We start from the raw sequence: 70,168 nt of genomic DNA, 5'->3' as shown, positions 1-70,168 counted from the left end.
TTCACAACACACAACATACATGTACACTCACATTCATTCATTCACGCATGCATCCATGCGACTCACACCCACATGCACGCATACAAAAACAGACACACTCCCCCCACACACAACACCCCCCACCCCCCTCTCCTGTAGGAGAACCCAACTTACCTACTTGCAGAGGGTCCTCCGGCAGGAGACGGGACATGGCGCTGCTGGCAGCAGCAGCGTCCACCAGCAGAACACCGCCAGGCCGTATCATGGCTCATAGAGTAGGCGGTGTTTTGCTGGCGTGGCCGTGCAGCTGGCAGGAGCGCCACCTTACCGACGTCCGCCGCCATGACCGTCGACGGTATACCGCCAGCCTTCTGGTGGTATTCCGTCTACGGTCATAATGCGGTTGGCGGCTGGTAGCCACGGCGATGGTATGTTAGCGGCCATCGCCGTGGCGGTAGGCGGCATTTAGCGCCAATGTCATAATGAGGCCCTAAATGTAAAAATAGGAAAATATTTTCTTGTTAAGTATTAATATGAATGTAAATAAATTATATATATTTGTTTTAAAAGTAGAAAAAATAAATATTGCAGCCCTATTACCTTAATTTTGAAATAAATATTTCATCAATTTCATTAAATTTAAATGATATTTTTGAAGATTTGTTAAACAAAAAATTCACCTAAATAAAATGTGTGTATTTATTATGTATTACAAATTACAAAAAAAATATGTATAAAATCCATTTAAAATAGCTCACTTTGGCGGTGGCTAGAGGGAAGGGGGTGGGAGGTGCGCGAGGGACCGCTCGTGCCGGCGGGTGGCAGGAGACCCCGGTTACTCTCTGGACCTCAGGGGCGCAGCGTCACAACTTACCTGTTAAGCCACCGAGACCAAGGGGACAAGGCCGGGGTTGGATGAATGCTGGACCGAATCTAATGACGGAGTAATGGGGCACCGAGGGACCGAAGGATGAGAAGAAAAACAGGCGAGGGGAGGAGGCCAGGGGTGAACCGAAAGTGACGTGAAACAAGTTGTGCCACCACTGTAGTCAGACACCGGCCCCCAAGGAGGTCTGTGCCATCTGTGGTTTGTACCGGCTGCGTCCCTGGGGTCTTCTAAGGTACGTGGTGCCACTTTACATGTGTGATTAGAGAAAACATGCCTCGACACGGTGCCATCGGAGGGACCGGGTGCAAAGCTGCAGGAATCACTGTAGAGTTAACTGGTTGCCAAGTTACTTGTGCCATCGGAGGAAATATCTGGTGCCAAGTCACAGCAGGGCGGTGGATGGTAGGCCATCCCTCCTGCGGCACCCACACAATCCATGGGGTACCCCGAGCTGTTTCTTGCCCCTGTTACTTCACAGGCCAACTTCATGTTGCACCTACGCAGGGACCCTCCACTGCGCGGACAGACCCTCACACCGGACTGGACACCTCCCCCTGCATCCGGATCTCCACACTCCACAGGCCCCTATCTGAGACCATGTACTACACTGCCCCTGAGTGCCCACACCCTGAGACTACACTGGCAACCGTACTCCTGTGCCCACACCCTGACACTCCACTGGCCACCGTACTCCTGTGCCCACATTCTCACACTCTGATGGCCATCGTACTCCTGTGCCCACACCCTGACACTCCACTGGATACCATACTCCTGTGCCTACACCCTCACACTCCACTGTCCATCGTACTGCTGTACCCACACCCTCACACTCCACAGGCCACCATCTGAGACCACTACAGTGCCCCTGAGTGCCCACACCCTGAGACTACACTGGCCACCGTACTCCTGTGCCCACACACACACACACTCCACTGTCCATCGTACTGCTGTGCCCACACCCTCACAATCCACTGTCCATCGTACTGCTGTGCCCACACCCTCACACTCCACTGGATACCATACTCCTGTGCCCACACCCTGAGACTCCACTGGCCATCGTACTCCTGTGCCCTCACACTCCACTGTCCATCGTACTGCTGTGCCCACACTCCACTGTCCATCGTACTCCTGTGCCCAAACCCTCACACGCCACAGGCCACCATCTGAGATCATATACTACACTGCCCCCTGAGCCCAAACCCTGAGACTCCACTGGCCACCGTACTCCTGTGCCCACACCCTCACACTCTGCTGGTCATTGTACTCCTATGCCCACCCCCTCACACGCCTGTGCCCACCCCCTCACACTCCACTGGATACCATACTCCTGTGCCCAAACCCTCACACTCCACAGGCCACCATCTGAGACTATATCCTACACTGCCCCCTGAGCCCACACCCTGAAACTCCACTGGCCACCGTAGTCCTGTGCCCACACACACACTCCACTGTCCATCGTACTCTGTGCCCACACTCTGACACTCCACTGGCCATCGTACTGCGGTGCCCACACCCTCACACTCCACTGGCCATGGTACTGCTGTGCCCACACCCTCACACTCCACTGTCCATCGTACTCTGTGCCCACACCCTGACACTCCACTGGCCATCGTACTGCGGTGCCCACACCCTCACACTCCACTGGCCATGGTACTGCTGTGCCCACACCCTCACACTCCACTGCCCATCGTACTGCTGTGCCCACACCCTCACACTCCACTGGCCATCGTTCTGCTGTGCCCACACCCTCACACTCCACTGGCCATCGTACTCCTGTGCCCACACCCTCTCACTCCACTGGATACCATACTCCTCTGCCCACCCCCTGATACTCCACTGTCCATTGTACTCCTGTGCCCACCCTCACTCCACTGACCACCGTACTCATGTGCCCATCCTCACACTCCACTGTCCATCGTACTACTGTGCCCACCCTCACACTCCAGTGGATACCATCCTCCAGTGCCCACCCCCTCACACTCCAGTGGACACCATCCTTCTGTGCCCACACCCTCAGACTCCACTGCATACCATACTCCTCTGCCCACACCCTCAGACTCCATATCATACTCCTGTGCCCACACTCTCACACTCCACTGCATACCATACGCCTGTGCCCACACCCACAGGCTCCATATCATACTCCTGTGCCCACACCCTCACACTTCACTGCATACCGTACTCCTGTGCCCACACCCTCAGACTCCAGATCATACTCCTGTGCTCACACCCTCACACTCCACTGCATAACATACTCCTGTGCCCACACCCTCAGACTCCATATCATACTCCTGTGCCCACACCCTCAGACTCCATATCATACTCCTGTGCCCACACCCTCACACTCCACTGCATACCATACTCCTGTGCCCACACCCACAGACTCCATATCATACTCCTGTGCCCACACCCTCACACTCCACTGCATAACATACTCCTGTGCCCACACCCTCAGACTCCATACCATACTCCTGTGCCCACACCCTCACATTCCACTGCATACCATACTCCTGTGCCCACACCCACAGACTCCATATCATACTCCTGTGCCCACACACTCCATATCATACTCCACTGCCCACACCCTCACACTCCACTGTCCATCGTACACCTGTCTCACACCCTCACACTCTACTGGCCATCATACTCCTGTGCCCACACCCTCACACACTACTGGCCAACGTACTCCTTTGACCACACCCTCACACTCCACTGTCCATCGTATTGCTGTGCCACACCCTCACACTCCAGTGGCCATAGTACACCTGTCCCACACCCTCACACTGTACTGACCATCGTACTCCTGTGCCCACACCCACAGACTCCATATCATACTCCTGTGCCCACACACTCCATATCATACTCCACTGCCCACACCCTCACACTCCACTGTCCATCGTACACCTGTCTCACACCCTCACACTCTACTGGCCATCATACTCCTGTGCCCACACCCTCACACACTACTGGCCAACGTACTCCTTTGACCACACCCTCACACTCCACTGTCCATCGTATTGCTGTGCCACACCCTCACACTCCAGTGGCCATAGTACACCTGTCCCACACCCTCACACTCTACTGGCCATCATACTCCTGTGCCCACACCATCACACTCTACTGGCCATTGTACTCCTGTGCCCACACCCTCTACTGGCCATCGTACTCCTGTGCCCACATTCTCACACTCTGCTAGCTATCGTACTCCTGTGCCCACACCCTGACACTCCACTGGATACCATACTCCTGTGCCTACACCCCCACACTCCACTGTCCATCGTACTGCTGTACCCACACCCTCACACTCCACAGGCCACCATCTGAGACCACTACAGTGCCCCTGAGTGCCCACACCCTGAGACTACACTGGCCACCGTACTCCTGTGCCCACACACTCCACTGTCCATCGTACTGCTGTGCCCACACCCTCACAATCCACTGTCCATCGTACTGCTGTGCCCACACCCTCACACTCCACTGGATACCATACTCCTGTGCCCACTGTAGGAGGCTGGACTGGCTTGTAGTGAGTACCAAGGGGTACTTGCACCTTGCACCAGGCCCAGTTATCCCTTATTAGTGTATAGGGTGTCTAGCAGCTTAGGCTGATAGATAATGGTAGCTTAGCAGAGCAGCTTAGGCTGAACTAGGAGACGTGTGAAGCTACTACAGTACCACAAGTGTCACTTGCACAATATCATAAGAAAACACAATACACAGTTATACTAAAAATAAAGGTACTTTATTTTTATGACAATATGCCAAAGTATCTTAGAGTGTACCCTCAGTGAGAGGATAGGAAATATACACAAGATATATATACACAATAGCAAAAATATGCAGTATAGTCTTAGAAAACAGTGCAAACAATGTATAGTTACAATAGGATGCAATGGGGAAACATAGGGATAGGGGCAACACAAACCATATACTCCAAAAGTGGAATGCGAACCACGAATGGACCCCAAACCTATGTGACCTTGTAGAGGGTCGCTGGGACTATTAGAAAATAGTGAGAGTTAGAAAAATAACCCTCCCCAAGACCCTGAAAAGTGAGTGCAAAGTGCACTAAAGTTCCCCTAAGGACAAAGAAGTCGTGTTAGAGGAATAATGCAGGAAAGACACAAACCAACAATGCAACAACTGTGGATTTCCAATCTAGGGTACCTGTGGAACAAGAGGACCAAGTCCAAAAGTCACAAGCAAGTCGGAGATGGGCAGATGCCCAGGAAATGCCAGCTGCGGGTGCAAAGAAGCTTCTACTGGACAGAAGAAGCTGCGGTTTCTGCAGGAACGCAAAGGGCTAGAGACTTCCCCTTTGGAGGACGGATCCCTCTCGCCTCGTAGAGTCGTGCAGAAGTGTTTTCCCGCCGAAAGAATGCCAACAAGCCTTGCTAGCTGCAAATCGTGCGGTTAGCGTTTTTGGATGCTGCTGTGGCCCAGGAGGGACCAGGAGGTCGCAAATTGGACCAGGAGGTAGAGGGGACGTCGAGCAAGACAAGGAGCCCTCTTAGCAGCAGGTAGCACCCAGAGAAGTGCCAGAAACAGGCACTACAAGGATGCGTGAAACGGTGCTCACCCGAAGTCGCACAAAGAAGTCCCACGTCGCCGGAGAACAACTTAGGAGGTCGTGCAATGCGGGTTAGAGTGCCGTGGACCCAGGCTGGACTGTGCACAAAGGATTTCCGCCGGAAGTGCACGGAGGCCGGAGTAGCTGCAAAAGTCGTGGTTCCCAGCAATGCAGTCTAGCGAGGTGAGGCAAGGACTTACCTCCACCAAACTTGGACTGAAGAGTCACTGGACTGTGGGGGCCACTTGGACAGAGTTGCTGGATTCGAGGGACCTCGCTCGTCGTGCTGAGAGGAGACCCAAGGGACCGGTAATGCAGCTTTTTGGTGCCTGCGGTTGCAGGGGGAAGATTCCGTCGACCCACGGGAGATTTCTTCGGAGCTTCTAGTGCAGAGAGGAGGCAGACTACCCCCACAGCATGCACCACCAGGAAAACAGTCGAGAAGGCGGCAGGATCAGCGTTACAGAGTTGCAGTAGTCGTCTTTGCTTCTATGTTGCAGTTTTGCGGGCTTCCAGCGCGGTCAGCAGTCGATTCCTTGGCAGAAGATGAAGAGAGAGATGCAGAGGAACTCGGATGAGCTCTTGCATTCGTTATCTAAAGTTTCCCCAGAGACAGAGACCCTAAATAGCCAGAAAAGAGGGTTTGGCTACCTAGGAGAGAGGATAGGCTAGCAACACCTGAAGGAGCCTATCAGAAGGAGTCTCTGACGTCACCTGGTGGCACTGGCCACTCAGAGCAGTCCAGTGTGCCAGCAGCACCTCTGTTTCCAAGATGGCAGAGGTCTGGAGCACACTGGAGGAGCTCTGGACACCTCCCAGGGGAGGTGCAGGTCAGGGGAGTGGTCACTCCCCTTTCCTTTGTCCAGTTTCACGCCAGAGCAGGGCTAAGGGGTCCCCTGAACCGGTGTAGACTGGCTTATGCAGAATTGGGCACATCTGTGCCCAAGAAAGCATTTCCAGAGGCTGGGGGAGGCTACTCCTCCCCAGCCTTCACACCATTTTCCAAAGGGAGATGGTGTCACACCCTCTCTCAGAGGAAGTTCTTTGTTCTGCCATCCTGGGCCAGGCCTGGCTGGACCCCAGGAGGGCAGATGCCTGTCTGAGGGGTTGGCAGCAGCAGCAGCTGCAGTGAAACCCCAGGAAGGGCAGTTTGGCAGTACCAGGGTCTGTGCTACAGACCACTGGGATCATGGGATTGTGCCAACTATGCCAGGATGGCATAGAGGGGGTAATTCCATGATCATAGACATGTTACATGGCCATATTCGGAGTTACCATTCTGAAGCTACATATAGGTAGTGACCTATATGTAGTGCACGCGTGTAATGGTGTCCCCGCACTCACAAAGTCAGGGAAATTGGCCCTGAACAATGTGGGGGCACCTTGGCTAGTGCCAGGGTGCCCTCACACTAAGTAACTTTGCACCTAACCTTTACCAGGTAAAGGTTAGACATATAGGTGACTTATAAGTTACTTAAGTGCAGTGTAAAATGGCTGTGAAATAACGTGGATGTTATTTCACTCAGGCTGCAGTGGCAGGCCTGTGTAAGAATTGTCAGAGCTCCCTATGGGTGGCAAAAGAAATGCTGCAGCCCATAGGGATCTCCTGGAACCCCAATACCCTGGGTACCTCAGTACCATATACTAGGGAATTATAAGGGTGTTCCAGTAAGCCAATGTAAATTGGTAAAAATGGTCACTAGCCTGTTAGTGACAATTTGGAAAGAAATGAGAGAGCATAACCACTGAGGTTCTGATTAGCAGAGCCTCAGTGAGACAGTTAGTCACTACACAGGTAACACATTCAGGCACACTTATTAGCACTGGGGCCCTGGGTTACCAGGGTCCCAGTGACACATACAACTAAAACAACATATATACAGTGAAAAATGGGGGTAACATGCCAGGCAAGATGGTACTTTCCTACACCCACACCCTGAGACTCCACTGGCCATCGTACTCCTGTGCCCTCACACTCACCTGTCCATCGTACTGCTGTGCCCACACTCCACTGTCCATCGTACTCCTGTGCCCAAACCCTCACACGCCACAGGCCACCATCTGAGATCATATACTACACTGCCCCCTGAGCCCACACCCTGAGACTCCACTGGCCACTGTACTCCTGTGCCCACACCCTCACACTCTGCTGGTCATTGTACTCCTGTGCCCACCCCCTCACACGCCTGTGCCCACCCCCTCACACTCCACTGGATACCATACTCCTGTGCCCAAACCCTCACACTCCACAGGCCACCATCTGAGACTATATCCTACACTGCCCCCTGAGCCCACACCCTGAAACTCCACTGGCCACCGTAGTCCTGTGCCCACACACACACTCCACTGTCCATCGTACTCTGTGCCCACACTCTGACACTCCACTGGCCATTGTACTGCGGTGCCCACACCCTCACACTCCACTGGCCATGGTACTGCTGTGCCCACACCCTCACACTCCACTGTCCATCGTACTGCGGTGCCGACACCCTCACACTCCACTGGCCATGGTACTGCTGTGCCCACACCCTCACACTCCACTGGCCATCGTTCTGCTGTGCCCACACCCTCACACTCCACTGGCCATCGTACTCCTGTGCCCACACCCTCTCACTCCACTGGATACCATACTCCTCTGCCCACCCCCTGATACTCCACTGTCCATCGTACTCCTGTGCCCACCCTCACTCCACTGACCACCGTACTCCTGTGCCCACCCTCACACTCCACTGTCCATCGTACTGCTGTGCCCACCCTCACACTCCAGTGGATACCATCCTCCAGTGCCCACCCCCTCACACTCCAGTGGGCACCATCCTTCTGTGCCCACACCCTCAGACTCCACTGCATACCATACTCCTCTGCCCACACCCTCAGACTCCATATCATACTCCTGTGCCCACACTCTCACACTCCACTGCATACCATACGCCTGTGCCCACACCCACAGGCTCCATGTCATACTCCTGTGCCCACACCCTCACACTCCACTGCATACCATACTCCTGTGCCCACACCCTCAGACTCCAGATCATACTCCTTTGCTCACACCCTCAGACTCAATATCATACTCCTGTGCCCACACCCTCACACTCCACTGCATAAAATACTCCTGTGCCCACACCCTCAGACTCCATACCATACTCCTGTGCCCACACCCTCACACTCCATATCATACTCCTGTGCCCACACCCTCACACTCCACTGCATACCATACTCCTGTGCCCACACCCACAGACTCCATATCATACTCCTGTGCCCACACCCTCACACTCCACTGCATAACATACTCCTGTGCCCACACCCTCACACTCCATACCATACTCCTGTGCCCACACCCTCACATTCCACTGCATACCATACTCCTGTGCCCACACCCATAGACTCCATATCATACTCCTGTGCCCACACACTCCATATCATACTCCACTGCCCAAACCCTCACACTCCACTGTCCATCGTACACCTGTCTCACACCCTCACACTCTACTGGCCATCGTACTCCTGTGCCCACACCCTCACACACTACTGGCCAACGTACTCCTTTGCCCACACCCTCACACTCCACTGTCCATCGTATTGCTGTGTCACACCCTCACACTCCAGTGGCCATAGTACACCTGTCCCACACCCTCACACTGTACTGGCCATCGTACTCCTGTGCCCACACCCTCACACTCTACTGGCCATCATACTCCTGTGCCCACACCATCACACTCTACTGGCCATTGTACTCCTGTGCCCACACCCTCTACTGGCCATCGTACTCCTGTGCCCACACAATGACACTCCACTGGATACCATACTCCTATGCCCACACTCCACTGGACATCGTACTCCTGTGCCATTACCCTCACACTCCAGTGGGCACCATCCTTCTGTGCCCACACCCTCACACTCCACTGCATACCATACTCCTGTGCACATACCCTCACACTCCAGTGGGCACCCTCCTCCTGTGGCCGCACACTCCATTACCCACCTTCTCCTGATCCAACGTTCACACTCTCCAATGTCCACCTTCTCCTGAGCCCACACCCTCCACTGGCCACCATCCTGAGCCCACACCCTCACACTCCAGTGACCACCACCCTGTGCCCATACCCTCACACTTCAGTGGCCGCCACTCTCCTAAGCCAACATCCTCAATCCAGTGGCCACCCAACTCCTGAGCCCACACCCTCACATTCCACTGGCCTCCACCATCCTGTGTCCACACCCTCACCCTCCAGTGGCCAGCACCATCCTGTGCCCAAACCCTCACACTGCAGCGGCCACCACCATCCTGTGCCCACACCCTCACACTGCAATGGCCACCCTTTCGGTACACGCTCACTCCGCGTACTGGGAGAAGGGGCGAAGAACAAAAGGGGCTTGGCACCATGTGTCGGACACATCAACTTCTTAACAATGTCCCTTCCTCCGGGAACCCGGCCAGGGCCACCCTCCGGCTGCAGGGGCATCCGGCTGCGCAGGAAGGAGCCGGAGGTACAGGGATGCACTCCGTCCACCAATGTAAACACCCTGGGTGGGGCAGGAGGGGAGGGCTGTCAACACTGGCCACACCCCCAAGCATAGACCCAACAGCCCCCTTGTGAGGGAGGCCAGTGCGCGAGGGAGCAGGGGAAGAGGGAAAAGAGGGCGCAAGAGCAGGGGGAAAAGGGAACAGAGGGCGCAAGAGAAGGGGACAGAGGGCGCAAGAGCAGAAGAGGGAACAGAGCGCGCAAGAGAAGGGGACATAGGGCGCAAGAGCAGGAGGAAGAGGGAACACAGGGCGCAACAGCAGAGGACAGAGCGCGCAAGAGCAGGGGAAGAGGGGACAGAGCGCGCAGGAGAGCCAGAGCGCGCAGGTGCGCCAGGAGCCAGGCCCGGAGCGCCCAGAAACCCCCGGGCATGGACAAGAGCCCCTACACCATGTCCAAGTTCGGGCTGGAGTACAAGGACAGCCTGCACTCCAAGCAGAAGGGCTGCTGGTCCTACCTGAAGTACTTCTTCCTCTTCACCTCGCTCATCCAGTCCCTCATCATCCTCGGCCTGGTGCTCTTCATGGTGTACGGGAACCCGCAGATCAGCAACGAGTCGCACCTGCAGGAGAAGGAGCGCAGCGCGCACGACATGAACCGGCAGATCATGGGCTTCAAGGCGCAGATGGCCAACATGTCGCGGCTTCTGAACGCCACGCGCCGAGAGGCCGACCAGTCCCGCCTGCTCCAGCAGAGCGCGCAGCGCTTCATGGGCGTGCTGAACCATACCAACGCGGCTTTACGCACAGAGAACGTGAGTCTGGGCGGCGGCCCGAGGGCTCCTGTCAAGGGTCGATACCATCACAGCCTGCCAAGCTTCCCAGCTCCATGTGTAGTTCGCTGCTCCAATCCAGGGTGTTTCCTATGAATCCCAGGACGAGTAGCCTTGTTTACCCCATTATAAAACAGGACTACAAGTCCCAGAATTCAAAGGAAAACATCTGGACTGGAGCAGCACTTTACGCATCGACCTGGGAAACTTGGCAGCTCTTTGGCGCTCGCAGGGTACGGGAGAGGCCTGCAGGGGATTAGTGGGTGGACGGGTGGTCTCTGAAGCAGGGATCTGTGGAGGGTGTACGGAAGAGGTGGTCTCGGGGAGGAATGGTGGTCTGAGGAGAAGAGGCTGTCTAAAGGAGGATAGGTGGGAGGCAGAGGGTAACACAGGGCCCTGCAGTGCAGAGGGACCCCCAACCCTTTGGTGTGGGTGGGGGCACTCAGCTCAAGGCTAAAAGATGTCTGTGAGGTTTTACAGACTTAGAGGCCCCTCTTCACGTTCTGTAGGGGGGAGGGAAGGTGTAATTTAGTGTTGCGCCACTGGTGGTAAATTGGGGAATATAGTCTACTGGACAGGTGGTCCGTGGTCGAGAAATGGTCTGAGGTATGGGGGTGTTGGTCTAGTGGAGATGTGGTCTGGTGCATGAGAAGTGGAACCTTGAGAGAAGTGGTCTGCGGAGGAGAGGCATTCTGTGTGCGAGAGGTGGTGTGTGAAAAAGAGATGGCCTGTGGAGCAGAGGAAACATTCACTGCGGGATGGATGGTCCAGTGGAGAGGTAGTCTGAGGAAGAGAGATGTCAGTGGAGGAGAGGCGGCGTGTGGAGGGTTGGTGGTCTGTGGAGCAGAGGAAACATTCTCTGCGGGATGGATGGTCCAGTGGATAGGTGGTCTGAGGAAGAGAGTTGTCAGTGGAGGAGAGGTGGAGTGTGGAGGGTTGATGGCCCTGTGGATAGGTAGTCTGAGGAAGAGAGATGTCAGTGGAGGAGAGGCGGCGTGTGGAGGGTTGGTGGCCCTGTGGATAGGTGGTCTGAGGAAGAGAGATGTCAGTGGAGGAGAGGCGGCGTGTGGAGGGTTGGTGGCCCTGTGGATAGGTGGTCTGAGGAAGAGAGATGTCAGTGGAGGAGAGGCGGCGTGTGGAGGGTTGGTGGCCCTGTGGATAGGTGGTCTGAGGAAGAGAGATGTCAGTGGAGGAGAGGCGGCGTGTGGAGGGATAAAGAGAGATGTCAGTGGAGGAGAGGTGGAGTGTGGAGGGTTGATGGCCCTGTGGATAGGTGGTCTGAGGAAGAGAGATGTCAGTGGAGGAGAGGCGGCGTGTGGAGGGTTGGTGGTCTGTGGAGCAGAGGAAACATTCTCTGCGGGATGGATGGTCCAGTGGATAGGTGGTCTGAGGAAGAGAGTTGTCAGTGGAGGAGAGGTGGAGTGTGGAGGGTTGATGGCCCTGTGGATAGGTGGTCTGAGGAAGAGAGATGTCAGTGGAGGAGAGGCGGCGTGTGGAGTGTTGGTGGCCCTGTGGATAGGTGGTCTGAGGAAGAGAGATGTCAGTGGAGGAGAGGTGGAGGGTTGATGTCCCTGTGGATAGGTGGTCTGAGGAAGAGAGATGTCAGTGGAGGAGAGGCGGCGTGTGGAGGGATGAAGAGAGATGTCAGTGGAGGAGAGGTGGAGTGTGGAGGGTTGATGGCCCTGTGGATAGGTGGTCTGAGGAAGAGAGATGTCAGTGGAGGAGAGGTGGTGTGTGGAGGGATGAAGAGAGATGTCAGTGGAGGAGCGGCGGCGTGTGGAAGGTTGGTGGTCTGTGGAGGTTTGATGGCCCTGTGGATAGGTGGTCTGAGGAAGAGAGATGTCAGTTGAGGAGAGGCGGTGTGTGGAGGGTTGAAGAGAGATGTCAGTGGAGGAGAGGTGGCGTGTGGAGGGTTGGTGGCCCTGTGGATAGGTGGTCTGAGGAAGAAAGATGTCAGTGGAGGAGAGGCGGCGTGTGGAGGGTTGGTGGTCTGTGGAGGTTTGATGGCCCTGTGGATAGGTGGTCTGAGGAAGAGAGATGTCAGTGGAGGAGAGGTGGTGTGTGGAGGGATGAAGAGAGATGTCAGTGGAGGAGAGGCGGCGTGTGGAAGGTTGGTGGTCTGTGGAGGTTTGATGGCCCTGTGGATAGGTGGTCTGAGGAAGAGAGATGTCAGTTGAGGAGAGGCGACGTGTGGAGGGTTGAAGAGAGATGTCAGTGGAGGAGAGGCGGCGTGTGGAGGGTTGAAGAGAGATGTCAGTGGAGGAGAGGCGGCGTGTGGAGGGTTGAAGAGAGATGTCAGTGGAGGAGAGGTGGCGTGTGGAGGGTTGGTGGCCCTGTGGATAGGTGGTCTGAGGCGTGTGGAGGGTTAATGGTCCTGTGGAGAGGTAATCTGTAGTCAGGGCCGAATTAGGGCGTGCGGGGGGCGCTGACCTCAGGGGTGCGCTGTGTTTAGCAATTACTTAGGAAATTTGCGATTTAAAAGCACCTGCTGAAAAGTTCCTTGTGCGTCCAGCCTTCAAGAAACAATTAAAATGCCAGGTTACCTCTTGTGATGAATGTTCCTGCTAGGGAGGGATGAGAATGGAGCCTTTACACATGGAGTGTGTGAAAGGGGGGCTATGGGGAGATGAGGGGCACATTTGCTGGGTGGTAGTCAGTGAATCGGAAGAGGTGGTCATGGGGTGGGGGTGCCATAAAAGACTGTTGCACAGGGCGCCACCAGGGCCCTGTCTGCACTAGAGAGAGATGGCCAGTGGAGGGAAGGTGTCTAGGGAGAGTCAATCAATCAATCAATCATAGTATTTATAAAGCGCGCTATGTACCCGTCAGGGTTTCGAGGCGCTGAGGGGGGGGGGGGGGGAGCGCTGCTGGTTTATCGGTCGAAAAGCCAGGTCTTGAGGAGCCTTCTGAATGCGAGGAGGTCCTGGGTCTGGCGAAGGGATGTGGGGAGAGAGTTCCAGGTCTTGGCGGCGAGGAAGGAGAAGGATCTGCCGCCGGATGTCTTGCGCTGGATTCGGGGTACGATGGCGAGGGCGAGGTTGGCGGATCGGAGTTGACGTGTTGGGGTGTAGAAGTGAAGTCTGGTGTTGAGGTAGGAGGGTCCGGTGTTGTGAAGTGCCTTGAGAGCGTGGGTCAGGAGTTTGAAGGTGATCCTCTTGTCTACCGGGAGCCAGTGGAGTTCCTTTAGGTGAGGGGAGATGTGACTTCGGCGGGGTATGTTGAGGATCAGTCGGGCGGAGGCATTTTGGATACGTTGGAGGCGTTTGATGTCTTTGGTTGGGATGCCTTGTGGTGGTCTTTGGAGCAGCGGGGGTCTGGTAGTGCCCAGGCAGCCTAGGGAGTGGGCATGGCCTAGCTGTGAGAAGTGGTCTGTGGAAACTTTGGTCTCGGACATGCTATCGGCCGATGTAGTCTGGGGCTATGTACGGGGCTATGGACGTGGCCCGGTGTAGGACGATGTAATCCAATGCGGGGGATGTACTCTGGTTTTGGGGGTGTGGTATAGTAACCCACATAAACCAGGGCGCGCGGGGGGCGCTGACCTCAGGGGTGCGCTGTGTTTAGCAATTACTTAGGAAACTTGCGATTTAAAAGCACCTGCTGAAAAGTTCCTTGTGCGTCCAGCCTTCAAGAAACAATTAAAATGCCAGGTTACCTCTTGTGATGAATGTTCCTGCTAGGGAGGGATGAGAATGGAGCCTTTACACATGGAGTGTGTGAAAGGGGGGCTATGGGGAGATGAGGGGCACATTTGCTGGGTGGTAGTCAGTGAATCGGAAGAGGTGGTCATGGGGTGGGGGTGCCATAAAAGACTGTTGCACAGGGCGCCACCAGGGCCCTGTCTGCACTAGAGAGAGATGGCCAGTGGAGGGAAGGTGTCTAGGGAGAGTGGTGGTCTTTGGAGCAGCGGGGGTCTGGTAGTGCCCAGGCAGTCTAGGGAGTGGGCATGGCCTAGCTGTGAGAAGTGGTCTGTGGAAACTTTGGTCTCGGACATGCTATCGGCCGATGTAGTCTGGGGCTATGTACGGGGCTATGGACGTGGCCCGGTGTAGGACGATGTAATCCAATGCGGGGGATGTACTCTGGTTTTGGGGGGGTGGTATAGTAACCCACATAAACCAGAGACACCCGACTTAACCAGTGCTCAATTTGTGCTTGTTGTTTCCGGTGCTGAGCACCAGCACTTATTTCTGAGGGCCGGGGCTTATTCTTCTGTCTCAAGCATTTGCTGCCAGCAAAAGATACATATGGGAAAGAGAGAGGAAGAGAAAAACGAAAAAGCGTTACAAAGGGAGAAAACAGAAAGCTGCAAGAGTGAGCTGAAGGGGCAGGGAGTGGCTTTATATGGATTCAAGAGGCCCGAGATGGCTTCAGGTTTAAGCTGCCTCAGCATTCTGTGCTCGCACATTTAATTGCAGCAGTCGCGAGTTTAAGAGGAGGGCTTTGGGCACCGGCACCTTTTTATCTACAAATTAAGCACTGGACTTAACCAGTTAGCGAGGCGCCCCCAGTTTTTGGGCAGAGCCTCTGTGCATGCAGAGGACCCCTGTCGCGTGGCCCCAGTACCTTCTGCCCCTCAGCCGCCAGGTGCCACCAACGCCAGGGTGACCGGACCCCTAGACTTGACCATCTCCTCGTAGCGCCTCGGACAGAGGGCGCCTAAAGACGGCCAGCCCGCTGCTTAGTGCTACGCAATATTCCTCTGGGTAAGCGCTACACAAATGATACAGTACAATATGGTACACCTGCCTAGTAAAGGCTTCAACGCCCACCCACAGCCTGGGGTGCGCCGGCGCTTTACTTATTTGGATGAGGGGTTGGGGGGAGTTTGGAAATTTGCAGATGCCACAGTCTGATAGGGAACCCCTAACACATTCCGCTGCTTCATCTCGGGGTGCACTGAGCCCAAGGAATTATTTCTGAATAACAGTGAAACCCGCGGGACCGCTTGTGACTCCAGCGCCTTCCTGCGTTGGCGCTACAAGTACGTCTTCGGGGTTCTGTGCTTCACCTCAGCAGATGTCGGTGTTCATTTTATTTCTCTCAGCGCTTGTATCTAAAGCTGTGCACGACGTAAGAGAAAAACGCGCTGGAAATTATACGGCAATGAGTATAATAGAAATATGATTTTAAGCGGTAACTCTAATAAATGAGTAATAAAAATATATATGACCATCCGGGCCCCCCCTATGACCAGCTCACACTCTGTGCTGCTGAGCTCAGCCCCCGGTCCACCGGGACCCCTCTATGACAAGCTCACCCTCTGTGCTGCTGAGCTCAGCTCCCCTGACCCATCCATGCCCCCCCTATGACCAGCTCAAGCATGGCCAGTTTTAGGGTGGTGCAACCGCACCGTGCACTGACCTGTGGGGGGCTTGCACCGACCTGGGGGGCGGGGGAGGGCACTGTGTTTAGACATAACTTACCATTTAAAAGCACCTGCTGCACACTTCCTTTTGCATCCAGCTTTTGGCAGGAATACAAATGTCATGCTGACTCTTGTGATTAATGTTCCTCCTTGAGAGAGATTAGAGTTTTGTCTGGTGTAACTGATGAGTAGTGTGAGAGGCTGTCACTGGTGAGCAGTGTGAGAGTCTGGCATTGATGAGCAGAGCGAGAGGCTGTCACTGGTGAGCAGTGTAGGAGCCTGGCATTTATGAGTAGTGTGAGAGGCTGTCACTGGTGAGCAGTGTAGGAGCCTAGCACTGATGAGTAGTGTGAGAGGCTGTCACTGGTGAGCAGTGTGAGAGCCTGGCATTGATGAGTAGTGTGAGAGGCTGTCACTGGTGAGCAGTGTGAGAGCCTGGCTTTGATGAGTAGTGCGAGAGGCTGTCACTGGTGAGCAGTGTAAGAGCCTGGCATTGATGAGTAGTGCGAGAGGCTGTCACTGGTAAGCAGTGTAGGAGCCTAGCACTGAAGAGTAGTGTGAAAGGCTGTCACTGCTGAGCAGTGTAAGAGCCTGGCATTGATGAGTAGTGCGAGAGGCTGTCACTGGTGAGCAGTGCGAGAGGCTTGCAAGAGGCTGTCACTGGTGAGCAGTGTGAGAGTCTGTCACTGGTGAGCAGTGTGAGAGCCTGGCATTGATGAGTAGTGTGAGAGGCTGGCATTGATGAGTAGTGTGAGAGGCTGTCACTGGTGAGCAGTATGAGAGCCTGGCATTGGTGAGTAGTGTGAGAGGCTGTCACTGGTTAGCTGTGTAACAGCCTGGCATTGATGAGCAGTGTGAGAGGCTGTCACTGGTGAGCAGTGTGAGAGCCTGGCATTGATGAGTAGTGCGAGAGGCTGTCACTGGTGAGCAGTGTGAGAGTCCGGCATTGATGAGTAGTGGCATTGATGTGCAGTGTGAGAGGCTGTCACTGGTGAGCAGTGTGAGAGTCCGGCATTGATGAGTAGTGTGAGGCTGTCACTGGTTAGCAGTGTAAGAGCCTGGCATTGAGTAGTGTGAGAGGCTGTCACTGGTGAGCAGCGTGAGAGTCTGGCATTGATGAGTAGTGTGAGAGGCTGTCACTGGTGAGCAGTGTGAGAGCCTGGCACTGAGTACTGTGAGAGGCTGTCACTGGTGAGCAGTGTAAGAGGCTGGCACTGAGTACTGTGAGAGGCTGTCACTGGTGAGCAGTGTAAGAGGCTGGCATTGATGAGTAGTGTGAGAGGCTGTCACTGGTGAGCAGTGTGAGAGCCCGGCATTGAGTACTGTGAGAGGCTGTCACTGGTGAGCAGTGTAAGAGCCTGGCATTGATGAGTAGTGTGAGAGGCTGGCATTGATGAGTAGTGTGAGAGGCTGTCACCGTTGAGCAGTATGAGAGCCTGGCACTGAGTACTGTGAGAGGCTGTCACTGGTGAGCAGTGTAAGAGGCTGGCATTGATGAGTAGTGTGAGAGGCTGGCACTGGTGAGCAGTATAAGAGCCTGGCATTGATAAGTAGTGTGAGAGGCTGTCACTGGCGAGCAGTGTAGGAGCCTAGCACTGATGAGTAGTGTGAGAGGCTGTCACTGGTGAGCAGTGCAAGAGCCTGGCATTGATGAGCAGTGTGAGAGGCTGTCTCTGGAGAGCAGTGCAAGAGCCTGGAATTGATGAGTAGTGTGAGAGGCTGTCTCTGGTGAGCAGTGTGAGAGCCTGGCATTGATGAGTAGTGTGAGAGGCTGTCACTGGTGAGCAGTGTGAGAGCCTGGCTTTGATGAGTAGTGCGAGAGGCTGTCACTGGTGAGCAGTGTAAGAGCCTGGCATTGATGAGTAGTGCGAGAGGCTGTCACTGGTAAGCAGTGTAGGAGCCTAGCACTGAAGAGTAGTGTGAAAGGCTGTCACTGCTGAGCAGTGTAAGAGCCTGGCATTGATGAGTAGTGCGAGAGGCTGTCACTGGTGAGCAGTGCGAGAGGCTTGCAAGAGGCTGTCACTGGTGAGCAGTGTGAGAGTCTGTCACTGGTGAGCAGTGTGAGAGCCTGGCATTGATGAGTAGTGTGAGAGGCTGGCATTGATGAGTAGTGTGAGAGGCTGTCACTGGTGAGCAGTATGAGAGCCTGGCATTGGGGAGTAGTGTGAGAGGCTGTCACTGGTTAGCTGTGTAACAGCCTGGCATTGATGGGCAGTGTGAGAGGTTGTCACTGGTGAGCAGTGTGAGAGCCTGGCATTGATGAGTAGTGCGAGAGGCTGTCACTGGTGAGCAGTGTGAGAGTCCGGCATTGATGAGTAGTGGCATTGATGTGCAGTGTGAGAGGCTGTCACTGGTGAGCAGTGTGAGAGTCCGGCATTGATGAGTAGTGTGAGGCTGTCACTGGTTAGCAGTGTAAGAGCCTGGCATTGAGTAGTGTGAGAGGCTGTCACTGGTGAGCAGCGTGAGAGTCTGGCATTGATGAGTAGTGTGAGAGGCTGTCACTGGTGAGCAGTGTGAGAGCCTGGCACTGAGTACTGTGAGAGGCTGTCACTGGTGAGCAGTGTAAGAGGCTGGCATTGATGAGTAGTGTGAGAGGCTGTCACTGGTGAGCAGTGTGAGAGCCCGGCATTGAGTACTGTGAGAGGCTGTCACTGGTGAGCAGTGTAAGAGCCTGGCATTGATGAGTAGTGTGAGAGGCTGGCATTGATGAGTAGTGTGAGAGGCTGTCACCGTTGAGCAGTATGAGAGCCTGGCACTGAGTACTGTGAGAGGCTGTCACTGGTGAGCAGTGTAAGAGGCTGGCATTGATGAGTAGTGTGAGAGGCTGGCACTGGTGAGCAGTATAAGAGCCTGGCATTGATAAGTAGTGTGAGAGGCTGTCACTGGCGAGCAGTGTAGGAGCCTAGCACTGATGAGTAGTGTGAGAGGCTGTCACTGGTGAGCAGTGCAAGAGCCTGGCATTGATGAGCAGTGTGAGAGGCTGTCTCTGGTGAGCAGTGCAAGACCCTGGAATTGATGAGCAGTGTGAGAGGCTGTCTCTGGTGAGCAGTGTGAGAGCCTGGCATTGATGAGTAGTGTGAGAGGCTCTCACTGGTGAGCAGTGTGAGAGCCTGGCTTTGATGAGTAGTGCGAGAGGCTGTCACTGGTGAGCAGTGTAAGAGCCTGGCATTGATGAGTAGTGCGAGAGGCTGTCACTGGTAAGCAGTGTAGGAGCCTAGCACTGAAGAGTAGTGTGAAAGGCTGTCACTGGTGAGCAGTGCAAGAGCCTGGCATTAGAGAGTAGTGTGAGAGGCTGGCACTGGTGAGCAGTGTAAGAGCCTGGCATTGATAAGTAGTGTGAGAGGCTGTCACTGGTGAGCAGTGTAGGAGCCTAGCACTGATGAGTAGTGTGAGAGGCTGTCACTGGTGAGCAGTGTGAGAGCCTGGCATTGATGAGTAGTGGGAGAGGCTGTCACTGGTGAGCAGTGTAAGAGCCTGGCTTTGATGAGTAGTGCGAGAGGCTGTCACTGCTGAGCAGTGTAAGAGCCTGGCATTGATGAGTAGTGCGAGAGGCTGTCACTGGTGAGCAGTGCGAGAGGCTTGCAAGAGGCTGTCACTGGTGAGCAGTGTGAGAGTCTGTCACTGGTGAGCAGTGTGAGAGTCTGTCACTGGTGAGCAGTGTGAGAGCCTGGCATTGATGAGTAGTGTGAGAGGCTGGCATTGATGAGTAGTGTGAGAGGCTGTCACTGGTGAGCAGTATGAGAGCCTGGCATTGGTGAGTAGTGTGAGAGGCTGTCACTGGTTAGCTGTGTAACAGCCTGGCATTGATGAGCAGTGTGAGAGGCTGTCACTGGTGAGCAGTGTGAGAGCCTGGCATTGATGAGTAGTGCGAGAGGCTGTCACTGGCGAGCAGTGTGAGAGTCCGGCATTGATGAGTAGTGGCATTGATGTGCAGTGTGAGAGGCTGTCACTGGTGAGCAGTGTGAGAGTCCGGCATTGATGAGTAGTGTGAGGCTGTCACTGGTTAGCAGTGTAAGAGCCTGGCATTGAGTAGTGTGAGAGGCTGTCACTGGTGAGCAGCGTGAGAGTCTGGCATTGATGAGTAGTGTGAGAGGCTGTCACTGGTGAGCAGTGTGAGAGCCTGGCACTGAGTACTGTGAGAGGCTGTCACTGGTGAGCAGTGTAAGAGGCTGGCACTGAGTACTGTGAGAGGCTGTCACTGGTGAGCAGTGTAAGAGGCTGGCATTGATGAGTAGTGTGAGAGGCTGTCACTGGTGAGCAGTGTGAGAGCCCGGCATTGAGTACTGTGAGAGGCTGTCACTGGTGAGCAGTGTAAGAGCCTGGCATTGATGAGTAGTGTGAGAGGCTGGCATTGATGAGTAGTGTGAGAGGCTGTCACCGTTGAGCAGTATGAGAGCCTGGCACTGAGTACTGTGAGAGGCTGTCACTGGTGAGCAGTGTAAGAGGCTGGCATTGATGAGTAGTGTGAGAGGCTGGCACTGGTGAGCAGTATGAGAGCCTGGCACTGAGTACTGTGAGAGGCTGTCACTGGTGAGCAGTGTAAGAGGCTGGCATTGATGAGTAGTGTGAGAGGCTGTCACTGGCGAGCAGTGTAGGAGCCTAGCACTGATGAGTAGTGTGAGAGGCTGTCACTGGTGAGCAGTGCAAGAGCCTGGCATTGATGAGCAGTGTGAGAGGCTGTCTCTGGTGAGCAGTGCAAGAGCCTGGAATTGATGAGCAGTGTGAGAGGCTGTCTCTGGTGAGCAGTGTGAGAGCCTGGCATTGATAAGTAATGTGAGAGGCTGTCACCGGTGAGCAGTGTGAGAGCCTGGCATTGGTGAGTAGTGCGAGAGGCTGTCACTGGTGAGCAGTGTAAGAGCCTGGCATTGATGAGTAGTGCGAGAGGCTGTCACTGGTGAGCAGTGTGAGAGTCCGGCATTGATGAGCAGAGCGAGAGGCTGTCACTGGTGAGCAGTGTAGGAGCCTGGCATTTATGAGTAGTGTGAGAGGCTGTCACTGGTGAGCAGTGTAGGAGCCTAGCACTGATGAGTAGTGTGAGAGGCTGTCACTGGTGAGCAGTGCAAGAGCCTGGCATTGATGAGCAGTGTGAGAGGCTGTCTCTGGTGAGCAGTGTGAGAGCCTGGCATTGATAAGTAATGTGAGAGGCTGTCACCGGTGAGCAGTGTGAGAGCCTGGCATTGGTGAGTAGTGTGAGAGGCTGTCACTGGTTAGCTGTGTAACAGCCTGGCATTGATGAGCAGTGTGAGAGGCTGTCACTGGTGAGCAGTGTGAGAGCCTGGCATTGATAAGTAGTGGCATTGATGAGCATTGTGAGAGGCTGTCACTGGTGAGCAGTGTGAGAGCCTGGCATTGATGAGTAGTGCGAGAGCCTGTCACTGGTGAGCAGTGTGAGAGTCTGGCATTGATGAGTAGTGCGAGAGGCTGTCACTGGTGAGCAGTGTAAGAGCCTGGCATTGATGAGTAGTGCGAGAGGCTGTCACTGGTGAGCAGTGCAAGAGGCTTACAAGAGGCTGTCACTGGTGAGCAGTGTGAGAGTCTGTCACTGGTGAGCAGTGTGAGAGCCTGGCATTGATGAGTAGTGTGAGAGGCTGGCATTGATGAGTAGTGTGAGAGGCTGTCACTGGTGAGCAGTGTGAGATCCTGGCATTGATGAGTAGTGTGAGAGGCTGTCACTGGTGAGCAGTGTAAGAGCCTGGCATTGATGAGTAGTGTGAGAGGCTGTCACTGATGAGCAGTGTAAGAGCCTGGCATTCATGAGTAGTGTGAGAGGCTGGCATTGATGAGTAGTGTGAGAGGCTGTCACTGGTGAGCAGTTTGAGAACCTGGCACGGAGTACTATGAGAGGCTGTCACTGGTGAGCAGTGTAAGAGGCTGGCATTGATGAGAAGTGTGAGAGGCTGGCACTGGTGAGCAGTGTAAGAGCCTGACGTTGATGAGTAGTGTGAGAGGCTGGCACTGGTGAGCAGTGTAGGAGCCTAGCACTGATGAGTAGTGTGAGAGGCTGTCACTGGTGAGCAGTGTGAGAGCCTGGAACTGAGTACTGTGAGAGGCTGTTACTGGTGATCAGTGTAAGAGGCTGGCATTGATGAGTAGTCTGAGAGGCTGTCACTGGTAAGCAGTGTAGGAGCCTAGCACTGATGAGTAGAGTGAGAGGCTGTCACTGGTGAGCAGTGCAAGAGCCTGGCATTGATGAGCAGTGTGAGAGGCTGTCACTGGTGAGCAGTGTGAGAGCCTAACATTGATAAGTAATGTGAGAGGCTGTCACTGGTGAGCAGTGTGAGAGCCTGGCATTGGTGAGTAGTGTGAGAGGCTGTCACTGGTTAGCTGTGTAACAGCTTGGCATTGATGAGCAGTGTGAGAGGCTGTCACTGGTGAGCAGTGTGAGAGCCTGGCATTGATAAGTAGTGGCATTGATGAGCAGTGTGAGAGGCTGTCACTGGTGAGCAGTGTGAGAGCCTGGCATTGATGAGTAGTGGCATTGATGAGCAGTGTGAGAGGCTGTCACTGGTGAGCAGTGTGAGAGTCCGGCATTGATGAGTAGTGTGAGAGGCTGTCACTGGTTAGCAGTGTAAGAGCCTGGCATTGAGTAGTTTGAGAGGCTGTCACTGGTGAGCAGCGTGAGAGTCTGGCATTGATGAGTAGTGGCATTGATGAGCAGTGCGAGAGGCTGTCACTGGTGAGCAGTGTGAGAGTCCGGCATTGATGAGTAGTGGCATTGATGAGCAGTGTGAGAGGCTGTCACTGGTGAGCAGTGTGAGAGTCCGGCATTGATGAGTAGTGTGAGAGGCTGTCACTGGTTAGCAGTGTAAGAGCCTGGCATTGAGTAGTGTGAGAGGCTGTCACTGGTGAGCAGCGTGAGAGTCTGGCATTGATGAGTAGTGTGAGAGGCTGTCACTGGTGAGCAGTGTGAGAGCTTGGCATTGATGAGCAGTGTGAGAGGCTGTCACTGGTGAGCAGTGTGAGAGCCTGGCATTGATAAGTAGTGGCATTGATGAGCAGTGTGAGAGGCTGTCACTGGTGAGCAGTGTGAGAGCCTGGCATTGATGAGTAGTGGCATTGATGAGCAGTGTGAGAGGCTGTCACTGGTGAGCAGTGTGAGAGTCCGGCATTGATGAGTAGTGTGAGAGGCTGTCACTGGTTAGCAGTCTAAGAGCCTGGCATTGAGTAGTGTGAGAGGCTGTCATTGATGAGTAGTGTGAGAGGCTGTCACTGGTTAGCTGTGTAACAGCTTGGCATTGATGAGCAGTGTGAGAGGCTGTCACTGGTGAGCAGTGTGAGAGCCTGGCATTGATAAGTAGTGGCATTGATGAGCAGTGTGAGAGGCTGTCACTGGTGAGCAGTGTGAGAGCCTTGCATTGATGAGTAGTGGCATTGATGAGCAGTGTGAGAGGCTGTCACTGGTGAGCAGTGTGAGAGTCCGGCATTGATGAGTAGTGTGAGAGGCTGTCACTGGTTAGCAGTGTAAGAGCCTGGCATTGAGTAGTGTGAGAGGCTGTCACTGGTGAGCAGCGTGAGAGTCTGGCATTGATGAGTAGTGGAATTGATGAGCAGTGCGAGAGGCTGTCACTGGTGAGCAGTGTGAGAGTCCGGCATTGATGAGTAGTGGCATTGATGAGCAGTGTGAGAGGCTGTCACTGGTGAGCAGTGTGAGAGTCCGGCATTGATGAGTAGTGTGAGAGGCTGTCACTGGTTAGCAGTGTAAGAGCCTGGCATTGAGTAGTGTGAGAGGCTGTCACTGGTGAGCAGCGTGAGAGTCTGGCATTGATGAGTAGTGTGAGAGGCTGTCACTGGTGAGCAGTGTGAGAGCCTGGCACTGAGTACTGTGAGAGACTGTCTCTGGTGACCAGTGTAAAAAGCTGGCATTGACGAGTAGTGTGAGAGGCTGTCACTGGTGAGCAGTGTGAGAGCCTGGCATTGAGTACTGTGAGAGGCTCTCACTGGCGAGCAGTATAAGAGCCTGGCATTGATGAGTAGTGTGAGAGGCTGGCATTGATGAGTAGTGTGAGAGGCTGTCACCGGTGAGCAGTGTAAGAGCCTGGCATTGATAAGTAGTGTGAGAGGCTGTCACTGGTGAGCAGTGTAGGAGCCTAGCACTGATGAGTAGTGTGAGAGGCTGTCACTGGTGAGCAGTGCAAGAGCCTGGCATTGATGAGCAGTGTGAGAGGCTGTCTCTGGTGAGCAGTGCAAGAGCCTGGAATTGATGAGCAGTGTGAGAGGCTGTCTCTGGTGAGCAGTGTGAGAGCCTGGCATTGATAAGTAATGTGAGAGGCTGTCACCGGTGAGCAGTGTGAGAGCCTGGCATTGGTGAGTAGTGCGAGAGGCTGTCACTGGTGAGCAGTGTGAGAGCCTGGCATTGATGAGTAGTGCGAGAGGCTGTCACTGGTGAGCAGTGTGAGAGTCTGGCATTGATGAGCAGAGCGAGAGGCTGTCACTGGTGAGCAGTGTAGGAGCCTGGCATTTATGAGTAGTGTGAGAGGCTGTCACTGGTGAGCAGTGTAGGAGCCTAGCACTGATGAGTAGTGTGAGAGGATGTCACTGGTGAGCAGTGCAAGAGCCTGGCATTCATGAGCAGTGTGAGAGGCTGTCTCTGGTGAGCAGTGTGAGAGCCTGGCATTGAAAAGTAATGTGAGAGGCTGTCACCGGTGAGCAGTGTGAGATCCTGGCATTGGTGAGTAGTGTGAGAGGCTGTCACTGGTTAGCTGTGTAACAGCCTGGTATTGATGAGCAGTGTGAGAGGCTGTCACTGGTGAGCAGTGTAAGAGCCTGGCATTGATAAGTAGTGGCATTGATGAGCAGTGTGAGAGGCTGTCACTGGTGAGCAGTGTGAGAACCTGGCATTGATGAGTAGTGCGAGAGCCTGTCACTGGTGAGCAGTGTGAGAGTCCGGCATTGATGAGTAGTGGCATTGATGAGCAGTGTGAGAGGCTGTCACTGGTGAGCAGTGTGAGAGTCCGGCATTGATGAGTAGTGTGAGGCTGTCACTGGTTAGCAGTGTAAGAGCCTGGCATTGAGTAGTGTGAGAGGCTGTCACTGGTGAGCAGCGTGAGAGTCTGGCATTGATGAGTAGTGTGAGAGGCTGTCACTGGTGAGCAGTGTGAGAGCCTGGCACTGAGTACTGTGAGAGGTTCTCACTGGTGAGCAGTGTAAGAGGCTGGCATTGATGAGTAGTGTGAGAGGCTGTCACTGGTGAGCAGTGTGAGAGCCTGGCATTGAGTACTGTGAGAGGCTGTCACTGGTGAGCAGAGTAAGAGCCTGGCATTGATGAGTAGTGTGAGAGGCTGTCACTGGTGAGCAGTGTGAGAGCCTGGCATTGATGAGTAGTGCGAGAGGCTGTCACTGGCGAGCAGTGTGAGAGTCTGGCATTGATGAGTAGTGTGAGAGGCTGTCACCGGTGAGCAGTATGAGAGCCTGGCACTGAGTACTGTGAGAGGCTGTCACTGGTGAGCAGTGTAAGAGGCTGGCATTGATGAGTAGTGTGAGAGGCTGGCACTGGTGAGCAGTGTAAGAGCCTGGCATTGATAAGTAGTGTGAGAGGCTGTCACTGGTGAGCAGTGTAGGAGCCTAGCACTGATGAGTAGTGTGAGAGGCTGTCACTGGTGAGCAGTGTAGGAGCCTAGCACTGATGAGTAGTGTGAGAGGCTGTCACTGGTGAGCAGTGCAAGTGCCTGGCATTGATGAGCAGTGTGAGAGGCTGTCTCTGGTGAGCAGTGTGAGAGCCTGGCATTGATAAGTAATGTGAGAGGCTGTCACCGGTGAGCAGTGTGAGAGCCTGGCATTGGTGAGTAGTGTGAGAGGCTGTCACTGGTTAGCTGTGTAACAGCCTGGCATTGATGAGCAGTGTGAGAGGCTGTCACTGGTGAGCAGTGTGAGAGCCTGGCATTGATAAGTAGTGGCATTGATGAGCAGTGTGAGAGGCTGTCACTGGTGAGCAGTGTGAGAGCCTGGCATTGATGAGTAGTGCGAGAGCCTGTCACTGGTGAGCAGTGTGAGAGTCCGGCATTGATGAGTAGTGGCATTGATGAGCAGTGTGAAAGGCTGTCACTGGTGAGCAGTGTGAGAGTCCGGCATTGATGAGTAGTGTGAGGCTGTCACTGGTTAGCAGTGTAAGAGCCTGGCATTGAGTAGTGTGAGAGGCTGTCACTGGTGAGCAGCGTGAGAGTCTGGCATTGATGAGTAGTGTGAGAGGCTGTCACTGGTGAGCAGTGTGAGAGCCTGGCATTGATGAGTAGTGCGAGAGGCTGTCACTGGCGAGCAGTGTGAGAGTCTGGCATTGATGAGTAGTGTGAGAGGCTGTCACCGGTGAGCAGTATGAGAGCCTGGCACTGAGTACTGTGAGAGGCTGTCACTGGTGAGCAGTGTAAGAGGCTGGCATTGATGAGTAGTGTGAGAGGCTGTCACTGGTGAGCAGTGTAAGAGCCTAGCACTGATGAGTAGTGTGAGAGGCTGTCACTGGTGAGCAGTGTGAGAGCCTGGCATTGATGAGTAGTGTGAGAGGCTGTCACTGGTGAGCAGTGAAAGAGCCTGGCTTTGATGAGTAGTGCGAGAGGCTGTCACTGGTGAGCAGTGTAAGAGCCTGGCATTGATGAGTAGTGCGAGAGGCTGTCACTGGTGAGCAGTGCGAGAGGCTTGCAAGAGGCTGTCACTGGTGAGCAGTGTGAGAGCCTGGCATTGATGAGTAGTGTGAGAGGCTGGCATTGATGACTAGTGTGAGAGGCTGTCACTGGTGAGCAGTGTGAGAGCCTGGCATTGGTGAGTAGTGTGAGAGGCTGTCACTGGTTAGCTGTGTAACAGCCTGGCATTGATGAGCAGTGTGAGAGGCTGTCACTGGTGAGCAGTGTGAGAGCCTGGCATTGATAAGTAGTGGCATTGATGAGCAGTGTGAGAGGCTGTCACTGGTGAGCAGTGTGAGAGCCTGGCATTGATGAGTAGTGCGAGAGCCTGTCACTGGTGAGCAGTGTGAGAGTCCGGCATTGATGAGTAGTGGCATTGATGAGCAGTGTGAGAGGCTGTCACTGGTTAGCAGTGTAAGAGCCTGGCATTGAGTAGTGTGAGAGGCTGTCACTGGTGAGCAGCGTGAGAGTCTAGCATTGATGAGTAGTGTGAGAGGCTGTCACTGGTGAGCAGTGTGAGAGCCTGGCACTGAGTACTGTGAGAGGCTGTCACTGGTGAGCAGTGTAAGAGGCTGGCATTGATGAGTAGTGTGAGAGGCTGGCACTGGTGAGCAGTGTAAGAGCCTGGCATTGATAAGTAGTGTGAGAGGCTGTCACTGGTGACCAGTGTAGGAGCCTAGCACTGATGAGTAGTGTGAGAGGCTGTCACTGGTGAGCAGTGTGAGAGCCTGGCATTGATGAGTAGTGTGAGAGGCTGTCACTGGTGAGCAGTGTAAGAGCCTGGCTTTGATGATTAGTGCGAGAGGCTGTCACTGGTGAGCAGTGTAAGAGCCTGGCATTGATGAGTAGTGCGAGAAGCTGTCACTGGTGAGCAGTGCGAGAGGCTTGCAAGAGGCTGTCACTGGTGAGCAGTGTGAGAGTCTGTCACTGGTGAGCAGTGTGAGAGCCTGGCATTGATGAGTAGTGTGAGAGGCTGGCATTGATTAGCAGTGTGAGAGGCTGTCACTGGTGAGCAGTGTGAGAGCCTGGCATTGGTGAGTAGTGTGAGAGGCTGTCACTGGTTAGCTGTGTAACAGCCTGGCATTGATGAGCAGTGTGAGAGGCTGTCACTGGTGAGCAGTGTGAGAGCCTGGCATTGGTAAGTAGTGGCATTGATGAGCAGTGTGAGAGGCTGTCACTGGTGAGCAGTGTGAGATCCTGGCATTGATGAGTAGTGTGAGAGGCTGTCACTGGTGAGCAGTGTAAGAGCCTGGCATTGATGAGCAGTGTGAGATGCTGTCACTGATGAGCAGTGTAAGAGCCTGGCATTCATGAGTAGTGTGAGAGGCTGGCATTGATGAGTAGTGTGAGAGGCTGTCACTGGTGAGCAGTTTGAGAGCCTGGCACGGAGTACTATGAGAGGCTGTCACTGGTGAGCAGTGTAAGAGGCTGGCATTGATGAGTAGTGTGAGAGGCTGTCACTGGTGAGCAGTGTAAGAGCCTGACATTGATGAGTAGTGTGAGAGGCTGTCACTGGTGAGCAGTGTAGGAGCCTAGCACTGATGAGTAGTGTGAGAGGCTGTCACTGGTGAGCAGTGTGAGAGCCTGGAACTGAGTACTGTGAGAGGCTGTTACTGGTGATCAGTGTAAGAGGCTGGCATTGATGAGTAGTCTGAGAGGCTGTCACTGGTAAGCAGTGTAGGAGCCTAGCACTGATAAGTAGTGTGAGAGGCTGTCACTGGTGAGCAGTGCAAGAGCCTGGCATTGATGAGCAGTGTGAGAGGCTGTCACTGGTGAGCAGTGTGAGAGCCTGGCATTGATAAGTAATGTGAGAGGCTGTCACTGGTGCGCAGTGTGAGAGCCTGGCATTGGTGAGTAGTGTGAGAGGCTGTCACTGGTTAGCTGTGTAACAGCTTGGCATTGATGAGCAGCGTGAGAGGCTGTCACTGGTGAGCAGTGTGAGAGCCTGGCATTGATAAGTAGTGGCATTGATGAGCAGTGTGAGAGGCTGTCACTGGTGAGCAGTGTGAGAGCCTGGCATTGATGAGTAGTGGCATTGATGAGTAGTGCGAGAGGCTGTCACTGGTGAGCAGTGTGAGAGTCTGGCATTGATGAGTAGTGGCATTGATGAGCAGTGTGAGAGGCTGTCACTGGTGAGCAGTGTGAGAGTCCGGCATTGATGAGTAGTGTGAGAGGCTGTCACTGGTTAGCAGTGTAAGAGCCTGGCATTGAGTAGTGTGAGAGGCTGTCACTGGTGAGCAGCGAGAGAGTCTGGCATTGATGAGTAGTGTGAGAGGCTGTCACTGGTGAGCAGTGTGAGAGCCTGGCACTGAGTACTGTGAGAGGCTGTCACTGGTGAGCAGTGTAAGAGCCTGGCATTGATGAGTAGTGTGAGAGGCTGTCACCGGTGAGCAGTATGAGAGCCTGGCACTGAGTACTGTGAGAGGCTGTCACTGGTGAGCAGTGTAAGAGGCTGGCATTGATGAGTAGTGTGAGAGGCTGGCACTGGTGAGCAGTGTAAGAGCCTTGGATTGTTAAGTAGTGTGAGAGGCTGTCACTGGTGAGCAGTGTAGGAGCCTAGCACTGATGAGTAGTGTGAGAGGCTGTCACTGGTAAGCAGTGCAAGAGCCTGGCATTGATGAGCAGTGTGAGAGGCTGTCTCTGGTGAGCAGTGCAAGAGCCTGGAATTGATGAGCAGTGTGAGAGGCTGTCTCTGGTGAGCAGTGTGAGAGCCTGGCATTGATAAGTAATGTGAGAGGCTGTCACCGGTGAGCAGTGTGAGAGCCTGGCATTGGTGAGTAGTGCGAGAGGCTGTCACTGGTGAGCAGTGTAAGAGCCTGGCATTGATGAGTAGTGCGAGAGGCTGTCACTGGTGAGCAGTGTGAGAGTCTGGCATTGATGAGCAGAGCGAGAGGCTGTCACTGGTGAGCAGTGTAGGAGCCTAGCATTTATGAGTAGTGTGAGAGGCTGTCCCTGGTGAGCAGTGTAGGAGCCTAGCACTGATGAGTAGTGTGAGAGGCTGTCACTGGTGAGCAGTGCAAGAGCCTGGCATTGATGAGCAGTGTGAGAGCCTGTCTCTGGTGAGCAGTGTGAGAGCCTGGCATTGATAAGTAATGTGAGAGGCTGTCACCGGTGAGCAGTGTGAGAGCCTGGCATTGGTGAGTAGTGTGAGAGGCTGTCACTGGTTAGCTGTGTAACAGCCTGGCATTGATGAGCAGTGTGAGAGGCTGTCACTGGTGAGCAGTGTGAGAGCCTGGCATTGATAAGTAGTGGCATTGATGAGCAGTGTGAGAGGCTGTCACTGGTGAGCAGTGTGAGAGCCTGGCATTGATGAGTAGTGCGAGAGCCTGTCACTGGTGAGCAGTGTGAGAGTCTGGCATTGATGAGTAGTGCGAGAGGCTGTCACTGGTGAGCAGTGTAAGAGCCTGGCATTGATGAGTAGTGCGAGAGGCTGTCACTGGTGAGCAGTGTAAGAGCCTGGCATTGATGAGCAGTGTGAGATGCTGTCACTGATGAGCAGTGTAAGAGCCTGGCATTCATGAGTAGTGTGAGAGGCTGGCATTCATGAGTAGTGTGAGAGGCTGTCACTGGTGAGCAGTTTGAGAGCCTGTCACGGAGTACTATGAGAGGCTGTCACTGGTGAGCAGTGTAAGAGGCTGGCATTGATGAGTAGTGTGAGAGGCTGGCACTGGTGAGCAGTGTAAGAGCCTGACATTGATGTGTAGTGTGAGAGGCTGGCACTGGTGAGCAGTGTAGGAGCCTAGCACTGATGAGTAGTGTGAGAGGCTGTCACTGGTGAGCAGTGTGAGAGCCTGGAACTGAGTACTGTGAGAGGCTGTTACTGGTGATCAGTGTAAGAGGCTGGCATTGATGAGTAGTCTGAGAGGCTGTCACTGGTAAGCAGTGTAGGAGCCTAGCACTGATAAGTAGTGTGAGAGGCTGTCACTGGTGAGCAGTGTGAGAGCCTGGCATTGATAAGTAATGTGAGAGGCTGTCACTGGTGAGCAGTGTGAGAGCCTGGCATTGGTGAGTAGTGTGAGAGGCTGTCACTGGTTAGCTGTGTAACAGCTTGGCATTGATGAGCAGCGTGAGAGGCTGTCACTGGTGAGCAGTGTGAGAGCCTGGCATTGATAAGTAGTGGCATTGATGAGCAGTGTGAGAGGCTGTCACTGGTGAGCAGTGTGAGAGCCTGGCATTGATGAGTAGTGGCATTGATGAGTAGTGCGAGAGGCTGTCACTGGTGAGCAGTGTGAGAGTCCGGCATTGATGAGTAGTGGCATTGATGAGCAGTGCGAGAGGCTGTCACTGGTGAGCAGTGTGAGAGCCTGGCATTGATGAGTAGTGGCATTGATGAGCAGTGTGAGAGGCTGTCACTGGTGAGCAGTGTGAGAGTCCGGCATTGATGAGTAGTGGCATTGATGAGCAGTGTGAGAGGCTGTCACTGGTGAGCAGTGTGAGAGTCCGGCATTGATGAGTAGTGTGAGAGGCTGTCACTGGTTAGCAGTGTAAGAGCCTGGCATTGAGTAGTGTGAGAGGCTGTCACTGGTGAGCAGCGTGAGAGTCTGGCATTGATGAGTAGTGTGAGAGGCTGTCACTGGTGAGCAGTGTGAGAGCCTGGCACTGAGTACTGTGAGAGGCTGTCACTGGTGAGCAGTGTAAGAGCCTGGCATTGATGAGTAGTGTGAGAGGCTGTCACCGGTGAGCAGTATGAGAGCCTGGCACTGAGTACTGTGAGAGGCTGTCACTGGTGAGCAGTGTAAGAGGCTGGCATTGATGAGTAGTGTGAGAGGCTGGCACTGGTGAGCAGTGTAAGAGTCTTGGAATGTTAAATAGTGTGAGAGGCTGTCACTGGTGAGCAGTGTGAGAGCCTGGCATTGATGAGTAGTGGCATTGATGAGTAGTGCGAGAGGCTGTCACTGGTGAGCAGTGTGAGAGTCCGGCATTGATGAGTAGTGGCATTGATGAGCAGTGTGAGAGGCTGTCACTGGTGAGCAGTGTGAGAGTCCGGCATTGATGAGTAGTGTGAGAGGCTGTCACTGGTTAGCAGTGTAAGAGCCTGGCATTGAGTAGTGTGAGAGGCTGTCACTGGTGAGCAGCGAGAGAGTCTGGCATTGATGAGTAGTGTGAGAGGCTGTCACTGGTGAGCAGTGTGAGAGCCTGGCACTGAGTACTGTGAGAGGCTGTCACTGGTGAGCAGTGTAAGAGCCTGGCATTGATGAGTAGTGTGAGAGGCTGTCACCGGTGAGCAGTATGAGAGCCTGGCACTGAGTACTGTGAGAGGCTGTCACTGGTGAGCAGTGTAAGAGGCTGGCATTGATGAGTAGTGTGAGAGGCTGGCACTGGTGAGCAGTGTAAGAGCCTTGGATTGTTAAGTAGTGTGAGAGGCTGTCACTGGTGAGCAGTGTAGGAGCCTAGCACTGATGAGTAGTGTGAGAGGCTGTCACTGGTAAGCAGTGCAAGAGCCTGGCATTGATGAGCAGTGTGAGAGGCTGTCTCTGGTGAGCAGTGCAAGAGCCTGGAATTGATGAGCAGTGTGAGAGGCTGTCTCTGGTGAGCAGTGTGAGAGCCTGGCATTGATAAGTAATGTGAGAGGCTGTCACCGGTGAGCAGTGTGAGAGCCTGGCATTGGTGAGCAGTGCGAGAGGCTGTCACTGGTGAGCAGTGTAAGAGCCTGGCATTGATGAGTAGTGCGAGAGGCTGTCACTGGTGAGCAGTGTGAGAGTCTGGCATTGATGAGCAGAGCGAGAGGCTGTCACTGGTGAGCAGTGTAGGAGCCTAGCATTTATGAGTAGTGTGAGAGGCTGTCCCTGGTGAGCAGTGTAGGAGCCTAGCACTGATGAGTAGTGTGAGAGGCTGTCACTGGTGAGCAGTGCAAGAGCCTGGCATTGATGAGCAGTGTGAGAGCCTGTCTCTGGTGAGCAGTGTGAGAGCCTGGCATTGATAAGTAATGTGAGAGGCTGTCACCGGTGAGCAGTGTGAGAGCCTGGCATTGGTGAGTAGTGTGAGAGGCTGTCACTGGTTAGCTGTGTAACAGCCTGGCATTGATGAGCAGTGTGAGAGGCTGTCACTGGTGAGCAGTGTGAGAGCCTGGCATTGATAAGTAGTGGCATTGATGAGCAGTGTGAGAGGCTGTCACTGGTGAGCAGTGTGAGAGCCTGGCATTGATGAGTAGTGCGAGAGCCTGTCACTGGTGAGCAGTGTGAGAGTCTGGCATTGATGAGTAGTGCGAGAGGCTGTCACTGGTGAGCAGTGTAAGAGCCTGGCATTGATGAGTAGTGCGAGAGGCTGTCACTGGTGAGCAGTGTAAGAGCCTGGCATTGATGAGCAGTGTGAGATGCTGTCACTGATGAGCAGTGTAAGAGCCTGGCATTCATGAGTAGTGTGAGAGGCTGGCATTGATGAGTAGTGTGAGAGGCTGTCACTGGTGAGCAGTTTGAGAGCCTGGCACGGAGTACTATGAGAGGCTGTCACTGGTGAGCAGTGTAAGAGGCTGGCATTGATGAGTAGTGTGAGAGGCTGGCACTGGTGAGCAGTGTAAGAGCCTGACATTGATGTGTAGTGTGAGAGGCTGGCACTGGTGAGCAGTGTAGGAGCCTAGCACTGATGAGTAGTGTGAGAGGCTGTCACTGGTGAGCAGTGTGAGAGCCTGGAACTGAGTACTGTGAGAGGCTGTTACTGGTGATCAGTGTAAGAGGCTGGCATTGATGAGTAGTCTGAGAGGCTGTCACTGGTAAGCAGTGTAGGAGCCTAGCACTGATAAGTAGTGTGAGAGGCTGTCACTGGTGAGCAGTGTGAGAGCCTGGCATTGATAAGTAATGTGAGAGGCTGTCACTGGTGAGCAGTGTGAGAGCCTGGCATTGGTGAGTAGTGTGAGAGGCTGTCACTGGTTAGCTGTGTAACAGCTTGGCATTGATGAGCAGCGTGAGAGGCTGTCACTGGTGAGCAGTGTGAGAGCCTGGCATTGATAAGTAGTGGCATTGATGAGCAGTGTGAGAGGCTGTCACTGGTGAGCAGTGTGAGAGCCTGGCATTGATGAGTAGTGGCATTGATGAGTAGTGCGAGTGGCTGTCACTGGTGAGCAGTGTGAGAGTCCGGCATTGATGAGTAGTGGCATTGATGAGCAGTGCGAGAGGCTGTCACTGGTGAGCAGTGTGAGAGCCTGGCATTGATGAGTAGTGGCATTGATGAGCAGTGTGAGAGGCTGTCACTGGTCAGCAGTGTGAGAGCCTGGCATTGATGAGTAGTGGCATTGATGAGTAGTGCGAGAGGCTGTCACTGGTGAGCTGTGTGAGAGTCCGGCATTGATGAGTAGTGGCATTGATGAGCAGTGTGAGAGGCTGTCACTGGTGAGCAGTGTGAGAGTCCGGCATTGATGAGTAGTGTGAGAGGCTGTCACTGGTTAGCAGTGTAAGAGCCTGGCATTGAGTAGTGTGAGAGGCTGTCACTGGTGAGCAGCGTGAGAGTCTGGCATTGATGAGTAGTGTGAGAGGCTGTCACTGGTGAGCAGTGTGAGAGCCTGGCACTGAGTACTGTGAGAGGCTGTCACAGGTGAGCAGTGTAAGAGCCTGGCATTGATGAGTAGTGTGAGAGGCTGTCACCGGTGAGCAGTATGAGAGCCTGGCACTGAGTACTGTGAGAGGCTGTCACTGGTGAGCAGTGTAAGAGGCTGGCATTGATGAGTAGTGTGAGAGGCTGGCACTGGTGAGCAGTGTAAGAGTCTTGGAATGTTAAGTAGTGTGAGAGGCTGTCACTGGTGAGCAGTGTAGGAGCCTAGCACTGATGAGTAGTGTGAGAGGCTGTCACTGGTAAGCAGTGCAAGAGCCTGGCATTGATGAGCAGTGAGAGGCTGTCTCTGGTGAGCAGTGCAAGAGCCTGGAATTGATGAGCAGTGTGAGAGGCTGTCTCTGGTGAGCAGTGTGAGAGCCTAGCATTGATAAGTAATGTGAGAGGCTGTCACCGGTGAGCAGTGTAAGAGCCTGGCATTGATGAGTAGTGTGAGAGGCTGTCTCTGGTGAGCAGTGTGAGAGCCTGGCATTGGTGAGTAGTGCAAGAGGCTGTCACTGGTGAGCAGTGTAAGAGCCTGGCATTGATGAGTAGTGCGAGAGGCTGTCACTGGTGAGCAGTGTGAGAGTCTGGCATTGATGAGCAGAGCGAGAGGCTGTCACTGGTGAGCAGTGTAGGAGCCTAGCATTTATGAGTAGTGTGAGAGGCTGTCACTGGTGAGCAGTGTAGGAGCCTAGCACTGATGAGTAGTGTGAGAGGCTGTCACTGGTGAGCAGTGCAAGAGCCTGGCATTGATGAGCAGTGTGAGAGGCTGTCTCTGGTGAGCAGTGTGAGAGCCTGGCATTGATAAGTAATGTGAGAGGCTTTCACCGGTGAGCAGTGTGAGAGCCTGGCATTGGTGAGTAGTGTGAGAGGCTGTCACTGGTTAGCTGTGTAACAGCCTGACATTGATGAGCAGTGTGAGAGGCTGTCACTGGTGAGCAGTGTGAGAGCCTGGCATTGATAAGTAGTGGCATTGATGAGCAGTGTGAGAGGCTGTCACTGGTGAGCAGTGTGAGAGCCTGGCATTGATGAGTAGTGCGAGAGCCTGTCACTGGTGAGCAGTGTGAGAGTCTGGCATTGATGAGTAGTGCGAGAGGCTGTCACTGGTGAGCAGTGTAAGAGCCTGGCATTGATGAGTAGTGCGAGAGGCTGTCACTGGTGAGCAGTGCAAGAGGCTTACAAGAGGCTGTCACTGGTGAGCAGTGTGAGAGGCTGTCACTGGTGAGCAGTGTGAGAGCCTGGCATTGATGAGTAGTGTGAGAGGCTGGCATTGATGAGTAGTGTGAGAGGCTGTCACTAGTGAGCAGTGTGAGATCCTGGCATTGATGAGTAGTGTGAGAGGCTTTCACTGGTGAGCAGTGTAAGAGCCTGGCATTGATGAGCAGTGTGAGAGGCTGTCACTGATGAGCAGTGTAAGAGCCTGGCATTCATGAGTAGTGTGAGAGGCTGGCATTGATGAGTAGTGTGAGAGGCTGTCACTGGTGAGCAGTTTGAGAGCCTGGCACGGAGTACTATGAGAGGCTGTCACTGGTGAGCAGTGTAAGAGGCTGGCATTGATGAGTAGTGTGAGAGGCTGGCACTGGTGAGCAGTGTAAGAGCCTGACATTGATGAGTAGTGTGAGAGGCTGGCACTGGTGAGCAGTGTAGGAGTCTAGCACTGATGAGTAGTGTGAGAGGCTGTCACTGGTGAGCAGTGTGAGAGCCTGGAACTGAGTACTGTGAGAGGCTGTTACTGGTGATCAGTGTAAGAGGCTGGCATTGATGAGTAGTCTGAGAGGCTGTCACTGGTAAGCAGTGTAGAAGCCTAGCACTGATGAGTAGTGTGAGAGGCTGTCACTGGTGAGCAGTGCAAGAGCCTGGCATTGATGAGCAGTGTGAGAGGCTGTCACTGGTGAGCAGTGTGAGAGCCTGGCATTGATAAGTAATGTGAGAGGCTGTCACTGGTGAGCAGTGTGAGAGCCTGGCATTGGTGAGTAGTGTGAGAGGCTGTCACTGGTTAGCTGTGTAACAGCTTGGCATTGATGAGCAGTGTGAGAGGCTGTCACTGGTGAGCAGTGTGAGAGCCTGGCATTGATAAGTAGTGGCATTGATGAGCAGTGTGAGAGGCTGTCACTGGTGAGCAGTGTGAGAGCCTGGCATTGATGAGTAGTGGCATTGATGAGCAGTGTGAGAGGCTGTCACTGGTGAGCAGTGTGAGAGTCCGGCATTGATGAGTAGTGTGAGAGGCTGTCACTGGTTAGCAGTGTAAGAGCCTGGCATTGAGTAGTGTGAGAGGCTGTCACTGGTGAGCAGCGTGAGAGTCTGGCATTGATGAGTAGTGGCATTGATGAGCAGTGCGAGAGGCTGTCACTGGTGAGCAGTGTGAGAGTCCGGCATGGATGAGTAGTGGCATTGATGAGCAGTGTGAGAGGCTGTCACTGGTGAGCAGTGAGAGAGTCCGGCATTGATGAGTAGTGTGAGAGGCTGTCACTGGTTAGCAGTGTAAGAGCCTGGCATTGAGTAGTGTGAGAGGCTGTCACTGGTGAGCAGCGTGAGAGTCTGGCATTGATGAGTAGTGTGAGAGGCTGTCACTGGTGAGCAGTGTGAGAGCCTGGCACTGAGTACTGTGAGAGACTGTCTCTGGTGAGCAGTGTAAAAGGCTGGCATTGACGAGTATTGTGAGAGGCTGTCACTGGTGAGCAGTGTGAGAGCCTGGCATTGAGTACTGTGAGAGGCTGTCACTGGTGAGCAGTGTAAGAGCCTGGCATTGATGAGTAGTGTGAGAGGCTGGCATTGATGAGTAGTGTGAGAGGCTGTCACCGGTGAGCAGTATGAGAGCCTGGCACTGAGTACTGTGAGAGGCTGTCACTGGTGAGCAGTGTAAGAGGCTGGCATTGATGAGTAGTGTGAGAGGCTGGCACTGGTGAGCAGTGTAAGAGCCTGGCATTGATGAGTAGTGTGAGAGGCTGTCACTGGTGAGCAGTGTAGGAGCCTAGCACTGATGAGTAGTGTGAGAGGCTGTCACTGGTGAGCAGTGCACGAGCCTGGCATTGATGAGCAGTGTGAGAGGCTGTCTCTGGTGAGCAGTGCAAGAGCCTGGAATTGATGAGCAGTGTGAGAGGCTGTCTCAGGTGAGCAGTGTGAGAGCCTGGCATTGTTAAGTAATGTGAGAGGCTGTCACCGGTGAGCAGTGTGAGAGCCTGGCATTGGTGAGTAGTGCGAGAGGCTGTCACTGGTGAGCAGTGTAAGAGCCTGGCATTGATGAGTAGTGCGAGAGGCTGTCACTGGTGAGCAGTGTGAGAGTCTGTCATTGATGAGCAGAGCGAGAGGCTGTCACTGGTGAGCAGTGTAGGAGCCTGGCATTTATGAGTAGTGTGAGAGGCTGTCACTTGTGAGCAGTGTAGGAGCCTAGCACTGATGAGTAGTGTGAGAGGCTGTCACTGGTGAGCAGTGCAAGAGCCTGGCATTGATGAGCAGTGTGAGAGGCTGTCTCTGGTGAGCAGTGTGAGAGCCTGGCATTGAAAAGTATTGTGAGAGGCTGTCACCGGTGAGCAGTGTGAGAGCCTGGCATTGGTGAGTAGTGTGAGAGGCTGTCACTGGTTAGCTGTGTAACAGCCTGGTATTGATGAGCAGTGTGAGAGGCTGTCACTGGTGAGCAGTGTGAGAGCCTGGCATTGGTAAGTAGTGGCATTGATGAGCAGTGTGAGAGGCTGTCACTGGTGAGCAGTGTGAGAGCCTGGCATTGATGAGTAGTGCGAGAGCCAGTCACTGGTGAGCAGTGTGAGAGTCCGGCATTGATGAGTAGTGGCATTGATGAGCAGTGTGAGAGGCTGTCACTGGTGAGTAGTGTGAGAGTCCGGCATTGATGAGTAGTGTGAGGCTGTCACTGGTTAGCAGTGTAAGAGCCTGGCATTGAGTAGTGTGAGAGGCTGTCACTGGTGAGCAGCGTGAGAGTCTGGCATTGATGAGTAGTGTGAGAGGCTGTCACTGGTGAGCAGTGTGAGAGCCTGGCACTGAGTACTGTGAGAGGCTGTCGCTGGTGAGCAGTGTAAGAGGCTGGCATTGATGAGTATTGTGAGAGGTTGTCACTGGTGAGCAGTGTGAGAGCCTGGCATTGAGTACTGTGAGAGGCTGTCACTGGTGAGCAGTGTAAGAGCCTGGCATTGATGAGTAGTGTGAGAGGCTGTCACTGGTGAGCAGTGTGAGAGCCTGGCATTGATGAGTAGTGCGAGAGGCTGTCATTGGCGAGCAGTGTGAGAGTCTGGCATTGATGAGTAGTGTGAGAGGCTGTCACCGGTGAGCAGTATGAGAGCCTGGCACTGAGTACTGTGAGAGGCTGTCACTGATGAGCAGTGTAAAAGGCTGGCATTGATGAGTAGTGTGAGAGGCTGGCACTGGTGAGCAGTGTAAGAGCCTGGCATTGATAAGTAGTGTGAGAGGCTGTCACTGGTGAGCAGTGTAGGAGCCTAGCACTGATGAGTAGTGTGAGAGGCTGTCACTGGTGAGCAGTGTAGGAGCCTAGCACTGATGAGTAGTGTGAGAGGCTGTCACTGGTGAGCAGTGCAAGAGCCTGGCATTGATGAGCAGTGTGAGAGGCTGTCTCTGGTGAGCAGTGTGAGAGCCTGGCATTGATAAGTTATGTGAGAGGCTGTCACCGGTGAGCAGTGTGAGAGCCTGGCATTGGTGAGTAGTGTGAGAGGCTGTCACTGGTTAGCTGTGTAACAGCCTGGCATTGATGAGCAGTGTGAGAGGCTGTCACTGGTGAGCAGTGTGAGAGCCTGGCATTGATAAGTAGTGCCATTGATGAGCAGTGTGAGAGGCTGTCACTGGTGAGCAGTGTGAGAGCCTGGCATTGATGAGTAGTGTGAGAGCCTGTCACTGGTGAGCAGTGTGAGAGTCCGGCATTGATGAGTAGTGTGAGGCTGTCTCTGGTTAGCAGTGTAAGAGCCTGGCATTGAGTAGTGTGAGAGGCTGTCACTGGTGAGCAGCGTGAGAGTCTGGCATTGATGAGTAGTGTGAGAGGCTGTCACTGGTGAGCAGTGTGAGAGCCTGGCACTGAGTACTGTGAGAGGCTGTCACTGGTGAGCAGTGTAACAGGCTGGCATTGATGCGCAGTGTGAGAGGCTGTCACTGGTGAGCAGTGTGAGAGCCTGGCATTGAGTACTGTGAGAGGCTGTCACTGGTGAGCAGTGTAAGAGCCTGGCATTGATGAGTAGTGTGAGAGGCTGTCACTGGTGAGCAGTGTGAGAGCCTGGCATTGATGAGTAGTGCGAGAGGCTGTCACTGGCGAGCAGTGTGAGAGTCTGGCATTGATGAGTAGTGTGAGAGGCTGTCACCGGTGAGCAGTATGAGAGCCTGGCACTGAGTACTGTGAGAGGCTGTCACTGGTGAGCAGTGTAAGAGGCTGGCATTGATGAGTAGTGTGAGAGGCTGGCACTGGTGAGCAGTGTAAGAGCCTGGCATTGATAAGTAGTGTGAGAGACTGTCACTGGTGAGCAGTGTAGGAGCCTAGCACTGATGAGTAGTGTGAGAGGCTGTCACTGGTGAGCAGTGTAAGAGCCTGGCTTTGATGAGTAGTGCGAGAGGCTGTCACTGGTGAGCAGTGTAAGAGCCTGGCATTGATGAGTAGTGCGAGAGGCTGTCACTGGTGAGCAGTGCGAGAGGCTTGCAAGAGGCTGTCACTGGTGAGCAGTGTGAGAGTCTGTCACTGGTGAGCAGTGTGAGAGCCTGGCATTGATGAGTAGTGTGAGAGGCTGGCATTGATGAGTAGTGTGAGAGGCTGTCACTGGTGAGCAGTGTGAGAGCCTGGCATTGGTGAGTAGTGTGAGAGGCTGTCACTAGTTAGCTGTGTAACAGCCTGGCATTGATGAGCAGTGTGAGAGGCTGTCACTGGTGAGCAGTGTGAGAGCCTGGCATTGATAAGTAGTGGCATTGATGAGCAGTGTGAGAGGCTGTCACTGGTGAGCAGTGTGAGAGCCTGGCATTGATGAGTAGTGCGAGAGCCTGTCACTGGTGAGCAGTGTGAGAGTCCGGCATTGATGAGTAGTGGCATTGATGAGCAGTGTGAGAGGCTGTCACTGGTGAGCAGCGTGAGAGTCTGGCATTGATGAGTAGTGTGAGAGGCTGTCACTGGTGAGCAGTGTGAGAGCCTGGCACTGAGTACTGTGAGAGGCTGTCACTGGTGAGCAGTGTAAGAGGCTGGCATTGATGAGTAGTGTGAGAGGCTGGCACTGGTGAGCAGTGTAAGAGCCTGGCATTGATAAGTAGTGTGAGAGGCTGTCACTGGTGACCAGTGTAGGAGCCTAGCACTGATGAGTAGTGTGAGAGGCTGTCACTGGTGAGCAGTGTGAGAGCCTGGCATTGATGAGTAGTGTGAGAGGCTGTCACTGGTGAGCAGTGTAAGAGCCTGGCTTTGATGAGTAGTGCGAGAGGCTGTCACTGGTGAGCAGTGTAAGAACCTGGCATTGATGAGTAGTGCGAGAGGCTGTCACTGGTGAGCAGTGTGAGAGTCTGTCACTGGTGAGCAGTGTGAGAGCTTGGCATTGATGAGTAGTGTGAGAGGCTGGCATTGATTAGCAGTGTGAGAGGCTGTCACTGGTGAGCAGTGTGAGAGCCTGGCATTGGTGAGTAGTGTGAGAGGCTGTCACTGGTTAGCTGTGTAACAGCCAGGCATTGATGAGCAGTGTGAGAGGCTGTCACTGGTGAGCAGTGTGAGAGCCTGGCATTGATAAGTAGTGGCATTGATGAGCAGTGTGAGAGGCTGTCACTGGTGAGCAGTGTGAGAGCCTGGCATTGATGAGTAGTGCGAGAGCCTGTCACGGGTGAGCAGTATGAGAGTCCGGCATTGATGAGTAGTAGCATTGATGAGCAGTGTGAGAGGCTGTCATTGGTGAGCAGTGTGAGAGCCTGGCATTGATGAGTAGTGTGAGAGGCTGTCACTGGTGAGCAGTGTGAGAGCCTGGCATTGATGAGTAGTGCGAGAGGCTGTCACTGGCGAGCAGTGTGAGCGTCTGGCATTTATGAGTAGTGTGAGAGGCTGTCACTGGTGAGCAGTGTGAGAGCCTGGCACTGAGTACTGTGAGTTGCTGTCACTGGTGAGCAGTGTAAGAGTCTGGCATTGATGAGTAGTGTGAGAGGCTGGCATTGATAAGTACTGTGAGAGGCTGTCACTGGTGAGCAGTGTAAGAGCCTGGCATTGATGAGCAGTGTGAGAGGCTGTCACTGGTGAGCAGTGTAAGAGCCTTGCATTGATGAGTAGTGTGAGAGGCTGGCATTGATGAGTAGTGTGAGAGGCTGTCACTGGTGAGCAGTTTGAGAGCCTGGCACGGAGTACTATGAGAGGCTGTCACTGTTGAGCAGTGTAAGAGGCTGGCATTGATGAGTAGTGTGAGAGGCTGGCACTGGTTAGCAGTGTAAGAGCCTGGCACTGATAAGTAGTGTGAGAGGCTGCCACTGGTGAGCAGTGTGAGAGTCTGACATTGATGAGTAGTGCGAGAGGCTGTCACTGGTGAGCAGTGTAAGAGCCTGGCATTGATGAGTAGTGCGAGAGGCTGTCACTGGTGAGTAGTGCGAGAGGCTGGCATTGATGAGTAGTGTGAGAGGCTGTCACCGGTGAGCAGTATGACAGCCTGGCACTGAGTACTCTGAGAGGCTGTCACTGGTGAGCAGTGTAGGAGCCTGGCATTGATGAGTAGTGTGAGAGGCTGTCACTGGTGAGCAGTGTGAGAGTCTGGCATTGATGAGTAGTGTGAGAGGCTGTCACTGGTGAGCAGTGTGAGAGCCTGGCACTGAGTACTGTGAGAGGCTGTTACTGGTGAGCAGTGTAGGAGCCTGGAATTGATGAGTAAAGTGAGAGGCTGTCACTGGTGAGCAGTGTGAGAGCCTGGCACTGAGTACTGTGAGAGGCTGTCACTGGTGAGCAGTGTAGGAGCCTGGCATTGATGAGTAGTGTGAGAGGCTGTCACTGGTGAGCAGTGTGAGAGTCTGGCATTGATGAGTAGTGTGAGAGGCTGTCACTGGTGAGCAGTGTGAGAGCCTGGCACTGAGTACTGTGAGAGGCTGTTACTGGTGAGCAGTGTAGGAGCCTAGCAGTGATGAGTAGTGTGAGAGGCTGTCACTGGTGAGCAGTGTGAGAGTCTGGCATTGATGAGTAGTGTGAGAGGCTGTCACTGGTGAGCAGTGTGAGAGTCTGGCATTGATGAGTAGTGTGAGAGGCTGTCACTGGTGAGCAGTGTGAGAGCCTGGCACTGAGTACTGTGAGAGGCTGTCACTGGTGAGCAGTGTAGGAGCCTGGCATTGATAAGTAGTGTGAGAGGCTGTCACTGGTGAGCAGTGTGAGAGTCTGGCATTGATGAGTAGTGTGAGAGGCTGTCACTGGTGAGCAGTGTGAGAGCCTGGCACTGAGTACTGTGAGAGGCTGTTACTGGTGAGCAGTGTAGGAGCCTGGCATTGATGAGTAAAGTGAGAGGCTGTCACTGGTGAGCAGTGTGAGAGTCTGGCACTGAGTACTGTGAGAGGCTGTCACTGGTGAGCAGTGTAGGAGCCTGGCATTGATGAGTAGTGTGAGAGGCTGCCACTGGTGAGCAGTGTAAGAGGCTGGCATTGATGAGTATTGTGAGAGGCTGTCACTGGTGAGCAGTGTAGGAGCCTGGCATTGATGAGTAGTGTGAGAGGCTGGCATTTATTGAGTAGTGTGAGAGGCTGTCACTGGTGAGCAGTGTGAGAGCCTGGCACTGAGTACTGTATGAGGCTGTCACTGGTGAGCAGTGTAAGAGCCTGGCATTGATGAGTAGTGTGAGAGGCTGTCACTGGTAAGTAGTGTGAGAGGCTGGCATTGATGAGTAGTGTGAGAGGCTGTTACTGGTGAGCAGTGTGAGAGCCTGGCATTGGTGAGTAGTGTGAGAGCCTGGTATTGATGAGCAGTGTGAGAGGCTGTCACTGGTGAGCAGTGTAGGAGCCTGGCATTGATGAGTAGTGTGGGAGCCTGGCATTGATGAGCAGTGTGAGAGGCTGTCACTGGTGAGCACTGTGAGAGTCTAGCATTGATGAGTACTGTGAGAGGCTGTCACTGGTGAGCAGTGTGGGAGGCTGGCATTGATGAGTAGTGTGAGAGGCTGTCACTGGTGAGCAGTGTGAGAGCCTGGCACTGAGTACTGTGAGAGGCTGCCACTGGTGAGCAGTATAAGAGCCTGGCATTGATGAGTAGCGTGAGAGGCTGTCATTGATGAGTAGTGTGAGAGGCTGGCACTGGTGAGCAGTGTAAGAGCCTGGCATTGATGAGTAGTGTGAGAGGCTGGCATTGATGAGTAGTGTGAGAGGCTGTCACTGGTGAGCAGTGTGAGAGCCTGGCACTGAGTACTGTGAGAGGCTGTCACTGGTGAGCAGTGTAGGAGCCTGGCATTGATGAGTAGTGTGAGAGGCTGTCACTGGTGAGCAGTGTGAGAGCCTGGCACTGAGTACTGTGAGTTGCTGTCACTGGTGAGCAGTGTAAGAGTCTGGCATTGATGAGTAGAGTGAGAGGCTGGCATTGATAAGTACTGTGAGAGGCTGTCACTGGTGAGCGGTGTAGGAGCCTGGCATTGATGAGCAGTGTGAGAGGCTGTCACTGGTGAGCGCTGTGAGAGTCTGGCATTGATGAGTAGTGCGAGAGGCTGTCACTGGTGAGCAGTGTAAGAGCCTGGCATTGATCAGTAGTGCGAGAGGCTGTCACTGGTGAGCAGTGCGAGAGGCTTGCAAGAGGCTGTCACTGGTGAGCAGTGTGAGAGTCTGTCACTGGTGAGCAGTGTGAGAGCCTGGCATTGATGAGTAGTGTGAGAGGCTGGCATTGATGAGTAGTGTGAGAGGCTGTCACTGGTGAGCAGTGTGAGAGGCTGTCACTGGTGAGCAGTGTGAGAGCCTGGCATTGATGAGGAGTGTGAGAGGCTGTCACTGGTGAGCAGTGTAAGAGCCTGGCATTGATGAGCAGTGTGAGAGGCTGTCACTTGTGAGCAGTGTAAGAGCCTTGCATTGATGAGTAGTGTGAGAGGCTGGCATTGATGAGTAGTGTGAGAGGCTGTCACTGGTGAGCAGTTTGAGAGCCTGGCACGGAGTACTATGAGAGGCTGTCACTGTTGAGCAGTGTAAGAGGCTTGCATTGATGAGTAGTGTGAGAGGCTGGCACTGGTTAGCAGTGTAAGAGCCTGGCATTGATAAGTAGTGTGAGAGGCTGCCACTTGTGAGCAGTGTAGGAGCCTAGCAGTGACGAGTAGTGTGAGAGGCTGTCACTGGTGAGGAGTGTGAGAGCCCGGCATTGATGAGTAGTGTGAGAGGCTGTCTCTGGTGAGCAGTGTAAGAGCCTGGCATTGATGAGTAGTGCGAGAGGCTGTCACTGGTGAGCAGTGTGAGAGTCTGGCATTGATGAGTAGTGCGAGAGGCTGTCACGGGTGAGCAGTGTAAGAGCCTTGCATTGATGAGTAGTGCGAGAGACTGGCATTGATGAGTAGTGTGAGAGGCTGTCACCGGTGAGCAGTATGAGAGCCTGGCACTGAGTACTGTGAGAGGCTGTCACTGGTGAGCAGTGTAGGAGCCTGGCATTGATGAGTAGTGTGAGAGGCTGTCACTGGTGAGCAGTGTGAGAGTCTGGCATTGATGAGTAGTGTGAGAGGCTGTCACTGGTGAGTAGTGTGAGAGGCTGTCACTGGTGAGCAGTGTGAGAGCCTGGCACTGAGTACTGTGAGTTGCTGTCACTGGTGAGCAGTGTAAGAGTCTGGCATTGATGAGTAGTGTGAGAGGCTGGCATTGATAAGTACTGTGAGAGGCTGTCACTGGTGAGCGGTGTAGGAGCCTGGCATTGATGAGCAGTGTGAGAGGCTGTCACTGGTGAGCGCTGTGAGAGTCTGGCATTGATGAGTACTGTGAGAGGCTGTCACTGGTGAGCAGTGTGGGAGGCTGGCATTGATGAGTAGTGTGAGAGGCTGTCACTGGTGAGTAGTGTGAGAGCCTGGCATTGATGAGGAGTGTGAGAGGCTGTCACTGGTGAGCAGTGTGAGAGCCTGGCACTGAGTACTGTGAGAGGCTGTCACTGGTGAGCAGTGTAGGAGCCTGGCATTGATGAGTAGTGTGAGAGGCTGTCACTGGTGAGCAGTGTAAGAGGCTGGCATTGATGAGTATTGTGAGAGGCTGTCACTGGTGAGCAGTGTAGGAGCCTGGCATTGATGAGTAGTGTGAGAGGCTGGCATTTATTGAGTAGTGTGAGAGGCTGTCACTGGTGAGCAGTGTGAGAGCCTGGCACTGAGTACTGTATGAGGCTGTCACTGGTGAGCAGTGTAAGAGCCTGGCATTGATGAGTAGTGTGAGAGGCTGTCACTGGTGAGTAGTGTGAGAGGCTGGCATTGATGAGTAGTGTGAGAGGCTGTCACTGGTGAGCAGTGTAAGAGCCTGGCATTGATGAGTAGTGCCAGAGGCTGTTACTGGTGAGCAGTGTGAGAGCCTGGCATTGGTGAGTAGTGTGAGAGCCTGGTATTGGTGAGCAGTGTGAGAGGCTGTCACTGGTGAGCAGTGTAGGAGCCTGGCATTGATGAGTAGTGTGGGAGCCTGGCATTGATGAGCAGTGTGAGAGGCTGTCACTGGTGAGCACTGTGAGAGTCTAGCATTGATGAGTACTGTGAGAGGCTGTCACTGGTGAGCAGTGTGGGAGGCTGGCATTGATGAGTAGTGTGAGAGGCTGTCACTGTTTAGCAGTGTGAGAGCCTGGCACTGAGTACTGTGAGAGGCTGCCACTGGTGAGCAGTGTAAGAGCCTGGCATTAATGAGTAGCGTGAGAGGCTGGCATTGATAAGTACTGTGAGAGGCTGTCACTGGTGAGCGGTGTAGGAGCCTGGCATTAATGAGCAGTGTGAGAGGCTGTCACTGGTGAGCGCTGTGAGAGTCTGGCATTGATGAGTACTGTGAGAGGCTGTCACTGGTGAGCAGTGAGGGAGGCTGGCATTGATGAGTAGTGTGAGAGGCTGTCACTGGTGAGCAGTGTGAGAGCCTGGCACTGAGTACTGTGAGAGGCTGTCACTGGTGAGCAGTGTAAGAGCCTGGCATTGATGAGTAGTGTGAGAGGCTGTCACTGGTGAGCAGTGTGAGAGCCTGGCACTGAGTACTGTGAGAGGCTGTCACTGGTGAGCAGTGTAGGAGCCTGGCATTGATGAGTAGTGTGAGAGGCTGTCACTGGTGAGCAGTGTGAGAGCCTGGTATTGATGAGTAGTGTGAGAGGCTGGCATTGGTGAGTAGTGTGAGAGGCTGTCACTGGTGAGCAGTGTGACAGCCTGGCACTGAGTACTGTGAGAGGCTGTCACTGGTGAGCAGTGTAAGAGCCTGGCATTGATGAGTAGTGTGAGAGGCTGGCATTGATGAGTAGTGTGAGAGGCTGTCACTGGTGAGCAGTGTAAGAGCCTGGCATTGATGAGTAGTGCGAGAGGCTGTCACTGGTGAGCAGTGTGAGAGTCTGGCATTGATGAGTAGTGCGAGAGGCTGTCACTGGTGAGCAGTGTAAGAGCCTGGCATTGATGAGTAGTGCGAGAGGCTGTCACTGGTGAGCAGTGCGAGAGGCTTGCAAGAGGCTGTCACTGGTGAGCAGTGTGAGAGTCTGTCACTGGTGAGCAGTGTGAGAGCCTGGCATTGATGAGTAGTGTGAGAGGCTGGCATTGATGAGTAGTGTGAGAGGCTGTCACTGGTGAGCAGTGTGAGAGCCTGGCATTGATGAGGAGTGTGAAAGGCTGTCACTGGTGAGCAGTGTAAGAGCCTGGCATTGATGAGCAGTGTGAGAGGCTGTCACTGGTGAGCAGTGTAAGAGCCTTGCATTGATGAGTAGTGTGAGAGGCTGGCATTGATGAGTAGTGTGAGAGGCTGTCACTGGTGAGCAGTTTGAGAGCCTGGCACGGAGTACTATGAGAGGCTGTCACTGTTGAGCAGTGTAAGAGGCTGGCATTGATGAGTAGTGTGAGAGGCTGGCACTGGTGAGCAGTGTAAGAGCCTGACATTGATGAGTAGTGTGAGAGGCTGGCACTGGTGAGCAGTGTAGGAGCCTAGCACTGATGAGTAGTGTGAGAGGCTGTCACTGGTGAACAGTGTAGGAGCCTGGCATTGATGAGTAGTGTGAGAGGCTGTCACTGGTGAGCAGTGTGAGAGCCTGGCACTGAGTACTGTGAGAGGCTGTCACTGGTGAGCAGTGTAAGAGCCTGGCATTGATGAGTAGTGTGAGAGGCTGGCATTGATGAGTAGTGTGAGAGGCTGTCACTGGTGAGCAGTGTAAGAGCCTGGCATTGATGAGTAGTGCGAGAGGCTGTCACTGGTGAGCAGTGTGAGAGTCTGGCATTTATGAGTAGTGCGAGAGGCTGTCACTGGTGAGCAGTGCGAGAGGCTTGCAAGAGGCTGTCACTGGTGAGCAGTGTGAGAGCCTGGCATTGATGAGTAGTGTGAGAGGCTGGCATTGATGAGTAGTGTGAGAGGCTGTCACTGGTGAGCAGTGTGAGAGCCTGGCATTGATGAGGAGTGTGAGAGGCTGTCACTGGTGAGCAGTGTAAGAGCCTGGCATTGATGAGTAGTGTGAGAGGCTGGCATTGATGAGTAGTGTGAGAGGCTGTCACTGGTGAGCAGTTTGAGAGCCTGGCACGGAGTACTATGAGAGGCTGTCACTGTTGAGCAGTGTAAGAGGCTGGCATTGATGAGTAGTGTGAGAGGCTGGCACTGGTGAGCAGTGTAAGAGCCTGACATTGATGAGTAGTGTGAGAGGCTGGCACTGGTGAGCAGTGTAGGAGCCTAGCACTGATGAGTAGTGTGAGAGGCTGTCACTGGTGAGCAGTGTGAGAGCCTGGAACTGAGTACTGTGAGAGGCTGTTACTGGTGAGCAGTGTAAGAGGCTGGCATTGATGAGTAGTGTGAGAGGCTGTCACTGGTAAGCAGTGTAGGAGCCTAGCACTGATGAGTAGTGTGAGAGGCTGTCACTGGTGAGCAGTGCAAGAGCCTGGCATTGATGAGCAGTGTGAGAGGCTGTCACTGGTGAGCAGTGTGAGAGCCTGGCATTGATAGAGTAATGTGAGAGGCTGCCACTGGTGAGCAATGTGAGAGCCTGGCATTGGTGAGTAGTGGCATTGATGAGCAGTGTGAGAGGCTGTCACTGGTGAGCAGTGTGAGAGTCTGGCATTGATGAGTAGTGCGAGAGGCTGTCACTGGTGAGCAGTGTGAGAGTCCGGCATTGATGAGTAGTGGCATTGATGAGCAGTGTGAGAGGCTGTCACTGGTGAGCATTGTGAGAGTCTGGCATTAATGAGTAGTGTGAGAGGCTGTCACTGGTTAGCAGTGTAAGAGCCTGGCATTGAGTAGTGTGAGAGGCTGTCACTGGTGAGCAGCGTGAGAATCTGGCATTGATGAGTAGTGTGAGAGGCTGTCACTGGTGAGCAGTGTGAGAGCCTGGCAATGAGTACTGTGAGAGGCTGTCATTGGTGAGCAGTATAAGAGGCTGGCATTGATGAGTAGTGTGAGAGGCTGTCACTGGTGAGGAGTGTGAGAGCCTGGCATTGAGTACTGTGAGAGGCTGTCACTGGTGAGCAGTGTAAGAGCCTGGCATTGATGAGTAGTGTGAGAGGCTGTCACCGGTGAGCAGTATGAGAGCCTGGCACTGAGTACTGTGAGAGGCTGTCACTGGTGAGCAGTGTAACAGGCTGGCATTGATAAGCAGTGTGAGAGGCTGGCACTGGTGAGCAGTGTAAGAGCCTGGCATTGATAAGTAGTGTGAGAGGCTGCCACTGGTGAGCAGTGTAGGAGCCTAGCAGTGATGAGTAGTGTGAGAGGCTGTCACTGGTGAGGAGTGTGACAGCCCGGCATTGATGAGTAGTGTGAGAGGCTGTTTCTGGTGAGCAGTGTAAGAGCCTGGCTTTGATGAGTAGTGCGAGAGGCTGTCACTGGTGAGCAGTGTGAGAGTCTGGCATTGATGAGTAGTGCGAGAGGCTGTCACGGGTGAGCAGTGTAAGAGCCTGGCATTGATGAGTAGTGCGAGAGGCTGGCATTGATGAGTAGTGTGAGAGGCTGTCACCGGTGAGCAGTATGAGAGCCTGGCACTGAGTACTGTGAGAGGCTGTCACTGGTGAGCAGTGTAGGAGCCTGGCATTGATGAGTAGTGTGAGAGGCTGTCACTGGTGAGCAGTGTGAGAGTCTGGCATTGATGAGTAGTGTGAGAGGCTGGCACTGGTGAGCAGTGTGAGAGCCTGGCACTGAGTACTGTGAGAGGCTGTCACTGGTGAGCAGTGTAGGAGCCTGGCATTGATGAGTAGTGTGAGAGGCTGTCACTGGTGAGCAGGTTGAGAGCCTGGCACTGAGTACTGTGATAGGCTGTTACTGGTGAGCAGTGTAGGAGCCTGGCATTGATGAGTAAAGTGAGAGGCTGTCACTGGTGAGCAGTGTGAGAGCCTGGCACTGAGTACTGTGAGAGGCTGTCACTGGTGAGCAGTGTAGGAGCCTGGCATTGATGAGTAGTGTGAGAGGCTGTCACTGGTGAGCAGTGTAAGAGGCTGGCATTGATGAGTATTGTGAGAGGCTGTCACTGGTGAGCAGTGTAGGAGCCTGGCATTGATGAGTAGTGTGAGAGGCTGGCATTTATTGAGTAGTGTGAGAGGATGTCACTGGTGAGCAGTGTGAGAGCCTGGCACTGAGTACTGTATGAGGCTGTCACTGGTGAGCAGTGTAAGAGCCTGGCATTGATGAGTAGTGTGAGAGGCTGTCACTGGTGAGTAGTGTGAGAGGCTGGCATTGATGAGTAGTGTGAGAGGCTGTCACTGGTGAGCAGTGTAAGAGCCTGGCATTGATGAGTAGTGCCAGAGGCTGTTACTGGTGAGCAGTGTGAGAGCCTGGCATTGGTGAGTAGTGTGAGAGCCTGGTATTGATGAGCAGTGTGAGAGGCTGTGACTGGTGAGCAGTGTAGGAGCCTGGCATTGATGAGTAGTGTGAGAGGCTGTCACTGGTGAGCAGTGTGAGAGTCTGGCATTGATGAGTAGTGCGAGAGGCTGTCACTGGTGAGCAGTGTGAGAGTCCGGCATTGATGAGTAGTGGCATTGATGAGCAGTGTGAGAGGCTGTCACTGGTGAGCAGTGTGAGAGTCCGGCATTAATGAGTAGTGTGAGAGGCTGTCACTGGTTAGCAGTGTAAGAGCCTGGCATTGAGTAGTGTGAGAGGCTGTCACTGGTGAGCAGCGTGAGAATCTGGCATTGATGAGTAGTGTGAGAGGCTGTCACTGGTGAGCAGTGTGAGAGCCTGGCAATGAGTACTGTGAGAGGCTGTCATTGGTGAGCAGTATAAGAGGCTGGCATTGATGAGTAGTGTGAGAGGCTGTCACTGGTGAGGAGTGTGAGAGCCTGGCATTGAGTACTGTGAGAGGCTGTCACTGGTGAGCAGTGTAAGAGCCTGGCATTGATGAGTAGTGTGAGAGGCTGTCACCGGTGAGCAGTATGAGAGCCTGGCACTGAGTACTGTGAGAGGCTGTCACTGGTGAGCAGTGTAACAGGCTGGCATTGATAAGTAGTGTGAGAGGCTGGCACTGGTGAGCAGTGTAAGAGCCTGGCATTGATAAGTAGTGTGAGAGGCTGCCACTGGTGAGCAGTGTAGGAGCCTAGCAGTGATGAGTAGTGTGAGAGGCTGTCACTGGTGAGGAGTGTGAGAGCCCGGCATTGATGAGTAGTGTGAGAGGCTGGCATTGATGAGTAGTGTGAGAGGCTGTCACTGGTGAGCAGTGTGACAGCCTGGCACTGAGTACTGTGAGAGGCTGTCACTGGTGAACAGTGTAGGAGCCTGGCATTGATGAGTAGTGTGAGAGGCTGTCACTGGTGAGCAGTGTGAGAGCCTGGCACTGAGTACTGTGAGAGGCTGTCACTGGTGAGCAGTGTAAGAGCCTGGCATTGATGAGTAGTGTGAGAGGCTGGCATTGATGAGTAGTGTGAGAGGCTGTCACTGGTGAGCAGTGTGACAGCCTGGCACTGAGTACTGTGAGAGGCTGTCACTGGTGAGCAGTGTAAGAGGCTGGCATTGATGAGTAGTGTGAGAGGCTGGCACTGGTGAGCAGTGTAAGAAGCTGGCATTGATAAGTAGTGTGAGAGGCTGGCATTGACGAGTAGTGTGTGCGACTGTCACTGGTGAGCAGTGAAAGAGCCTGGCATTGATGAGTAGTGTGAGAGGCTGGCATTGGTGAGTAGTGTCTGAGGCTGTCACTGGTGAGCAGTGTAAGAGCCTGGCATTGATGAGTAGTGTTAGAGGCTGGCATTAATGAGTAGTGTGTGCGGCTGTCACTGGTGAGCAGTGTAAGAGCCTGGCATTGATGAGTAATGTGAGAGGCTGGCATTGATAAGTAGTGCGAGAGGCTGCCACTGGTGAGCAGTGTAGGAGCCTGGCATTGATGAGTAGTCTAATAGCCTGGCATTGATGAGTAGTGTGAGAGGCTGTCACTGGTGAGTAGTGTGAGAGGCTGGCATTGATGAGTAGTGTGAGAGGCTGTCACTGGTGAGCAGTGTAAGAGGCTGTCATTGATGAGTAGTGTGAGAGGCTGGCATTGATGAGTAGTGTGAGAGGCTGTCACTGGTAAGCAGTGTGACAGCCTGGCACTGAGTACTGTGAGAGGCTGTCACTGGTGAGTAGTGTGAGAGCCTGGTATTGATGAGCAGTGTGAGAGGCTGTCACTGGTGAGCAGTGTAGGAGCCTGGCATTGATGAGTAGTCTGAGAGGCTGTCACTGGTGATCAGTGTGACAGTCTGGCATTGATGAGTAGTGTGAGAGGCTGTCACTGGTGAGCAGTGTGAGAGCCTGGCACTGACTACTGTGAGAGGCTGTCACTGGTGAGCAGTGTAGGAGCCTGGCATTGATGAGTAGTGCGAGAGGCTGTCACTGGTGAGCAGTGTAAGAGCCCGGCATTGATGAGTAGTGTAAGAGGCTGTCACTGGTGAGCAGTGTAGGAGCCTGGCATTGATGAGTAGTGTGGGAGCCTGGCATTGATGAGTAGCGTGAGAGGCTGTCATTGATGAGTAGTGTGAGAGGCTGGCACTGGTGAGCAGTGTAAGAAGCTGGCATTGATAAGTAGTGTGAGAGGCTGGCATTGACGAGTAGTGTGTGCGGCTGTCACTGGTGAGCAGTGTAAGAGCCTGGCATTGATGAGTAGTGTGAGAGGCTGGCATTAATGAGTAGTGTGTGCGGCTGTCACTGGTGAGCAGTGTAAGAGCCTGGCATTGATGAGTAGTGTGAGAGGCTGGCATTGATGAGTAGTGCGAAAAGCTGCCACTGGTGAGCAGTGTAGGAACGTGGCATTGATGAGTAGTCTAAGAGCCTGGCATTGATGAGTAGTGTGAGAGGCTGGCACTGGTTTGCAGTGTGAGAGCCTGGCATTGATGAGTAGTGTGAGAGGCTGGCACTGGTGAGCAGTGTGAGAGCCTGGCACTGAGTACTGTGAGAGGCTGTCACTGGTGAGCAGTGTAGGAGCCTGGCATTGATGAGTAGTGTCAGAGGGTGTCACTGGTGAGCAGTGTGAGAGCCTGGCACTGAGTACTGTGAGAGGCTGTCACTGGTGAGCAGTGTAAGAGCCTGGCATTGATGAGTAGTGTGAGAGGCTGTCACTGGTGAGTAGTGTGAAAGGCTGTCACTGGTGAGCAGTGTGAGAGGCTGGCATTGATGAGTAGTGTGAGAGGCTGTCACTGGTGACCAGTGTAGGAGGCTGGCATTGATGAGTAGTGTGAGAGGCAGTCACTGGTGAGCAGTGTGAGAGGCTGGCACTGATGAGTAGTGTAAGAGGCTGTCACTGGTGGGCAGTGTGACAGCCTGGCACTGAGTACTGTGAGAGGCTGTCACTGGTGAGCAGTGTAAGAGGCTGGCATTGATGAGTAGTGTGAGAGGCTGGCACTGATGAGCAGTGTAAGAGGCTGGCATTGATAAGTAGTGTGAGAGGCTGGCATTGATGAGTAGTGTGTGCGGCTGTCACTGGTGAGCAGTGTAAGAGCCTGGCATTGATGAGTAGTGTGAGAGGCTGGCATTGATGAGTAGTGTGTGATGCTGTCACTGGTGAGCAGTGTAAGAGCCTGGCATTGATGAGTAGTGTGAGAGGCTGTCACTGGTGAGTAGTGTGATAGGCTGGCATTGATGAGTAGTGTGAGAGGCTGTCACTGGTGAGCAGTGTAAGAGGCTGGCATTGATGAGTAGTGTGTGAGGCTGGCATTGATGAGTAGTGTGAGAGGCTGTCACTGGTAAGCAGTGTGACAGCCTGGCACTGAGTACTGTGAGAGGTTGTCACTGGTGAGTAGTGTGAGAGCCTGGTATTGATGAGTAGTGTGAGAGGCTGTCACTGGTGAGCAGTGTAAGAGGCTGGCATTGACGAGTAGTGTGAGAGGCTGGAATTGATGAGTAGTGTGAGAGGCTGTCACTGGTGAGCAGTGTGACAGCCTGTCACTGAGTACTGTGAGAGGCTGTCACTGGTGAACAGTGTAGGAGCCTGGCATTGATGAGTAGTGTGAGAGGCTGTCACTGGTGAGCAGTGTGAGAGCCTGGCACTGAGTACTGTGAGAGGCTGTCACTGGTGAGCAGTGTGACAGCCTGGCACTGAGTACTGTGAGAGTCTGTCACTGGTGAGCAGTGTAAGAGGCTGGCATTGATTAGTGTGAGAGGCTGGCACTGGTGAGCAGTGTAAGAGGCTGGAATTGATAAGTAGTGTGAGAGGCTGGCATTGACGAGTAGTGTGTGCGGCTGTCACTGGTGAGCAGTGTAAGAGCCTGGCACTGATGAGTAGTGTGAATGGCTGGCATTGATGAGTAGTGTGTGAGGCTGTCACTGGTGAGCAGTGTAAGAGCCTGGCATTGATGAGTAGTGTAAGAGGCTGGCATTGATGAGTAGTGTGAGAGGCTGGCACTGGTGAGTAGTGTGAGAGCCTGGCACTGAGTACTGTGAGAGGCTGTTACTGGTGAGCAGTGTGAGAGCCTGGCATTGATGAGGAGTGTGAGAGGCTGGCACTGGTGAGCTGTGTGAGAGGCTGGCACTGAGTACTGTGAGAGGCTGTCACTGGTGAGCAGTGTAGGAGCCTGGCATTGATGAGTAGTGTGAGAGGGTGTCACTTGTGAGCAGTGTTAGAGCCTGGCACTGAGTACTGTGAGAGGCTGTCACTGGTGAGCAGTGTAAGAGCCTGGCATTGATGAGTAGTGTGAGAGGCTGTCACTGGTGAGTAGTGTGAGAGGCTGTCACTGGTGAGTACTGTGAGAGGCTGGCATTGATGAGTAGTGTGAGAGGCTGTCACTGGTGAGCAGTGTGAGAGGGTGGCATTGATGAGTAGTGTGAGAGGCTGTCACTGGTGAGCAGTGTAGGAGGCTGGCATTGATGAGTAGTGTGAGAGGCTGTCACTGGTGAGCAGTGTGAGAGCCTGGCATTGATGAGTAGTGTGAGAGGCAGTCACTGGTGAGCAATGCGTGAGGCTGGCATTGATGAGTAGTGTAAGAGTCTGTCACTGGTGAGCAGTGTGAGAGCCTGGCATTCATGAGTAGTGTGAGAGGGTGTCACAGGTGAGTAGTGTAAGATGCAACATCCTCTCACAGTCCTCAGTGCCAGGCTCTTACACTGCTCACCAGTGACAGCCTCTCGCATTACTCATCAATGCGAGGCTCTTACACTGCTCATCAGTGACAGCCTCACACTACTCATCAATGCTGGGCTCTCACACTGCTCACCAGTGACAGCCTCTCACACTACTCATCAATGCCAGCCTCTCTCACTACTCACCAGTGACAGCCTCTCACACTACTCATCAATGCCAGGCTCTTACACTGCTCACCAGTGCCAGCCTCTCACACTACTCAATGCCAGGCTCTTACACTGCTCACCAGTGCCAGCCTCTCACACTACTCAATGCCAGGCTCTTACACTGCTCACCAGTGCCAGCCTCTCACACTACTCAATGCCAGGCTCTTACACTGCTCACCAGTGACAGCCTCTCACACTGCTCATCAATGCCAGACTCTCACACTGCTCACCAGTGACAGCCTCTCACACTGCTCATCAATGCCAGACTCTCACACTGCTCACCAGTGACAGCCTCTCACACTGCTCATCAATGCCAGGCTCCTACACCACTCACCAGACCAGTATACACATTGCCCCAGCATGTGAATTACTAATGCCACACCAGGATACACATTGCCACAACATCAGTACAACAGTATGCACATTGCCCACGCACAGAAAGAAGTCAAGCGAGGCCAGTATTCACATCATCCCATCATATGAAGCACCAATGCAGACAAGAATGCACGTTTCCCCTGCATTGTATAGCTCTAATGCCAGACCAGTGCAGCATTGCCTCAGCATGCAAAGCGCTGTGTGATGCCAGTTTCAGCCTCGCCAGAGCCTGTAAACACTAACGCAAGACCAGCACCTACTTTACCATTGCATGTAACGCAATAATGCCAGACCAGTATCAATGTGATATGAAATGTAGAGTACCGTTGCCACGACACAGTGTGCCCATAATGCCCCACTGTGTGAAGCACGCTCCTTACCCAGATGTTCCCATGATGCCTCGGGGTTACATGCCGCATGGCCACGCCACTTCTACGATGCTGTGGTGTTACTCGGTGCCACCGTTCCACTGTGAAAGAGCAGGGGCACTGCCAACCTCCTGCCCCTCGTCAGTGAACAGCTCTTCTTTCTTTTTCAATTCAAGATTAGGGAAAATGAAACAAACAAAAAGAGTCTCCTTCCTCATTTTATTTGGAAAGTAGAACATTTCCATGAAGATTTCCACCGGGTAATGACTTTATTGATGATGTAATTCTACCCTAATGCTTGTAGTCCTTGAAGTCAAACATTGAACTGCTGAGAAAATTAAACATTATTAACAGATTAGGTCTCCAGTTTTCAGTAATAACTCAGTTGTGGTGGTGGGGGGGGGGTGCCCGGATCCCAATAATGATTCAGGGGGGGTCCCAGGGTTCCAGTAGTGATAACGTGGGGAGTTTACAGAAGTGAAAAGTTTGGGAACCACTGCTGTAGTAGCAATTTTCTTCCAAGCATCCTTCAAAAATATTAAATATTTCCCCATCACAAGGGTGATTTTTGCTGCCACGTTATCTTGTTTCTTCCCCAAATTCATCACACGTTTTCTTTCCCTGTTGTCCCAATTTGCAGATGCAGCTCCGAATGCTGACGATGAGTTGCAGAACTGCAATAAACACTGCAACCAAGTGCGAACAGCAGATGAAGGAACTGAACCTCACGTGCAGCGGTGAGTGAGAGCTCTGCCAGTCTTATTTCAGGGCCACGAAGGCCTCCTGGCAAAGGTGGAATAGTGATGGCTCAGTTAGCTGTGTAAAATAGAATTTTAGAAAGAAGAATAACAAAAAATCGGAGAAAAAAAGTAGAAAAATAAACTCTAAAAAATTAGAATATTTTGGAAAAAAAAGCTTGAAAAAATGTGAAAAATGCATGGATATGTTTAGGGGAGAGAACAGATCAGGCTGGGAAGAGGCTCGGGGTTAGTTGTAGGTTATGTTTAGGGGTTTTGTGAAAAGTCAGCCAGTAACTAAAAATTCTGTGTTCTCTGCAGAAAATTCCTCTCCACGGGTGAAGAGTTTTTCTTATTGAAATGGAGCTGGCGAGGGAGTAGGGTGAATTGTGTACCCACACGCAGAGGGCCGGACGGCCACGGGCGGAGGGTGGCCATTCTCAGAGCTTGACCTTGTACAGCGAGGGTGTACGGGGACATGACTAGTTATTCAGGTTTTACTGTGGTTGCACAGGCAGCGAAACCTATCCAGGTTTGGGTCAAGGAGCAGATGAGACCCAGAATCCGTCTTAGAACATTAGAATGTTGGGAGCTCCATTGAAGACAAGAGAGCAGATGAGGCCCAGAATCCATCTTAGAACATTGGAATGTTGGGAGCTCCATTGAAGACGAGAGCAGATGAGGCCCAGAATCCATCTTAGAACATTGGAATGTTGGGAGCTCCATTGAAGACAAGAGAGCAGATGAGACCCAGAATCCGTCTTAGAACATTGGAATGTTGGGAGCTCCACTGAAGACAAGAGAGCAGATGAGACCCAGAATCCATCTTAGAACATTGGAATGTTGGGAGCTCCATTGAAGACAAGAGAGCAGAAGATGCCCAGTCCTGTAATAGGCCGCCTGCTTTAACATTTTTTTGAGTTTGTGTTTCATTTAGAAAACTCTACTCTCAGTGTGTGGAATGCCCGAACGGCATTATAGTGCTTCCTTCTTGGGGCATACAGTAATTTAAAGCGCTCTCCCCGTGTATCATGACAGGGGAGAGTACTAAAAGGCAATTTTACCTCCATTAAGGGTAGAAAACCAAACAAAGTGAAACCGAGAGAAACTACAGAATGACGGAGAAGGCCTTTGTTAGCCATTGTTGGCCGTGCGCAACTCTATTGTCATCAAGAGTTCCCAGCATTCCAGTGTTCTTCCGTCTATGTCCGTCATGTCACACCATGAACCTAACTTCAACACAGCCCCTGCCTTGTCTCCTTGTGCAGCAGTAGTGGTCACCGGCTGAAGTCACAGCCGTGTATGCCGGGTGAGTCCCTGGCTGTAGACCTTCAATGTGTTGTGTGATCTAAGACAAACCACTCTGACTTCCTAAAGTCATTTCCAATAGTCCCCAAAATTTGAGACTCTGACGGCCTGGAAAGTGGTCGTCATCAAACAATCCTTTTTGTTGGCAATATAAAGGGGGAGTTTTTCTTCTGCTAACCTTGAGCCTTCTTCTTTGCACTCCTAGCTGAGAAGCTGCAGCTGAGGGAGGAGAAACATCACTTGGCGATGAACCAGCTCGCTGCGATCCACAACTGCACCACGGGCAAACAAACACTGGTGCAGGCAGCAGACACGGCGACAGCTGAGCGCGAAAGCTTCCACAAGCAAATGCTTGCGTTGCGGGAAGAGAAGAGAGCCCTCTCAGACCAGCTCAACCAGTTCAAGGCCTCCTGTTCGGCCATTGATGATCGGTTCCAGGCGGAACTGAAGCAGCTGGAGAGGAACTTTAACGCCGCTGTGCAGAAGGCCATGCCCAACCAGGCTGTGTCCCCCTTCCAGCTTAGCCCACATGTGAACCCGCTTGGCCAGGACTGCAGGCCTATCACTGCCGAGCTCACCAATTTTGTGAAAGACTCAGTGAATCGACTGAACACCCATGTTTCCTCAGTCATAGCAGAGAACAGCCTGCTCAGGACACAGCAGACGCAGGACAAGAGCCAACTGGACGAGTGCCAGAGGACCAAGGAGTCCATGGTGACGGAGACGAAGGCGGCAGTCCAGAGGCAGCAGGCCAGGTGCGATGCCGAGATGTCCCTCATCTACAAGGAGAAGGAGAACCTGAAGCGAGAGAAGGAGGAGCTGGGGAGGCGCTTTGGTGAGACGGGCCAAGCGCTACAAGCAGCCCAGATTCAGCTGACAGCTAAAACCAAGGAGGCAGAGCGCTGCATCAAGATGCCGGTAGGTGACCCGAACGACCCATTCATGAATCACAAATACGCTTGCTTTTTTATTGATAGATATTGATTGTGGAGTCAACAATTTAACGTCATAAACAGATTCACCTTTAGACTTGAGAGTGACAAAGTGGCCAATGGTGAATGATGTCATAATAGATCTAAAAACCCAAGCAGACGTCATCAAACAAACATTCTAGAAGGCCTATTCTTGCCAATTGTGAGAGATGTAGGCCTGGCCAAAAATAACTGTTACTTTCGAGTTCTTTTTACTGGATAGCTCCTCGAAGTTAATTTTAAACAGCACAGTCCGACCAGAGAGACCATTCTAGGAAGCTGCCACATTGCCACTGAGCAGATGTAAGGATGCTCCATTGAGTTGGTTTGAGAAAGGCCCCCGACATGTTCTCTCTTATTCTAAATGGTAGGAAGCTGACGGAGGAAAGCATGTCCAGTGCTAAAACAAAACCAATACATTAATAACGAAATGCAATTTATGGGCAGATCATTTGTTAAATATGTAAAAACTACGAATCTAGACAATCAATACAATACATGCCAGATACATTCTATATTATCCCATGTGGATTCACTCCAGTTTACTTTTCACAATGTTTGATTGGCTGGAGCGATGCTTAGAGTGACTTAGTAGGTTGGAGTGCATTAGCTCCACTAGTTATTGGCAGAATATAAATTTGGTGATTTGCCTATTTTGGAACCTTTAGATAACTAAAGGAAACTGAATCGAAGCCTCTGAGAAGTGTTAGTACAGAGACAGAGGTCTCTTTTTTAATTGAATGAGCTGCAGTTGAGGTATTTCCAAGCTGGCCTGGTCTTGTAGACAGGTTTTCAGGTATTTCCAAGTTGGCCTGCTCTTGTGGACAGGTTTTCAGGTATTTCCAAGCTGGCCTGGTCTTGTGGACAGGTTTTCAGGTATTTCCAAGCTGGCCTGGCCTTGCAGACGGGTTTTCAGATATTTCGAAGGTGGCCTGGTCTTGCGGACAGGTTTTCAGGTATTTCCAAGATGGCCTGTTCTTGTGGGCAGGTTTTCAGGCATTTTCAAGCTGGCCTTGTCTTGCGGGCAGATTTTCAGGTATTTCCAAGCTGGCCTCGTCTTGCAGGCAGGTTTTTCAGATATTTCCAAGGTGGCCTGGTCTTGCAGACGGGGTCTCAGGTACTTCCAAGGTGGCCTGGTCTTGCGGACAGGTTTTCAGGTATTTCCAAGATGGCCTGTTCTTGTGGGCAGGTTTTCAGGCATTTCCAAGCTGGCCTTGTCTTGTGGGCAGGTTTTCAGGTATTTCCCAGCTGGCCTCGTCTTGCAGGCAGGTTTTTAAGATATTTCCAAGCTGGCCTGGTCTTGCAGACGGGGTCTCAGGTACTTCCAAGGTGGCCTGGTCTTGTGGACAGGTTTTCAGGTATTTCCAAGCTGTCCTGGTTTTGCAGACAGGGTCTCAGGTATTTTTTAGCTAGCCTGGTCTTTGGGGCAGGTTCGCAAGTATTTCTATGCTAGCCTGGTCTTTGAGACAGGTTTTCAGGTATTTTCAAGCTGGCATTGAATTTGGGACAGATTACTAGGAATTTCTACGCTGACCTGGAATTTGGGAGAGATTTGCGGGTATTTCCGAGCTATCAGAGTCGTTTGGAATGGATTTAATGTCCCATAAGTAACTGAATATTCAACTTTTGCACATCACTGTAGTATATTTTAACTACAGTTTATTAAACTTCATATGTATACAGAGCACACGGGGATTAAGGGTGCACTTAAAAATCGTGAAAATGATCCATCCATTCTGAAGGAGTTTAAACAAGCTATGGTTTTATAAATAATTTGGCAAGTACAGAAAAAAGAAACTCCTGTTTAGGAACAAACCTCACTAGAATTATGTGATTCCACATAACAAACTGTGTGCCGTATAATTTGCTATTTTAAAAAATGTTTTCAACTCAGGTAAACTGATTGCCCTGAGTGCTGCAGTCAGTCTGGTACTGATGATGCATAATTTATGCCCAGACAGTATTAATGTGTGTTAAAAAGGCAATATGGTGAAATAGTATTGGCACAGAATGTGCAACATATTTTGCCTTTATTTGTTGTATGATGTAGTCTACCCTGGCTCACAATTCTGTTCATCTTTGCTGCACAATTTCAGTGGCCCTGGATGCAGAATCAATACACGTATTCCTAAAAGATTATTTATACCCAACAATAATGAAAACGCAAAAGTGTAACGTCTACCAGTAAGGCAATTTACAAGTTGTCGACGTAAAAATAAATTCACCATCAACTAGAGATAGTTGGGCAAATTAGACTAGCTAAGACATAACCACCCCATGTTCCACCGAGCCACACACCAATTAAAGACATACAAACCTGATAAAGCAGGCATACAAAAATATTGGGAAGCAAGAAACCACAGAACAAAAGCAAAGGACGGTCACCAAAATGCAAAGACAACTTTTACAAATTCTTGAAAAAAACCACACCAATTGAAGTTGAGTTAGAGGTGCGTTGGCATTTTCATTTTTGTCGTCTGCCAAATTTTAGACTTTACTAGTTTTAAAATGTAATTACTGAGACTGTTCACCAAATTCAGGAAGTGAATTTTTTTTAAGGACATTTGAAAAAGCAAACTGTTCACTTAAATCACTAAAATGTTAGTACAAATGCTGCTAAAAAAATCTGTGAGGCTGGAGAGAGACGTGTGTGTGCGCACACTAAGGTTACACCTGTTTAACTGTTTACAAAATTGGGAGGCAAAATTCTCCCTAGGTGAAGATTCTAGGGTTTCATAGATCAGCTCAGTTCAGAAGTCCTTCCTACGTCACAAAACCCGTTTCCAATCGGAAGTTGTGGTTCTGCAGCGCGTCCTGTGCACATGAAGTACTCGGGTATCTTTTGCTGCACAGAGACAATATTTAAAGCGAACCAGAGTATAATTTTTTACTTTAAAAAACTCTAATACATACCTTAGCTTTCCGCAGGAAGAAGATATTTTACTGTTAAATACGACAATAACTAGCCTATTGCAAAGTTTGAAGCGATAAGACGAGTAACAGGCGTTCTTGGTAAGACTCCTTGCCTGGGCAGTAGACATGATGGCTGCAACTGAGGGGTCAAACCCCGTTGCTTTTTCAGTTGGTCTGTCCTCTGTTTTTATCTTTTGACAACCCTCTTTCTCTCTCTCTCTCTTCCCCACAGCTCAACACCGGGACAGGCATGAGGCCGGTCGGTAAGTACCCACTGCTGCACTCCTCCCATCCCTGGCAGTCAGTGCCAGGGCGCCCACCCTACCTATAGCGCCTACAACCCAAGCCATGTGGGCAGGATCTTGGCAGGCAGCTGGCACCCCCAGCCGGACTCCTAGAAACACAGAAACCTCGACGAATCGACTGTGATCAGCAGATCGTACTGCCCTGGTGTTCAGTCAGACTGCCCTGGTGTTCAGTCAGACTGCCCTGGTGTTCTGTGAGACTGCCCTGGTGTTCTGTGAGACTGCCCTGGTGTTCAGTGAGACAGCTCTGGTGTTCAGTCAGACTGCCCTGGTGTTCTGTGAGACTGCTCTGGTGTTCAGTGAGACTGCCCTGGTGTTCAGTCAGACTGCCCTGGTGTCATTCAGACTGCCCTGGTGTTCAGTGAGACTGCCCTGATGTTCAGTAAGACTGCACTGGTGTCAGTAAGACTGCCCTGGTGTTCAGTGAGACTGCCCTGGTGTTCAGTCAGACTGCCCTGGTCTTAAGTGAGACTGCCCTGATGTTCAGTAAGACTGCCCTGGTGTTCAGTAAGACTGCCCTGGTGTTCAGTGAGACTGTCCTGGTGTTCGGTGAGACTGCCCTGGTGTTCGGTGAGACTGCCCTGGTGTTCAGTGAGACTGCCCTGGTGTTCAGTGAGACTGACCTGGTGTTCAGTGAGACTGCCCTGGTGTTCAGTGAGACTGCCCTGGTGTTCAGAGAGACTGCCCTGGTCTTAAGTGAGACTGCCCTGGTGTTCAGAGAGACTGCCCTGGTCTTAAGTGAGACTGTCCTGGTGCTCAGTCAGACTGCCCTGGTCTTTGGTGGGATTGCAGTTAGCATGGCTGTAAAAATAAGTGTGGCTCGATAACACAGAGTTAAAGCCACTCTATTGATAAACACACATTCACCCATTTATTAATACAGTTCAAGGGTCAAGTTCCATGTTGTTAGCACTGTACAACATAACTAAGTTGTGAAAACACTGCTTACTGCCTCACAGAGTCCATGCTAATGACCTTACACATGAAACCAACTCTAACAGGGCCCATTGGCTGGGATTTTGTCTCAATGCATGGAAAGAACCCTTTGAGTTCTGTTTATAAGCACTACACCTTACAAAACACCACAGATGAACCCTACATGCACCCCAGACAGTAATATGCTATCTGTTACCATTGGTAACCCGGGTCCCTGCATATTGAGCCACTCGGAGCTCCACCCCCTGCTGCTTCTAGGCACATGTGCACTCTCCTGACCTCTACTGGTGTATGTGCGGTCTCCTGGTCTCCGTCTTCCCCATGCTGTCCCGGTCACTCTTGGCACATATGGAGTCCTGGTGTTATTGTCACACATTCTTTGCTCTGGTCATGTCCGTGTCACCAGCCCTGTCCTACTTGTGGCACGAGCCGGAGAACCGGACAAAACACCACTGACTGAGGCGGTTGTAGGCCGGCCAGTGGCACGCGCTCCTGGGCACCTAGGGGATACTCTCTTTGGAACCACCCAACAGAACTCCCAGCCCCTGACCTGTGACCCGATCCATACCCACGTCCCAAACTCGGACTATGGGCTCTGATCCTGGATGAGACAGACCCTTCCTTGGGTCCGGTTGTCACTGGTCCCTAGGACTTCCTCTACCACGTGGGTAACTATCCCTGATGATGCTCCTTACACAAAACCCCAACCCTACCCCATCTCATGCCCTAATCCTTGGCACTAACCTCAACCCTCTACAACTAACTCCCGCTCTCAGTATACTCCTAAACTTCCCACAACCCCCATCACTCACTGCAACCTTATCACTGACTCTTGACACTAAACTTAACTATCAAAGAGTAACTTTGGCCCTAAGAGCTTGAACTCTTTAAACCCTTCCGGGGAGGGGGGCGGGGGCAGTTCTTCTGACGCGTAGTCCTGGGCCCTTGGAACAGACACAACCACACACTCCAAGCCGCCCATGTTCAGATGATGTCACAGCAGCAGGCAGTGGGTGGGAAGTCTCTGTGGAGACCTCTTGGTATGGGGGTGGAATAGAAACATCGCTTGTTCGATGGACACCCCTACGCGCGTTTCAAAGACATGACCCCATTGGAAAATCTGTTTGCCAAAAGTCCACTCCACCCTTCACAGATGTAATTTAAAAAACTCTTTTTTACCCACAGTCTGTGCTTTTAGAAAACTGTTTCAGCAATGGTAGACCCTCTGTCTGCTTCAGTCAACTCACCATTAGCACAGTCAGAGGACACGATACATCCTGTGTGTGGGTGGATTATTGGGTGAAGTGACGGAAATGAACCAAAGGGTACATTGGGAGGGTTTAAAGGGGACAGGTGACCCAATATTCGAGTGACATACAGGTAAATCCTAGCGCTCAACCGACACCCCACCAACCTAATTTCTGTTCTTCATTTTTCATTTATTTCTTTTTCTTAGGTGTAAACCTAAATGATTTGAATGAGCAAATAAGCAAGATTTTGGGAGACAAAACCAAGAATCCAGCCTCATTCTGAAGGTAAGAGAGCAGGAAACCAAAGGGAGGGCCCTGAAACACTTTTTTTTTTTTTCTCATTTCTACAACGGACACTTCACCCATTTGGGATGGACCGGCACCACTCTGGCCGCACTGGGGGTGACATTTCTCACCCTTCAAGACTTGCAATACAAATAAGTGTGGCTCTTCCACTGAGGGTTTTGCATCCTGACCCATCATTTATGCTAAGTGGGCAAAAAAAACGCAAAATTACACATTATTATGCAAAATGTGGGCCTCCGCACTTTAGGCACCTTTGAGGTTCGGGTGCTTGTTCACTGAACTGAAAGGATGTCTCCTCTTGCTTTCACTAGGGGAAAAGATGGCAAAAAATTGAGGGCACCAGGTGGTTTGAGATGTGTAGTGGGTCAGTTCATCCTGCATTGGCCTTTGTTCAGGCTGCTGGTAGATCTTATAGGATCTGCTCATGCACGCGGGAAGGGAAAAGTTTAATCAGCCATGTTTCTAGCTCAAAGTGTCCTCCTGATGCACAGGGGTAGTGATCTACGTAGAAGGAGCCCAAAAGCAATTCAAGAAGTGAAAATGTGGTCTCTGTGCTTCAGGCAGGAGCTGTACTAGGACAGGGGCTGCACACACACTGCATGGAAACCAGAGGATAAACAAATGGGCCCAGATACGAGCGACTGGTCATATTTTATTATGAGTATCAACAGGCCCTTCACCCAGGTTGCCGGGTACAAACATGCCTCTACTGATGGCAGTCATGAGGGCAAGGGGAGAGAGGGCCACTATGCCTAAAGCTTTAGTCTATCCAGGGCTTATGCTCCTTTAGCAAAATGTATTTTTTTAGGTTGGGGATGCAAGCACTTTGACCTGTTGTATGTATAGTGGGCTTTTAACCACGCCCATCACTTTCACTCATTCGTGGGCTTGCCTTTAAAAAAATCCTTTGTTATCATTGGTAAATACTTTCCATTTGTCCCTCCTTCGGGTGGTTTTGTTACTGCCTTGCAGACTGCCCTATTACATGGATCATTGCACGATTGCCGATAGGTTTGACTGTGAGCGAACTTCTTTTTCATTTTGTGTCTCTCCTTCGTGCTCATGCTGATGGTGGCCGTCGCGCTTTGAATTGGCTTGCTTATGTCAACTGTTTTTCATTAATTTTCAATTTACGTGGCAAGAAAAGTCCAGTTAGGAATTTACAATGCTAATGGCTCTAACTTGACCAAATGCGAGACCCATTGCATTAGAAATGCTGTTTTTTTTTTATTGAAAGTAAGCCCCATTCGCACTGAAGCAGCTTGTGGTGTCCGTACCACTGGATGGTATCAGATGCCATGTTTTACTGTCCTTGAACATTTTATTTTTAATAGTTGGAAATGAGTGCTTATGGCACCTGGTAAGAACAAAAGAAGAATAGAGAGGGCCCTGCATTCCGTTTTTGACCTAAGACTCACAAACACATCTAACAAGCCTGCCTGTACCCATGCAATTAGTTATGAGCTGCCACCAAGGGACAGCTTCACCATACCCAGGGTAGGGGCAGAAACCTCCCTCAACTGGCAGTACTTGTCATCTTTGGGTACACAACCAGTCCCGCATGGTAAGGAGATCTCCTTGAGAAGCCATTGGATGAAATACATGTATGAGGGAGAGAAAATTCAGGAGGAGTAAGAATCACACTTATATAATGCACTGGTGTAAATAAACTAGAGAATGAAGAGATAAACACGATATAGGAATTGATGAATACAAACTCATTAGAGCAGGAAGTTGGGATTAGGGGCATTTAAATATCCTGGGTATAAAGAAATAAGGAGAGGGAGAGTAGAGTACGAGATGGACATTTGTATCTCTCAGGTAAATATCTCATGGGTGAAAATACATTCGAAGATGGAGACGAGACAGACATTGTGACAACTTATAGGTAAGAACTTGTTAGAAGAGCAAGCTGTGGTAAGAGGCAATTAATTATCTGTGGGGTATTAACACACTAGGAGAGGGAGACATGATCCAGGCATTTACAGATCTAAAGGGGTTAGATAAATTAGAAATGAGGAGGATATAATATTTACTTTTTAAATTGATCATGGGTATAAATACATCCGAAGAGTGAGATGTGAAATGACAGATTTCTTTGGAGAAAGGTTGATAACTGTGCAGAATGGCTGCTGGGAGGAGGGTATGACCTGTTCGTGCCTTTCCTCACAGCTCACATTCTTTTCCCACTTATTGAAGACACAACACTAATATGATGCGTAAGATTTATATGTACAAAAGCGGTTGTGAGCGGAGTTTTTAAACAAAGGACATTTTTTCTAAGTGCATGCAATTTTGTGTCGCAGTCAGCTCATAGCTTCACATACATTAAGAAATAAGCTTACTGAGGTTCATGGAGTGTGATGCTTACAGGGTGTTTTTAAAGATGTTTGTAAGTTTTATTGGCCCAGTGCAACAACGGGAAGCTGTTCCCACTGCCAAGGGAGACATCCAGTGGGCTGTTAATGTCCCTCTCCTAACACCTCCCTGCCTCCATACATGCCCCTGGGTTTCCTCCCACACTCCACACCAAGGTCTCAGTGGCCCAGATCTCCCCAACCCCAATGCTGGTCCCAGAAGATAAACCACCCAATCCCAGTGAGTAATATCTCATGCCCTTCATGGGTATGTAATCCTGCAGCTGGATAAAAGCCCTATTGTTGGGGCTCTGGTTGGTAAATGTTGCATCAGCAAAACCAAGAAAGGCTGTAAAACTTTGTGTTTCTTTGCAAAAGTTTCCCCACTTTCCAAACATCACGTGTGAAGGCTTTGCAATCACCCACCCATGGATTATTTTCCTTTCTTGACCTACACAATGGAATCACTTTGTGTAGAGTGAAATTCAGAAGGCGGCAATGTTTTCCAATTTTTTTTTTCCAATTCTATATAAAACTCTACACACGTCATGGTCCTCTGTTTCTTTCCATTCTTTTTACACAGTCAAAACTTAGAGGACATGAGCTCCAGCGTCCAAGAATGAGACGGCTGCTGGAAAATCTAGGAGGGGTAGGATGAGAAACACATCCTGAAGACTACTTGAAAACAATGAGAAACAATTTACCCAAAACCAGAAGCAATTTGTAACATCCTTTATGACGCATGCATTATTTTCTGAATCTGTTGGCCGTGTTTAATTGTGTGGCTTTTCTTTTCCCACCTCAGGGGCCAATTAAACATTCTCATCACAGGAGAAACATTAGTTTGACTCAACAGGAAACTCCTAAGAGAGACTCATCTGGGACTTAGAGAATCTGTGTGCGTCGTTCCTTGTTTTATTTCTTCTGAAGGATGTGCCATCTATTAGTAGGGTCAACAAGATCCCACCGGTGACACCGATCATTAGCTTGAGTTCTACGGAATATTCCAAGGCTTCAGTTCCTCTTGGTGGGTGTCTTCCTTCTGGACTACGAGACGCCACAGCCTTCGTAGGGGCTAAGACAATAAACAAAATATTGCTGGAAGAGCGGAATCCTCTTTCTTGAAAGCTGGCACGTAACAGACAATCTGAGAGACAAGCGAATAAGAACATTTGGAGGCCAAACCAACTTTTACGCAAATGATCAACGCATATACCTACAACTGCAGAGTTCCCAAAAACTTGTACAGCACACCAACCCTCATCTGTACTCTAGTGCAGACTGTGAAATCCTCCACAGGAGATTCCAAACTCTGGCTGCTCTCCTCAGATTTTTCCATTGACACCTAAACAGTTGAGGGGCACGTCCTCATGATTTAAGATTTTGCCTCCAATGTCAGAATTCTATTTAGTCAAACTACTACATATGTGTGCATTTACTAACTGGTTATCTCTCATATACATACTCCCCGTCCTCTAAATAATTCTAGTACATCACTTCGCAGCACAGTCCAATCCCAACTCTGCACAATAATTGCTATACTCCGTCTAATGTACGGCAGAGTTTGAGAACAGAGAGATGCCGCATACCTTTGCCTCAAGACCCAGACAAATGCATTTTTTTCCTTACAATATGTATTCTGCAGTTATAGTACAGCTTCATGTGTCTCTTTCCATTTGTTTTGGCAGTGTGTGCCCCACATTTAGCTGTGTTTGAAATATCCGCGCCTGTTGTACTGACACACGAAACTGATTCCTGTACGAAGAATGCGGCCGGTTTCCTGTAGCAGTAAAGATTTTTGGAGCTTGAAGAAAAATTGAGTTTTATATCTTGGTGCTATGCCTCTCCTATCAGCAAAAGCCATTTTTGAGGCCTTTTGTTGTACTCCGAAGCACCAATGTTGTGGCACCTGAACCCTGTGCCATACAGCCATCTTCATGTAACCACAGTCATGTCATGGAGTGAAGCCATATCTGTGCTTTTTTTTGGAAGAAATGTAGTTTAGTCATTAGGTAGTGAACTTGGGAAACAGAACATATGCGCTGTAATCCCAGCGCCCTTATTTGAATTACTTTTGTGGTACCTGGCACTGTGTTTTACTCTCTGTCTCACTAACTCTCTGCTTACCTGTATACCAAAAGCAGGTACTTAGAGGCAGGGTAACTTCTACTGCTAAGTACTGTTTTAAATAAGCATTGGAAAAGTTATTAGATCTGGCTTTAATGTGTTGGCTCATGCAGCATTAGCACATGAGAGTGGGATACACGGGAAGAAGCCACCAGTGGCAGACAGGGAGGGATACAGTTGTAAATTAGTCCTGCGCGCAGTTTTATGTAAGCATTCGAAGACAGGTGGAAGGATAAACCCAAACAGCCAATACATTATGTGAGAGATTAATAGTCTTCTGAGATAAACCAAGACGTGACAGACAAAGTCTCAAGCCAAAGGCTGACATAGGGCTTGCTTGGAACCCCAAAAATCCTTAATGACGCAGGGCTGAGGGACAAACTCAGAGGCGGAGGCTTAGATCGAGAAATACAGAGCTCAAGTAGAGAGAAAATTCACTTCCCCGGGGTGGCCCTTGGAAGATGCAGGACCTGTACTGATTCGAAGAAGTTCCGCAAACCAGTGCCACTAACTCAAATGTTTTTCTGCATATCGCTTAGCACTCAGTTTGCAGGGTTCATTCTAATTTTTTGTGAATATACCAGATATCTACAGTGACTGATCTTCATTCTAGGGTGACACATCTTTATGTTACACTTTTTGTGGTGCAGTTTTGTTGTGCAACGCACAAGACACATAGCGCAAGCTTAATCATATCAAGGTGCAAATGCAGGTAACATGACTTGTAAATATGGTTACCCAGCTGTGGATTTTGCTTTACAAATAAACACCATGTTCTTTGTAGTTACAAGGCTTGTCATTCCTCTGTTTGCTGGTGTAACTTATCCTGATAACAGTAAAATGCTAATGAGGAAATTTGTCTTGTACATTTTTTATCCTGTGCTGCATTAATAAACATTTCTTGTAAAGTAATTTGTGGTCTTCTGGCAAAGGCTTCATAAAACACTTTATTATTTTGTGAAATGTTCTCTGTGGTTGTCACTGAGGTCTCCAAGGAGTTCTTTTTCTTTACAAAAACGTTTAGAACCATAAAAGTGCTAAACGTCCCAAATTTAAATGTAAAAAATACTATAAACTTATAGGATGTCGTGTACAGTTAGGTAGTCATGGAGACTCCACTTCCGCAGGACAATCAGTCGAAAAATTGTCCTCCACTGGTCTATTTCTATAAAGGTCAACACTCTTTTCCGCATTTAGCACTTCCACCTGGAATCCAATGGTTTCCA

General features: G+C 51.9%; 1 protein-coding gene across 1 annotated transcript; it reads left to right on the top strand.

The window, feature by feature from the left end:
* Positions 1-10,048: 10,048 nt before the first annotated feature.
* On the top strand, positions 10,049-69,854 carry PLVAP (plasmalemma vesicle associated protein). Its single transcript, XM_069216267.1, has 6 exons — positions 10,049-10,715; positions 56,373-56,469; positions 57,983-58,695; positions 61,894-61,924; positions 64,359-64,437; positions 67,621-69,854. Exons 1-5 carry the CDS (start codon positions 10,332-10,334, stop codon positions 64,433-64,435), a joined length of 1,302 nt encoding a protein of 433 aa, XP_069072368.1. The 5' UTR covers positions 10,049-10,331; the 3' UTR covers positions 64,436-64,437; positions 67,621-69,854.
* The last annotated feature ends 314 nt before the right edge of the window (positions 69,855-70,168 follow it).

This window comes from Pleurodeles waltl, chromosome 12 (genome assembly GCF_031143425.1).
Source record: "Pleurodeles waltl isolate 20211129_DDA chromosome 12, aPleWal1.hap1.20221129, whole genome shotgun sequence".
NCBI lineage: Eukaryota > Metazoa > Chordata > Amphibia > Caudata > Salamandridae > Pleurodeles > Pleurodeles waltl.
The sequence above is the reverse complement of the archived record's forward strand: the minus strand, read 5'-3'. Positions and strand labels throughout refer to the sequence as shown.

Bases quoted from the DNA above. Each gene is read 5' to 3' on its own strand.
- PLVAP (XM_069216267.1), top strand. From the start codon at position 10,332: ATGGACAAGAGCCCCTACACCATGTCCAAGTTCGGGCTGGAGTACAAG. The intron at 58,696-61,893 runs GTAGGTGACCCG...TCTTCCCCACAG, and splicing joins AGCGCTGCATCAAGATGCCG to CTCAACACCGGGACAGGCAT. The intron at 61,925-64,358 runs GTAAGTACCCAC...TCTTTTTCTTAG, and splicing joins GACAGGCATGAGGCCGGTCG to GTGTAAACCTAAATGATTTG.